We start from the raw sequence: 72089 nt of genomic DNA, 5'->3' as shown, positions 1-72089 counted from the left end.
ATTGGGTAAGAGAACTCATAGGCCAGTATCCAGGAAAGTGCAAACACTGGGAAATCCACCTACATCTGGATTAAATTGCTTAGCCACATCCAAATCAGAACTAATCAAACTGAACATCTAGTTAAATGGTCATCCCTAATGGAAGTGTATGCCAGTGCGGTCATTTCAGTAATCGCATAACTAATCTTTAACAAAATTTGGTTTGGATTCCAACCCTTAAGTTTGCGCAAGACCTTGGTGAGATTATACCAGGGAACTTTTCAGATTGAAGGTGCAACTTCAGTCTGGTGTATTATGAGGAGCAGCTGTTTCAGTTCCCACTGATTGTAGTAAAAGGCTTGGAGTGAAATTGATTGAAAAAGATGTACCATGGCAACACGACGCTGGAGGAAGAGCACCTCATCTTCCACCTAGGAACCCTCCAACCACAAGGGATGAATGCAGATTTCTCCAGCTTTCTCATTTCCCCTCTCCCCACCTTATCTCAGTCCCAACCCTCGAACTCAGCACTGCCTTCTTGACCTGCAATCTTCTTCCCGACCTTTCCGCCCCCACCCCCACTCCGGCCTATCACCCTCACCTTAACCTCCTTCCACCTATCGCATTCCCAACGCCCCTCCCCCAAGTCCCTCCTCCATACCTTTTATCTTAGCCTGCTTGGCACACCCTCCTCATTCCTGAAGAAGGGCTTATGCCCAAAAAGCACAGCAGGTCAGGCAGCATCCGAGGAGCAGGAAAATCAACCTTTTGGGCAAAAGCCCTTCATCAGGAATTAATATGCATAAGTGTTCTTACCATTATACAAGACTGACATTTGTGATATTGTCAGCCTGTGCAATTGTACAGTAGACGATGCCAAACATTATACAAAATTCACCCCAGGTTGCCATTTATCGAGATGATGTGCTGAAAACAGTGAAGATCAGTGAAGATCAATATGGAGTATTTAGAAAATGTACACATAGTCCTTAGACATTCCTTAGAAGGGAAGAACATGTGTTCCAGGCATTCCAAGTGACCTATTTGGGTAATAAAGTTATCAAGACCAGGTTACACCCATTGGAAAATAAAGTGAGGGTAAACAAAGGTGCCCAAGCTCCCACATTTGTACTGGAGCTTAGGTCTTTTCTTGGGTTAATAATTATTATGGATAGTTCATGCATAACCTGGCCTCTAATTTTTCACCTTTGCATCAATTCTTCTAAAAAGGGTCAGCCTTGGAAACGGTCGCATAAACAAGCCACAGGTTTCGAAGAAAGGAAAAAACTGCTGTCATCCTTTAAGGTGTTGGCACATCATGATCCCAAGGCGAGATCTGGTATTGACATACAATGCTTTCCTGTGCAGCATCAGAGTAGTATTAGCTCATCTGTGGCCCAATAGAGACAAACGCCCAATAGCATATGCATTCAGGACTTTTGCATATGTAGAGCCTAAAAACGCTCCTCATTTGGTCACATTTGGAGTCAGGACATTCCACCAATACCTTTACAAATGGAAATTTGTAATAATAATGGACCACAAATCCCTCCAAGGTCTACCTAAAGAGTACAAGGCAGCTCAGTCTGTAGCTTCATGCTGAATTCAGCGGTGGGCTCTAATAACTTGTATAATTACAAGTTGGAACACCATCTGGGAGGCCAAGCAGCAAAGCCATTTGGCAGAATGCCTCATCGCCAGAACTTGCCAACAAGCACCAAGGCATGGCTTGGCTGGTGGTGAGAAGGGCTCTGCCTATGAGATCATTTATGCACGTCCGGACTCTCTGCCGCACCGCACGCTGCCCTCGAAGCGGGGGGGACGAGACTGTCACACACCTCCTTCTGGAATGTGCCTATGCAGAGGAAGTCTGGAGAGGAATGCAGTGGTGTTTGTCGAGGTTCGTCCAAGCAGCGCCGTGACACGGCACTCCGTGCTCCACGGCCTGTTCCCCGGGACGCACACCGAACATCAACCGGGCCTGGAGGATCATCAACTCGGTGAAGGACGCTCTCTGGGTGGTCCGAAACCTGTTGATCTTCCAGCTGAAGGAGTTGACCCCGACTGAGTGTTGCAGACTGGCACATTCCAAGGTCCAGGACTACGTGTTGAGGGACGCGCTGAAGCTTGGGGCAGCTGCCGCCAAGTCGCGGTGGGGAAAGACCACCGTCTAACATCTGCCTGCCAAAGAAGAACAGCGGGCACACGCAGTCATTTGGGCTCCGCTGGCGCCTCAGCTCAATGTAATCGCACCAACCTGTGAATAGGAATGATTACCCTGTTTCGATACGCAAAGAAATGGAATGTTTACAGAATGATGACATGTCCAATTGTATAGATTAAATAGATATGAATAAAGTATATTTTTGAAATTAAAAAAAAAATCTGGGAGGCCCAGCAGCAAATGTAGATGCATTGAGCTGCTTCGCACTGGCAGATACACCACCGGTGGCATTACCACTGGAAGAGTCCGTAGTGGTTTTAATTTTTCTGGACATGTTTCCAGTCACAGTTGACAAAAGCAGATTTTGGATGCAGAAAGTTTCAGTCCTGGTAAAACTGAAACAGGTGGTGGTGATGGGGGATACCAAAGGGCCATCACAACCAGAATCGAAACCTTTTTGGAACCGGAAAGACCAGATGACAGTAGAGGACAGCATATTATTATGGGGAACAAGAGTGATTATCCTGAGCAAAGGTCACTGCCAGATACTGGCTGAACTCAATCAGGATCATCCAGGGGTTTCCAATATGAAGATGTTGGTGACAAGTTATGTCTTATAGCCAAGCTTGGATGTAGACATACTTGTGTTGGTGGGGCAGTGCCCAGAGTGCCAAAAAAGATAAAAATTACCAGGCGCAGCTCCCCCACCTTTGTGGGAATGGCTGGGTAAACTCTGGGCATGGTTACACATTGCCTATGCCAGTCCTTTCAACTCAATATTCTTAGTCATTGTGGACACCCATTCAAATTGGCTGGACATGCACAGAGTTCATTCATCATGCACAGGGACGACAACTGAAAAACGCAGACTGCTGGAAGTGCTGGTCACAGATAACATCCACACTCACGGAGTGCAGTCAGTTCAGCGGGAGATAGGTTGGATTGGGTTGAGGAGGAGGGTTTGGGGCAGTGTATGGCAGAGAAATTGAGGCGACCAATGTCACATCCACAGTTCTCAATGAACAGATTGAATGCAGATAAAAGGTTAGGGTCCATGTTACCTCAGATTACAACAGGATCTTGACCAGATGGGCCAATGGGCTGAGAAGTGGCAGATGGAGTTTAATTCAGATAAATGCGAGGTGCTGCATTTTGGGAAAGCAAATGTTAGCAGGACTTATACACTTAATGGTAAGGTCCAAGGGAGTGTTGCTGAACAAAGAGACCTTGGAGTGCAGGTTCATAGCTCCTTGAAAGTGGAGTCGCAGCTAGATAGGATAGTGAAGAAGGCATTTGTTATGCTTTCCTTTATTGGTCAGAGTATTGAGTACAGGAGTTGGGAGGTCATGTTGCAGTTGTACAGGACATTCGTTAGGCCACTGTTGGAATATTGCGTGCCATTCTGGTCTCCTTTCTGTCAGAAAGATGTTGTGAAACTTGAAAGGGTTCAGAAAAGATTTACACGGATGTTGCTGGGGTTGGAGGATTTGAGCTGAAGGGAGAGGCTGTTTTCCCTGGAGTGTCGGAGGCTGAGGGGTGACCTTATAGAGGTTTACAAAATTATGAGGGGCATGGATAGGGTAAATAGGCAAAGTCTTTGCGTCGGGGAGTCCAGAACTAGAGGGCATAGATTTAAGGTGAGAGGGAAAAGATATAAAAGAGTCCTAAGGGACAACCTTTTCACACAGAGGGTGGTACGTGTATGGAATGATCTGCCAGAGGAAGTGGTGGAGGTCGGTACAATGCAACATTTAAGAGGCATTTGGATGGGTATATGAATAGGAAGGGTTTGGAGGGATATGGGCCGGGTGCTGGCAGGTGGGACTAGATTGGGTTGGGATATCTGGTTGGCATGGACGGGTTGGACCGAAGGGTCTGTTTCCATGCTGTACATCTCTATGACTCTATGACTCTATGTAGAAGGACAGTATTGCAGTTGGGTGAAGGGGTCTGTGGGACGGGGAGAGGACTTGTCCGAAGAAATGGGCATGGAGGCAAAGAAACAGAAGAAGAATTCAATGTTGTATCATGTCTGAAATTCATTAAGAAGGGAGAAAGTTGATTCCTTTGCTGAGTACAGAACATTCAGCATCAGTGAGTGGAATGGTGAACATCCAACAGGAGGTAGAGGGTTGGGGGGAAGGGAGGTGGAGTCAGAGGGGAGGGGAAGGGAGGAAGGTTCCAGAAGGCCATGGGCATCTCTGAGTTATTGCACCTTGTGGGCCTTGGTGTCTGAAAGGAAAAGAAAAACTTTCTGGTTAGCACGGCGAACAAGCCAGAGGGTGAAGTGGAACTGCGGAGTAGTGTAGCCCTGACCCAGTGTGATGTGATACTGTTGGAAAGAAAGAGGTCGAAATTGTGCATTTGACACCACATGGCACTGAGTGTGAATCTTAGTATGTGTTGAGAGCAGCTGTCTGTAGAATATTGAACATTATGGAAATACCTGTGATCCTGGGTGGATTCATAGCACAGGGATGAAACTTCAGATGGAATCCATGTGGGATGAGTCTGAGCTGGAGGCAGTCACTGAGGAATGTGATGTGGCTGTGGAAAGGAATTTTAGCAGATACCTGATCAAACACCAGGACTGACAGTGAAATTAATGTTAGTGGAAAAGAGAAAAGATTAGAAAAAAGCTTACATCCAACCCTAACTTTGTAATGAAACCTGCCAACAAGAATGGAGCTGTTATAGTCTGGTATACTGATCTCCACATTGCAGAGGCTGAGCACCAGCTCTTAGATATCTCCTTCTATCATCCCCTGGATCATAACCCCACCATGGAACATCAGGTCATTGTATCTACTACAGCCATTGACCTCATGTCATCTGGCGATCTCCCGCTGACGGCCTCCAAGCTGATAGTCCCCAGCCCCGCATAGATCACTTCTACCTCCTTCCGAAAATCCACAAACAGGACTGCCCGGGCAGAGCCATTGTTTCAGCCTGCTCCTGGAGCAAGAAACTCATCTCTTCCTACTTTGACTGAATCTTTTCTCCCTGGTCCAGCCCCTGCTCATGTACATCCATGATTCCTCTGATGCTTTATGCCAGTTTTGGAATTTCCAGTTTGCAGGCTCCAGCCATCTCTTCTTTACCATGGATGTACAATCCCAACCACATCCATCCCCACCAGGATGGACTCAGGGCTCTCTGCTTCTTCCCCACCACCACTCTCCTTCACTTGGCTGAGTTTGTCCTCACCCTGAACAATTCCTCTTTTAATTCCTCTCATTTTCTTCAGGTCAGGGGATGGCCATGGGTACCCGCATGGGGCCCAGTTATGCCTTTCTCTTCATGGGGTAAGTGGAACATTCCTTGTTCCAGTCCTATTCTGACCCTCACCCACAACTCTTTCTCTGATATATCAATGATATAATTGGTGATGTCTCCCTTTCTATTCCGGAATTAGGAAGGTTAATTGATTTCACTTCCAATTCCGCTCCCCCCCCCGCCCTCACTTTCACCTGATATATCTCTGAATCATCTCTTCCCTCTCTTGACATCACTGTTTCCATTTCTGGGCATGGATTAGCTACTAATATCCACTATAAACCCATCATTCCCCACAGCTACCTAGACTGTACATCCTCACACCCTGCTTCCTGTAAAGACTCCATTTCATTCCTCCGTCTCAGTCACATATGCTCCAATGAGGCCAACTTTGACAAAGGAGCCTCAAACATTTTCACCTTCTTCCTCAACTGAAGATTCTCCAGCACCGTTGTTGACATGGCCGTCAAATGGGAGCAACCCATATCCCGCACTTTCACACTCATCCCCTCTCTTCCCTCCTAAATAGCGATAGGGTTCCCCTTGTCCTTACCTCACATCCCACCAGCATGCACATCCAGAGGATCATTAGGCACCATTTCCATCACCTCCACTGAGATACCTGACACATAGTCCCCTCCTCTCCCTTGTCTGCCTTCTGCACGGACTATTCCCTCCGGGACATCCTGGTTTACTTTTCCTTTAATCTTAACACCTCACCACAGCCCCATGGCACCTTCCCCTTCAACTGCCAAAGATGTAACACCTGCCCAGTTACCTCCTCCTTCCTCAGTATCCAAGGGCACAAACATATCTTCCAGGTGAAGCAGCACTTTACCTGAATTTCTCACAATCTAGTGTACTGCATTCATTGTCCACAAAGTGGTCTCCTCGACATTGGGGAAACAAAGTGTAGATTGGGTGACCGCTTCATGCCCACAACAAAGACCTTGAACTTCTAGTTGCCTGCCATTTTAGCACACCACCTTTTTCATGGCCAATATCTCTGTCTCAGGCTTGCTGTAGTATACTAGCAAAGCTCAGCACAAGCTGGAAAAACAGCACCTCATTTTCCACTTAGGGACCCTGCAGCCCTCTGGACTCAATATCGAGTTCAATAATTTTAGGGCCTGATCTCTCCCATGTCCTATTCCCCCATCCCATAGACCAAACCTTATTATCACATAATCTTCTATTACACACTAACTATTGTTAGCCACTAACAGCCTCCGTTAACAGCTATTCACTCTCCTAGCCAGATTGTTACCCACTCCTTTGTCTGTCCAACTGTTATCCTCTTCTTTGGGCTCTAACCCCACCTATTGTTTACTCCTTACCCCAACCCTCATCTGCCGAATACCAACATTTTCCTTGCTACCGTCAGTTCCGAGGAAGGGTCACTGAACCCGAAATGTTAACTCTGAATTCTCTTCACAGATGCTGCCAGACCTGCTAACTTTTCCCAGCAATTTCTGTTCACGGTACTACAAAACTTTGCTCTTCTACTCTATTGTAGGCTGGTTTCCACATGGAAGGAGAGAGAGAGAAACAAAGAGAGAGAGAGAGAAATGGATATAACAGGACATGAAAGTGGATGACATGGTTATTAATGTTGGTGCAGACTAAGTGAGTGAGTAGGCAGGACAGAGGACATGCAGGGTGAGTGCTGTCATGGGTTGGGATGGGTGACAGCAATTGGGAAGATGTTGCAGGCAACAGTGAAAGTGATAGAACATGAACCTCGGTGTGAGGTAGGCGCAGCAGCAGAGATACAGTCTGTGTGAGGTGTCAGAGAGAAGATGGTGGCACTTACCTTGGTAAAGTAGAGAAGGACATTCATCTTCCTCCTACAGAGCAGGGCTTTCCTCCAGATGGCTAAGACTGCTTTTAACCGGGAGACAACTCCAGACCAGGCTAGCACTGTCTAGTCTTGTGGCTATCACTGCTGATCCTGGTGGTGGAGTGTGGTGTAAAATTCCAAGCAGTGGAATGTGGTGAAACGGTTAAAAATTATGTCCCAATACATGTGTGAATCTAACCGGAATGGAGGTGTTGCTTAGTCCCGTGTGAATCTTATTACACACCTCCCCGCGTGAATCTTCTTATCTGTATGTAACCAGAATGGAATGTGTTTTTTAGCCTTGCTCTGCTGTTCACATGAATGTTTATATCTGGAAAAGAGTATATCAGCTGGAAAAGTCTCCAGTTCGGTGAGTCTGCTCCGGGGTTACGTTTAACCGCCGAGCGTGGGTTGTTGGCAACCGCTCTACGAGAACTGACGGCTCCCAGTTCCGGTAACATGTAGAGTGAGTATAAGCCAGACCCGTTGTGGCGACGCTGCGGGGAATAAAATGCCCATATTCTAGCAGACTCGCCTCTTGGTCGTTTGTTCTGTGTCAGACTACTCTCCTACGAACCTGACCTTGAGAATTTTTTAAAACATTTGGCATAGTCGAGCAGGGTCAATCGCAATTGAGGAGAGATTTTGATACAGAACAATGTTTTGGAAAAAGACTAAGAAACCAGAAGAACAAACTGTGGAGGTCCCGACCGTCCCGGGATGGCATGGATGTGGGCATGTACGTGGCAGTTTGTTTGAGAGAGGATCCCAGTCCTGCCGAAGAACCCCTTGCCTGGGGTACAGCGGAGGATGTGGGCATGTCCAAAAAGCTGAAGCGGAGTTAACAGAATTGAATGGGATTGAACTGAACTGAACTGAGTGGAACTGAAGTGAATCAAATTGAACGGAACAAAATGGAACTGAGCTAAATTGAATTGAAATGGATGGAACTGAATTGAACACAATTGAATTGAACTGAACAGACCTGAACTGAGCTGAATTGAACTACACTGAATTGACTGAACTGAAATTAACTGAAACGAATTGAACTGAATTAAGCATAATGTAACACATGTATTGGGCCAAGCAGTGGAATGTGGTGTAAAATTCCAAGCAGTGGAATGTGGTGAAACGGTTAAAAATTATGTCCCAATACATGTGTGAATCTAACCGGAATGGAGGTGTTGCTTAGTCCCGTGTGAATCTTATTACACACCTCCCCGCGTGAATCTTCTTATCTGTATGTAACCAGAATGGAATGTGTTTTTTAGCCTTGCTCTGCTGTTCACATGAATGTTTATATCTGGAAAAGAGTATATCAGCTGGAAAAGTCTCCAGTTCGGTGAGTCTGCTCCGGGGTTACGTTTAACCGCCGAGCGTGGGTTGTTGGCAACCGCTCTACGAGAACTGACGGCTCCCAGTTCCGGTAACATGTAGAGTGAGTATAAGCCAGACCCGTTGTGGCGACGCTGCGGGGAATAAAATGCCCATATTCTAGCAGACTCGCCTCTTGGTCGTTTGTTCTGTGTCAGACTACTCTCCTACGAACCTGACCTTGAGAATTTTTTAAAACATGGAGGAAGCCTGGCAATGGCATCACTACATCCAACAGTAACTCCTGGACCCTGCCTACCAAGCAGGATGCCAATTTCACCCTTTCTGCCATGTCCAGGGCAAATGTCAGCAGTAATGCACGGCAGCTCCACTTTGACAGTGCCTGTCCAGGTGCACAAGATGGCACAGGCAGAATGGATGCCTGTTAAGTCTGGGTTATCTGCTGAGCGGTGAGCTGTTCTAGGACCAATAGACTAGACGGGGGGCAGAAATCAGATGTGAGATGCCATGAGGCAGGTAAGGTAATTAATGAGATGAGTTTTGTAAGATATGGCAAGAGAACGTGCAGTGCCAAACTCTCCAAAAATACTTGATGCAACCTGGACTAAGACAAAAATGTGTAAGATTCAGCCCTTGGCCTTGTAAGTTCATTTAGACAGTATGAATTTTGTTCAATACCATAATAAATAAGCTGTTGTCAAAATTACAGAATTTTAACTTGAGTATATTACTTAATAAAATGTGCCAATAATATTCCATTTCTTTCTTTCAATTACTTAAATAATTCCAAGATGCACTTTGCAAAGTTACCCCTTGTCAATTAATGAAATAAAATAATGGGTAACAATCACACTCGTTCTATCAAAGTCTATAACCTCTAAGCTTCTGGAATCTCTTGGTCAAGAACAGAGTTGCTGAATTCTCTTTCAAGAATCTTGTGTGGTGTTAGTTAATACTTTGAACAAGCTCTGTTCACTCCTCGCCCCATTCCCTGTCACCAATGTAAATACCACCTTCTCCTAGCTTCTATCAATTCTGAAGAAGGGTCACTTAATTTGAAACATTAACTCTGCGTTGTCTCCACAGATACTACAGACCTGCTGAGATTCTCTTGTAATTAAAGGAGGAAATAACTGAACACTTGGAAGTACAAAACCCAATTCACCTGTGTCAGCATAATTTCGTGAAGAACAAGTTGTGCTTGACAAACTTGCTGGAACACTTTGAGGATATAACCAGCAAGGTGGACAATGGGGACCTGGTGGACTTGGTATATCTAGACTTCCAGACTGCATTTAAAAAGGTTCCACATAAAGGACTGATCCAGAAAGTTCAATCCCAGGGGGTTAGGGGGAGAGTATTGGCTTGGATAGAGGATTGGCTGACTGACAGAAAGCAGAGGGTCAGAATAAATAAGCCCCTCTCTGGATGGTGAACTTTAACTAGTGGGGTGCTGCAAGGTTCAGTTCTCAGACCTCAACCACTTACAACCTACGTAAATGATCAGCAACCAGCAACAAAATGTGGCATTGTGAAATTCACATAAGATACTAACATGGGTGGAAAGCAGGCAGTGATGAGGAGATAAAGAGTTTACAGATGGATATTGATAGGCTAGGAGAATAGGCCAGAATCTGGCAGAATGATGTTTAGTGCGGATAGGTGTGAGGTTATTCATTTTGGCTGGAAAAATAAAAGAGCAAATTATAAGTAAATGGGCAGTGGATTCAAAATGCATCAGTGCAGAGGGATCTGGGTGACTTTGTGCATGAATCATTCAAATTAGTTACGCAAGTGCAGAATATAACAAGAAAGGCAAATGGAATCCTGGATTTTATTGCAAAAGGACTGGATTATAAATGTAAGGAAGTGTCATTAGAATTATATACGGTATTAATGAGATCATATCTGGAATATTATATCCAGTTTTGGTCTCCTTACTTGAGGAAGAATGTGATGGTTCTGAAGGCAGTTTAGAGGAAGTTCACATACTGATTCCAAGGATGAAAAGGCTGTCATACAAGGAGCGGTTGAATAGCTTGGGCTTGTACTTGCTGGAGTTCAGAAGAATGAGGGGGGATCTAATCGAGGTATATAAAACGCTAAAGGGGATTGATAAGGTGGACGTTGAACATACAGGTCATTAGCTGTAACGCGATTAATGAATTGGGGACACTATTTCCAAAGCATGAACTTTTAAAGTGTGTATTGATTATAATGTGGTTCTGGCCCTGTTAGTTTCAATGGTGCTGCTATTATGTGATTTTGTTGTAACACAGGATTGCATAAGAAGACAACTACCGTGTTATGGCAGAACCGACAGTATTAGATATGTTTCTGATGAAAAGCAGGATAAAGAGCTATGAGCAGGCAGGAAGGTGGAGTTCAGGCCAGGATGAGATCAGCCATAGTCATGTTAAATGGAAGTATGGGCTCAAAGGGCTGAATTACCTTTTCCCGCTCCTCATTCCTATGCTCATGTTTTCTTTCAAATCTTTAGTTCTTGCTGTAACAGCTGCTCCTTTTTTGAGGTATTTTAGGTGCTGGAGGTGATTTCCTTGAATTCCAGAAACAGCAATTACTGTTTCATATGCTGTTATAGTGTTTTGGAACTTTGGAAAGAAAAAGTCAAAACAACAGCAGTTTTAAAAGGGAGAAGAATACAAAAAGGAAGCACATGGTGAGGTCAGTGCAGGGGAGAGAGAGAGAGAAAGAAACTGACACTGCCTTTGCTGTTTGAATTCATGTATCGCTGGACATCAGAGTGCATCTGGGAAAATTAACAAACAGCAAAATTCACAACTGATCTTGGAGGAACTGTTGGGCGAAGTTCACAGCACAGAATCAGATAAGTTAATTGTTGTTTTAAGTGTGACCTACAGAAAGTCTGCAGTAGTGAGTAGAGTGGGTTCTTTCTTGATTATATGTTTTTGGAGATATGTCTCTTGATTAAACTTGAAATATGAGCCATAATTATTCATTTAACCTGGGGCAGTGTTTGTAGAGGAATAAGATGGTATTATTTTCTGGGTTTGTAGATTGTGAAGGAGCAAAAATGGCCTTTAATATGTACTTCTTGTCAGATGTGGGAGTTTAAAGAGAGTTTAAGGATTACTGCAGATTATATCTGCCATAAATGCTGTTGGTTGCAAATCTTATCAGATCGAATGGATCGGTTGGAGAGACAGTTAGAAGCAATGAGGAATTTGCAACAGCAACAGTATGTGATAGATGGCAGTTATAGGAAGGGGGAAAAGTCTCAGATACAGTCACATAGATGGGTTAACTCCAGGGAAGGTAAAAGAGGTAGAAAGCTAGTGCAGGAGTCTGTTGTGGCTATACCCTTTTCAAACAGGTATGCTGTTTTGGAAAATGTAGGGGGTGATGGATTCTCAGGGGAACGTTGCACGAACAGCCAAGTTTCTGGTATTGAGACTGGCTGTAATGCAACAAGGAGTATGTTGGGTTCCAAGAGATCAATTGTGTTAGGGGATTCTGTTGTCCGAGGTACAGACTTTTCTGTGGCCAGCAGAGAAAATTGCAGAATGGTGTTTTGCTTCCCTGATGCCAGGATCAAGGATTTCTCAGAGAGGGTGCAGAATGTTCTCACAGGGGAGAGGGGCCAGCAAGAGGTCATTGTCCACATTGGAACTAATGACATAGGAAGTGAAAAGTTGAGATCCTGAAGAGAGATTACAGAGAGTTAGGCAGGAATTTAAAAAGGAGGTCCTTGAGAGTAGGAAATGTGTTGCTGGAAAAGCGCAGCAGGTCAGGCAGCATCCAGGGAACAGGAGAATCGACGTTTCGGGCATAAGCCCTTCTTCAGGAAGGGTAGTAATATCTGGATTAGTAGTAATATCTGGATTACTCACAGTGCTACGAGCTAGTGAGGGCAGGAATAGGAGGATAGAGCAGATGAATGCATGGCTGAGGAGCTGGTGTATGCGAGAAGGATTCACATTTTTGGATCATTGGAATCTCTTTTGGGGTAGAAGTGACCTGTACAAGAAGGACGGATTGCACCTAAATTGGAAGGGGACTAATATACTGGCAAGGAAATTTGCTAGAGCTGCTCAGGAGGATTTAAATTAATAAGTTGGGGCGGGGGGGGGGGGGGGGGGGGGGGGTCTTGGGACCCAGGAAGATAGTGAAGAAAGACATCAATCTGAGATGGGTACAGTTGGGAACAGAAGCGAGTCAAACAGTCAGGGCAGGCAGGGACAAGGTAGGACTAATAAATTTAGCTGCATTTATTTCAATGCAAGGGGCCTAACAGGGAAGCAGATGAACTCAGGGCATGGTTAGAAACATGAAACTGGGATATCATAGCAATTACAGAAACATGGCTCAGGGATGGGCAGGACTGGCAGTTTAATGTTCCAGGATACAAATGCTACAGGAAGGATAGAAAGGGAGGCAAGAGAGGACGGTATTAGGTTAGAACTTTCGATAGCTGATTGGGGACAGATGTTCACAGGTAAAGGAATGGCTGGAAAATGGGAAGCCTTCAGAAATGAGATAGTGAGAATTTTTGATAAGGGATAGCATTACAGATGTGCTGAGGGAGGATATTCCTGGAAATACATCCAGGGACGTTATCTGGGTGGAACTGAGGAATAGGAAAAGGGATGATCACCTTAGTGGGATTGTATTATAGACCCCCTCATAGTCAGAGGGAAATTGAGAAACAAACTTGTAAGGAGATCTCAGCTATCTGTAAGAATAATAGGGTGGTTATGGAAGGGGATTATAACTTACTAAACATAGACAGTTTCAAGGAGCTCTGAACCTGCACTCCAAGGTCTCTTTGTTCATCAACATACTTTCGGACCTTACCATTAAGTGTATAAGTCCTACTAAGATTTGCTTTCCCAAAATGCAGCACTCGCTTTTATCTGAATTAAACTCCATCTGCCACTTCTCAGCCCATTGGCCCATCTGGTCCAGATCCTGTTATAATCTGAGGTAACCCTCTTCGCTGTCGACTACACCTCCAATTTTGGTGTCATCTGCAAACTTACTCACTGTACCTCTTATGCTCTCATCTAAATCATTTATGTAAATGACAAAAAGTAGAGGATCCAGCACCACTCCTTGTGGCAGTCCACTGGTCACAGGCCTCCAGTCTGAAAAACAACCCTCCACCACCACCCTCTGTCTTCTACCATTGAGCCAGTTCTGTATCCAAATGGCTAGTTCTCCCTGTATTCCATGAGATCTAACCTTGCTAATCAGTCTCCCATGGGGAACCTTGTCGAATGCCTTACTGAAGTCCATATAGATCACATCTACTGCTCTGCCCTCATCAATCCTCTTTGTTACGTCTTCAAAAAAGTCAATCAAGTTTGTGAGACATGATTTCCCACACACAAAGCAATGTTGGCTATCCCGAATCAGTTGTTGCCTTTCCAAATACATGTACATCCTGTCCCTCAGGATTCCTTCCAACAACTTGCCCACCACTGAGGTCAGGTCTATAATTCCCTGGCTTGTCGTTACCACCCTTCTTAAACAGTGGCCCCACGCTTGCCAACCTCCAGTCTTCCGGCACCTTACCTGTGACTATCGATGATACAAATATCTCAGCAAGAGGCCCAGTTATCACTTCTCTAGCTTCCCACAGAATTCTCGGGTATACCTGATCAGGTCCTGCGGATTTATCCACCTTTAACCGTTTCAAGACATCCAGCACTTCCTCCTCAGTAATCTGGACATTTTGCAAGATGTCACCATCTATTTCCCTACAGTCTATATCTTCTATATCCTTTTCCACAGTAAATACTGATGCAAAATATTCATTTAGTATTTCCCCCATTTTCTGTGGTTCCACACAAAGGCCGCCTTGCTGATCTTTGAGGGGCCCTATTCTCTCCCCAGTTACCCTTTTGTCCTTAATATATTTGTAAAAACCCTTTGGATTCTCCTTACTTCTATTTGCCAAAGCTATCTCATGTCCCCGTTTTGCCCTCCTGATTTCCCTCTTAAGTATACTCCTACTTCCTTTATACTCTTCTAAAGATTCACTCGACCTATCCTGTCTATACCTGACATATGCTTCCTTCTTTTTCTTAACCAAACCTGCAATTAGTCATCCAGCATTCCCTTTACCTACCAGCCTTTCCTTTCACCCTGACAGGAATATACTTTCTCTGGATTCTTGTTATTTCGTTTCTGAAGGCTTCCCATTTTCCAGCCGTCCCGTTACCTGCAAACATCTGCCTCCAATCAGCTTTCGAAAGTTCTTGCCTAATACCATCAAAATTGGCCTTTCTCCAATTTAGAACTTCAACTTTTAGATCTGGTCTATCCTTTTCCATCACTATTTTTAAACTAATAGAATTATGGTCGCTGGCGCCTAAGTGCTCCCTCACTGACACCTCAGCAACCTGCCCTGCCTTATTTCCCAAGAGTAGGTCAAGTTTTGCACCTTCTCTAGTAGGTACATCCACATACTGAATCAGAAAATTGTCTTGTGCTCACATAAGAAATTCCTCTCCATCTAAACCTTTAACACTATGGCAGTCCCAGTCGATGTTTGGAAAGTTAAAATCCCCTACCATAACTACCCTATTATTCTTACAGATAGCTAAGATCTCCTTACAAGTTTGTTTCTCAATTTCCCTCTGACTATTGGGGAGTCTATAATACAATTCCAATTTAGGTGTAATCCGACCTTCTTGTACAGGTCACTTTTACCCCAGAAGAGATTTCAATGATTCAAACATGTGAATCCTTCTCCCATATACCAGCTCCTCAGCCATGCATTCATCTGCTCTATCCTCCTCTTCCTGCCCTCACTAGCTCGTAGCACTGGGCGTGATCCAGATATTACTACCCTTGAGGACTTCTTTTTTAAATTTCTGACTAACTCTCTGTAATCTCCCTTCAGAATCTCAACCTTTTCCCTTCCTATGTCATTGGTTCTAATGTGGACAATAACCTCCTGCTGGCCCCTCTCCCCCGTGAGAACATTCTGCACCCTCTCTGAGATCCTGGCACCAGGGAAACAACACACCATTCTGCGTTTTCTATGTTAGCCACAGAAACGTCTGTATGTTCCTCAGACTACAGAATCCCCTACACAATTTGTAGAAACAATCTGCAAAATCATGTATAAAATCTAATAAATGTTGCAGTGAGATCAAACTGAGGTTGTAATGTAAGGCAAGTCATTGCTCAAACTGGTGAACAACAAAAGCATTAATATATAGGTGGGTGGGACAGAAAATTCCTAGAACCCATATTATCTGGGCGATCAACTATTCAGCCAGTTTATGTATTAAAGACACACTTCCCAACACCTTTGTCAGTGAGGCAGACAAAGGGTCACAGAATTCAGTTTGTAGCTTAACTCAATTTTATTTCCAGAATATTTCTTATTAAAAACGTTATGTGGACATTTCGCAGTATTTACTCTCTATCTAGTTCTATTGTTCTGAGAAAGGATATTAGCCGCAACAATTCACATGTTTGAGCTGGGCCGTTGGAATCTTTCTCTCCATTGTAGGGCTGGCTCTATTCCATGAAGGTGGGCCTTACAGGTCAGGGTGGATCTTCTAGGTTTTCATGGGTTGCCGCACAGTCTTCTGCCACGAATCTTGCTGCAAGTCTTCTGATGGGGTGGCTTCCAGGTGTATCTTTTGATACCCCCTCACCCCTGGACCTTTCAGAATATTCTGCGCCCTTTGGCCAATGAAGTCATGAGCTGGGTGAAAATTATCCAATGGGATTTGCCAACACCCTTCACTGTTGCCATGCCGGGCACTTGTAAAGGACTGGCTGGTAGTGAAGGTGCCAAAGTGTCTGATCAATATTTCTCCAAAGCACAATCCTCAGGCTGGTTGTAACTGGTTCCCTTTGCATCTTTATGATCTCTTTGACCTTCATTTCCATTGTTCTCTGTAGCTGATATCCGTTGGCTGATGTTTAATTTAGTTTGGCTAATTTTCTGTCAGGCCTGATTTCTCAGGCTGTGGATCAATTTAGAATGTCCAAATTTGGGCCTGTGGTCACTTAACCAGACCTTGCAGGCTGGGTCCGGCTCCATCTTTCCCCCATGTCAGGATGCATCACCGATGACAAAAACTACTCATTAGCATAATAAGATTTATCAATTATCTTACAGATCTTGTCCCATTTCACCTGTGTTCTATAACATAAGTACGAGGCAATTTTCTTTGAATTCTTCATGAAAAGTCATGCTAACTGCTTGCCCAAATTCCCAGTACAGCACAAAGTAAGAACATTTCTCTATGGTTTACTTCCTATTTTTGTTGAATGGTTCACAGGTTTTGAGCATCTCTGGCCAGGCCAAGACTTATTGCCCAACTCTAATTACCTTTGAGAAGATGGTGAAAAGCTTTACATTGAAATATCTTAAAAAGATATCTTCATAACAAATGAAGCACCAAAATTTAAGTAAAAATATATTTTCTGATCTATACAGCTGAACCAATCACTTACAAAAAGTTGCCTTCATAATCTTGAAGAAATTATCAATCTTATAGATATAACCTTTTGAATTTACACTCCCTGTGCATCGGCTTGTCCCTGAGACTCCAGGCATATGACTCGTCCCATGAGTTTCTGTCTTTGCAGATGAGAATCCAGTTAAAAGGAGAGAGGAGAGTCTGTCCGGATACCAAAAGTACTTTGACACATTGCAGTGAGAAAATGACCACCTTTTCTTATACCTGCAGAAGAAAAACATCTTGCAGCCACAGAAGTCAATAATTATACCTTAAAGCATTTCTCCCCATAAAATGTGGAAGCAGAAGTGAATCAGTAAATTTCCTATGACCTCAAGGTTCCAAAATTGTTGAAAGTAGCAAATTGGTTTCAACCAATGGTATGCATTTTAGCTGGGTAGAGTTTGTATTTGAATTGACACAAGAAGCGTCAAATTCAATTTGCATGGTGGCTCTGGTCTAGCATACTGACATTTGATGCATGACATGTTCTAAATCTTTGAGTAGATCAGGGCCAATGTAAAAAGATTGGTATACACTTTGCCCCCTTTTGGGGCACAAAATGACACACTAACTTTCGGAGTTGGGGGATGCACAGCCTGTGGCCTCACTTTCTTAAGGTAGACCTAGCGGTTACATGAAATCAGAATTCAATTAATGCAAAATGTCTAATACATTGCAGAGAGCATGTGGCACGCTAACCCCAAATGGTAGTTATAGAGTCATAGAGAGGTACAGAATGGAGACAGACCCTTCAGTCCAATTCATCCTTGCCGAACAGATATCCTAAATTAATCTAGTTCCCATTTGCCAGAATTTGGTCCATATCACTCTAAACCCTTCCCATTCATATACCTACGTAGATGCCTTTTAAATGTTGTAACTGTACCAGCCTCCATCACTTCCTCTGGCAGCTCATTCCATACATGCACCATCCTCTGCATGAAAAATTTGCATCTTAAGACTCTTTTAAATGTTTTCCCTCTCATCTGAAAACTATGCCCTCTAGTTTTAGACATCCCCATCCCAGGGTAAAGACCTTGCCTATTTACCCTATACATGCCCTACATGATTTTATGAACTTCTATTGGGTCACCCCTCAGCCTCTGACGCTCAAAGGAAAACAGCACCAGTCTATTCAGTCTCTCCTAGTAGCTCAAACTCTCTGACCCTGGCAACATCCTTGTAAATCTTTTCTGAACCCTTTCAAGTTTCACAACATCTTTCCTATAGCATGGAGACCAGAGCTGTACACAGTATTCCAATATTGGCCTAACCAATATCCTGTACACCCGCAACACGACCTCCCAACCCCTGTACTCAAAACACTGACCAGGAAAGGCAAGTATATCAAAGACCTTCTTCACTATCCTATCTACCTGTGACTCCACTTTCAAGGAACTATAAGCCTGCTCTCCAAGGTCTCTTTGTTCAGCAACACTCTACAGGACTTTACCATTAAGTGCATAAGTCCTGCCCTGATTTGCCTTTCCAAAATGCAGCAGCTCATATTTATCTAAATTGAACTCCATTTGCCACTTCTTGGCCCATTGCCCCATCTGATCAAGATCCCGTTGTACTCTAAGGTAACTCTTTTCACTCTATATTACACGTCCAATTTTGGCATCATCTGTATCCTAGTAGTTACATCCTCTTGTGTCAAAGTGTGTCCATGCATAAAGCCACCAACTGTCAGCCTCTTCGTACAATTCTGAGAAGTTAGCAGATAGATCTACTTAACCTTGACCCTATTCCTATCACTTTACTGGCTAACTATATAATTGTAAGAGCAGCCCGAAATATCATTGATTTCTGTGCTACTTATTTCTTAGATTAACCCTGTCAGAGGGTGACTACGATGAGGAATTGTTTCCATAAAGAATCATGAGACTTCCTCATTAACAATAGCTTACATTAACTAATATTTGTTATTTTAAACAGAATCCTATGGGGATACAAGCAATGTGCATCATGGTGAGATGTGGGGCAGAATTGGGCGAGATGTTTGCCAAGAGGCATTTCACCACATCTTCCACACTTTTCGCAAGTGGTGTGATGAGATTCTTACCAGCTAGCAATGATTTTGACACTTTATTTCTTGGAGAACACCTTCTGCCATTTGCAATCTTAACAAATTTGGCACGATCGCCAGCCATTGGAAAAACTCAACATGGACATCAGAGCTGAATCTTGGTGAGTTCAACTCACCGCTTGTTCCACAAGATCTCAGTGTCGGACACTGGATCCCAAGCCTCAGTGCATGTTCCTTGGCCAACAACACACACATCCCACATCCACGGACATTTTCACCCAACGTTTGCCAGCCCTTAGGAACTCTCATGGTACATGACTGATTCATTTTCAAGATGCTTTTGAACTTCAATGTTGCACCTTGGGTTGCACTAGCAACTATCATTATAATGTTGCTGCATGAACACAGATGAACACAAGAAACATGTACCCAATCATAGACTAGACCATGCTACATCTCTGGGCTCTTTGCTCGCTGGCATAGTGCTCATTCACTCTGAGCCTATCTGGATGCTCATAGCACTTTGCCTCCTTGTACTTCACACCCTCAGCCAGAAATACCAGGCTCATATTACTTCTGTCTTACAATGTAATTTAGCAGAGACACAAATTCAGGAAGCTTTTCAGTATTGTCAGCAAGATGGAGGTGATTGATACAGTTATTGCAATTGGTGCTGGTGGGGAGGCATCCTGAGCAAGTGAGAAAGCTGCACAGAGGACATGAAGCGTTGGTGGTGTCAGAGTTTGGGCCGAGCGAGGGCCGTGGGAAAAAGGTTGCAGGCAATAATGAGAGCAGTAAAGCGTGAGGCGGGAGTTGGGGACAGTAGCAGAGATCGAGTAAGTGTGAAGTTTCAGAGAGAAGAAGGTGGCACTTACAATGGCGTAGTGAAAAAGGGCATTGGCCTTCTTGTTACATTGCTCTGCATTCCTCCAGAAGACTGAGATAGCTTTAATCTGGGTGGCAACCTCAGCCCAGGCTGGCATGGTCTGGTGTCGTAGTCTCCGCTGCTTGTCCTGGGGAAAGAGGAAGTTCTGTCTATGCACCAGACTATCCAGCAGGACTTTCAGGACCTCCTGCTGATGATGTGACTATCTGATTTCTCCCGTCTGCTGTATGTCAGAAACCACACAGGGCAGCTCCAGATTGATAGTACTCGTTTGGATGCACAATGGTCTTTTACATAGGGCACCAGTGTCAGGGATCCTGGTGAATTCCGAGATCTCCAATGAGGGACGGGTTGCTCAGGGAACGGCGTTGATGGTATGATGGAGTGGAAATCAGATGTGAGGGAAGCTGTAACAGCGGGAATGGTAATTAATGCAATGAGTTTTGTAAGATTAAATTAGATTAGATTACTTACAGTGTGGAAACAGACCTTTCGGCCCAACAAGTCCACACCGACCCGCCGAAGCGGAACCCACCCATACCCCTACATTTACCCCTTTACCTAACACTACGGGCAATTTAGAATGGCCAATTCACCGGACCTGCACATGTTTGGACTGTGGGAGGAAACCGGAGCACCCGGAGGAAACCCACGCAGACACGGGGAGAATGTGCACACAGTCAGTCGCCTGAGTCGGGAATAGAACCCGGGTCTCTGGTGCTGTGAGGCAGCAGTGCTAACCACTGTGCCACCGTGCCGCCCTAAGATACAGATAGAAAACTGACATCGCCTCACCACCAAACTTGACGTGACTCACACTTAGCTTATAAAACATGAGATACAGCCCTTTCTAAAATAAAAACACAAACCTTATTGGAAATTGGAATTCTGCAGCTGTTCCAGAAATCTCCTGCTTTCATCAGAATATAGAATATAGAATATAGAACACTACAGCACAGGAAGGGATCTCTTCGCCATGACATTGCACTGAATGTGACACCAAATTAAACTAATCCCTTCTGCCCTTGGTCCATATCCCTCCATTCCTTGCATATGCATGTGCTTATCTAAAAGTCCCTTAAACACCCTTATCATATTTGCCTTCATCACTACCCCTGACAGGGTGCTCCAGACTCTTACAACTCTCTGTGTAAAAAAACTTGCACTTCACATCTCCTTTGAACTTACCCCCCCTCACCTTAAATGCATGTCCCCTAGTGTTAGATATTTCATCCCTGGGAAAAGGATTGTGACCATCAACCCTTTATATATACATCTTATAATTTTATAGACTTCTATCAGGTCTCCCTTCAGCCTCTGCTACTCCAGAGGAAACAACCTGAGTTTTTCTCACCTCTCCTTGTAGCTCATACCCTCTAATCCAGGCAATATACTGGTAAACCTCATCTGCCCCTTCTCCAAAGCCTCCACATCCTTCCTGTAATGTGGTGATTAAGATTGAATGCAAGTGTGGCCTATCAAGGTTTTAAGCTGCAACATGTTATCCTGACTCTTGGACTCAAATCCTCAACCAATAAAAAGGCAAGCATGCTAAATGACATCTTTACCACCCTAAATACTTATGTGACCACTTTCAGTGATTTGAACCGCAGGATCTCTCAGTATATCAATGCTGTTCAGGGTCCTGCCATTAACTATACTTTTTAACATTTGATCTCCCAAAGTGCAGCACCTCATGCTTATCTGGATTAAAATCCATCTGCCATTTCTCAACCCATATCTGCACCTGATCTATATCCTGTGTATCCTTTGACAATCTTCTAGATTATTCACAACTCCATCAATCTTTTTATCAACTGAAAACTTACTAACCCACTCACCTACATTTTCACCAAGTGATTTATATCAGTAAAATGGACCCAGTACAGATCCTTGGAAAATACTACTAGTCACAGGCCACCAGCCAATTCACAACCCAAATGGCCAAGTCACTGTGGATCCCATGCATCTTAATCTTCTGGATGAACCTGCCACAGGGGACCTTATCGAAAACCTTACTAAAATCCATGTAAACAACATCCACTGCTCTATCTCATCGATCACCTTTGTCACCTCCTTGAAAGATTCAATCAAATTAGTAAGACATGACCTGCCCTGCACAAAGCCATGCTGACTGTTCCTAATTAGGCCATGCCTTTCCAAATGTGTATAAATCCTATCCCTAAGTATTCTCTCAAATAGCGTCCTAACCACTGATGCGAGATTCAACCAGTCTATAGTTTTCCTTTTTGAACAAAGAAATAACATTAGCCACTTGCCAGTCCTCTAGGACCTCTCCAGTGGCTAATGAAAATACAAAGATCTTGGTCAAGGCCCCAGCAAACTCCGCTCTTGCCTCTCTCAATACCCTAGGGCAGTTACCATTGGGCCCTGGGGACTTATCCACCTTAATGCTCTTCTTGAGATCCAACACCACTTCTTTCTTGATCTCAAAATGCTGTGGCATATTAGCATACTCCACACTAATCTCACTATCCTCTGTATCCTTCTGCTGGGTGAATATCAATGCAAAGTACTCATTTAGAATCTCACTTGATTGTTTGTTAAGTCTCTCATTTGTTAGAATGACCATGTTAGTTTCACTTCTTTCATACGTAAATCACAAAACTTTTTTTAAAAGTTACATTCTCAGGTTAACTTTAACAATTGGTGTCAGCCCAGATAATGTGTTGAAGGTGTTAGCCCCCTGACTGTCTCTGCAGTTTAGATTCAACCACCTCTGGACATTGGGGGTTTGGTTTAAGAAAAGTAAACAAACGGTGAAAGTCACAGCTGACCTTGGATGGACATCTGGAGATCTGCTCACAGCAAAGGTACAGCTAAATTTATTTTTCAAGACTAACCTTACTTTTTTTTTGTAAATCTAAAATAGCTTTGTTTATATGTTTGTTGAGATCTGTCTCATGACTAGACTTTCTTAAAATATAAAACATAGATACCAAGTTATTGGTGAAAGCAGAGCAATGGATGTGGTCTATATGGACTTCAGTAAGGCGTTTTCTGCACAGTAGATTGGTTTCAACTTCCACCCCACCAATCCCCGTACACATTGCATCATCCTCTGCCATTTCCACCACCTACAAATAGACCCCACCACTAGGGATATATTTCCCTCCCCACCCCTAACAGCATTCCGGAGAGGCCATTCCCTCTGCAACTCCCTTGTCAGATTCATGCCTCCCACCAGTCCTCACCCCACTCCCGACACCTCCCCTGCCAACGCAGGAAGTGCAAAACCTGTGCCCACACCTCCTCTCTCACCTTCTTCCAAGGTCCCAAAGGATCCTTTCACACCTGACTGAAATTTACCTGTACCTCCACAAAGGTCATCTACTGTATCCGTTGCACCTGATGTGGTCTCTTCTACATCAGGGAGACAGGACACCAACTTGCAGATCATTTCAGCGAACATCTCTGGGACACCCACACCAACCAACTCCACCACCCTGTGGCTGAACATTTTGACTCTCCCTCCCACTCCACCAAGGATACCAAGGACATGCAGGTCCTAGGCCTCTTCCATTGCCAAACTCTAACCACCTGAAGCCTAGAGGAAAAACACCTCATCTTCAGCTTTGGGACTCTGCAATGACACAGGATTAATGTGGATTTCACCAGTTTCCTCATTTCACCTCTCCCCACCTTATCCCAGTACCAAGCCTCCAACTTGGCACAACATTCTTGACCTGTCCATCGTCTTTCCTATCTATCTGCTCCACCCTCCTCTCTGACCTATCACCTTCTCCCCCATTCTTCTGCTCCTTGGATGCTGCTGGCCTGCTGTGCTTTTTCAGCACCACACTCTTCGACTCTGATCTCCAGCATCTGCAGTCCTCACTTTCTCATAGTAGGTTAGTTAACAAGATTAAATCACATGGTTAGCTACAGCCATTTGGATACATAACTGGCTCAAAGGTAGGAGGCAGAGGGTGGTGGAGGGTTGCTATTCAGACTGGAAGCCTGTGACCAGTGGTGAGCCTCAAGGTTTGGTGCTGAGTCCACTGCTTTTTGTCATTCATATAAATGATTTGGATAGGAGTATAAGAGGTGTGGTTAGTAAGTTTGAAGATGACACCAAAATTAGTAATGTAGTGGATGAGTTGGACCAAAGGGTCTGTTTCCATGTTGTACAGCTCTATGGCTATATAATTGTACAAGGTGCTGATGAGACCAGATCTGGAGTACTGTGAACAGTTTATTTCCGTTATTTAAAGAGCAATATCATTTCATCTGAGGTAGTTCAATGAAGATTCACTTGGTATGCAGGGTTTGGCTTATGAGTAAAGGCTAAATGGGTTGGGCTTTACTCACTGGAGTTTAGAAGAATGAGAGGTGGTCTCATTGAAACATACAGATTCTTAAGGGGCTGGCAGGGTAAATGCTGAATGCATCTTTCCCTCATGGAGAGTCTAGGACTGGAGGGCACAGTCTCAGAATAAAGGGCACCCAATTTAAGACTGAGATGAGAAGGATTTTTTTCTTTCAAAGGGATGCAAATCTTTGAAATTTCTTGCCACAGAGAGCTGTGGGGGTAGAGTCCTTGTGCACATTTAAGACTGAGATAAATAGATTCTAGATTAGTTGAAGAATCAAAGGTTTTGGGGAGAGGACAGGAACATGGACGTGAGGAATGTCAGATCATCCATGATCCTATTGAATTATGGAACAGAACTGAGGGACTGAATGGCCTACTCCTATTCCTATTTCTTATAATCTTATGGTCGACTGAGGATTGACCTGTACAAAACCCACTCTGATGATGGCATATGGATTTATGAAAGAACAGCTGAAGATTTCAACAGAGTGAAACCCAATATCTGGTCCTCCTCAAAGCCTCTGTAACAATGTAACATGTAACTAGTTGTGAAAATGCAATAAACTGTATTTTGTTAACGACAAGAAACTCTCCTAGTTAGACCAGGAAGTGGTGTTCCTTTATCACACTAGATCAAGCAGTCCTTGCAATTTCTGACATTTAAAAAGCTTGGTTGCAGGAAACTTCATCATGAACTGCAGCTCTTCCATGCAGTGACACCAACCAGACTGCCTTTATCTTAAATTTTTAATCCGGAGTTACATTTTATTCGGCCTGACTTGTAAAATGTCTAATCAAACACCTGTTAGAATTTATGCCTTGATGTGGTTTGCTGCCAGATTAATTTGTTTTTGTTTTGAGCTTGAAGTCTCATAACACACTGCTGCACTCATATTCCTGGCTAAATTAAAAATGTAACAGACCAATGCCAGTCATACAATTAATGCCAAGAGCCCAGAAATTCATAAAATATGTAAAACCTGAGATGGAACTAGTATTAATTTTTTAAATCAGTTTTCATGACAGAGTTTACTGATTTAAGTTACTAAGCCTTAGGAAAATGGCTCATCTAAATTTATTTTGACTATGTTTGCCTCTTCATTAAGAACATGTAAAAGAACATCTGGACTTGGATCTTGCTTCACGCTGACTCAATTCAGTGTAGGTACAAGATAATCACAGAAGGACAGATTCTTGAATCATTTATCATTTTTGGTTAGCTACAGTTTTAACAAAGAAGAAACAATGGTAACCACGCCTCCCCTCAGATCCAACACCAGATCAGTTGCACCAGCTCAGCCTTCTACAAATTACATCTCCAAGTATTTGATAACAAAGAGCTCAGCAAGTCAAAAAATGTCCTCGGGTATAGAGCACCACCATACTCCTGTACTGCAGTGACACCCACACTGTGCATCAGCAATGAGAGCACTAAGATGCTTCACTAGTAACACTTCCAATACGTTCAATGGAAGGAACTGTCGAACAAATGCCAGTGTCCTTTTTGAAGCAAGCTCAACAGATGTCCAGGCAATAATCTTGCACATCAACTTCAATGGACTGGACATTGTGATGAAAAGCATCTCCTCTGCCAGATTCCGTTTCCAAAACTCTCAATGACTAGTGTTCTAGGGGAGGATAAAGAAGCCTTTAAAGCATGGCAGCATTGATATTAATGACTAGGAGCAGCATGCCATGATTTATTTGAAATAGCTACAATTCAGCCATCAAACTACATTGTGCTTTGAGTCTAAACACTTTAATAAATGGCAGCAGAGAGGGAAAGTAATGGATGCAAATCTTGCACTCCAGATTTCACTGCCCTCTGCAACATTCTACTCAATATGTCCAAAGATGTACATGTGGAAAGTCAGCCTGTTTAGTCACATGGAGACATACAGCAGAAATGTGACCCAGTATAGACATGGCCCTCAAATCAAAGGACAGCCGGTGATGACACTTTTTCATAAATCACTAGAGAAGTGGAAGAATGGAGGATACTTCTGACTCCTCATCTGATCATAACACGGTTCATGCAGTTCATATAAATGTTATCTTTTTGTTTTATATTCAAAAGAAAAATCATATCATTCAGTCAACAACCATCTACAGCCATCAGAATCAATTGTGATAAAGAGGATGAAAGTTAGAGCAAACTAATTTAAAAAAAATAAAAACAAAGTCTGTGGCCTTCTAAAGTATGTAAAACAAGAGAAGCAAAAGGGAATAGATCATTTAAAGACTGAAACAGGGGAAATGACAATGTATTGGCTGTCCTTCTATTTAAGAATGGTTTTGCAAGTTTCCACTATGAGTCGTCATGTGATTGAACAGATCAATTCTCAATCTGTGGATCCTTGGGCACATTGGACAGAACATCCTACAAGCATTGGTATTTGGGGAGCAGGATTTGTTTTCTTTTCTTTTCCCATCTGCTGCTACACTGCCTTATCATTTTAATATTTTTTAACATCAACCTGTTCAGAGGTGTTATTACACACCTCTGGAGCAGGTAGGACTCAAACCCAAGACCCCTGGCTCAGAGGTAAGGTACTATCACTGCACCAACAAGGGCCCTCTGTTGCCTTATCATTATAGATATTTTTAATGAATCTGTTCAGATGAATTGTTACGCATCTCGAGCAGGTGGGACTTGAATCCATGCTGCCTGGTTCAAAGGTAGAGACGCCACCACTGTATCTTAAGAGCCCTCTGCATCATTATGGAATTTGGACTCAAACATGATGTAGCTTAATAAACAAGTTGTCATCATTTTTAATGGTTGGTAATAAGCTTCTTCCAATTATTAATGTCAATGCTGATGTGCCTCAAGAAGAGTTTCAGAGTGTATTTGATTGTCTTAATTTGGGAAAAAGCATGCGCATGCAACAAACAGTTTATATTTGGCATTATAACAGAAGACACAAAGAACATGCCAGAACTGGTGGGTGAGAAAGTGAGAAAGTTAAAATAATTAATGTTAGTTAAGAAAATATATTGAAGTGGATGATTCTTCTTACCAATGTCTAGCGGTTCCCAGCATCATAGATACCAGTCTTCAGCCAGTTCAGTTCAGTCCCGGTCATATTGAGACTTGTCTGAAGACACTGGATGCTGCAAAGGATTTGGAAGTTAGTCCTAGCAATACCACTGAAGACTTATGCTCCTGATTTAGCCAGGCCCCTAGTCATGCTATTCAAGTACAACACTGGCTTCTACCCAGAAATGTGAAAAATGGCCCAGGTATATCTATAAAAAGTAAGACAAATATAACCCAGTCAATTAACACCGACCAGTCTACACTTGATCATTGGAAAAGTGATGAATTTCTTGACAATGCTATAAAGTGGCATTTGCTCTGCAATAGCCTGTTCATTGGTGCCCAGTTTGCATTCTGCCAGGGCCACCCACCTCCTGACTTCATTACAGGCCTGATCCAGACATGGATCAAAGATCTGAATTCGAGAAGTGAGCTGAGAGAAATTGTTCTCAAGGCAACATCATATCCATCACCACCAATGCACAAGTGCCAGCATTGTGTACCATCTACAAACTGTACTGCAATAATACACCAAAGCACCTTCAACAGCACCTTCAAAACCATTTAAGAGGACAAGGGCAGCAGATGCATGGGAAGACCACCAAATGCAAGTTCCCCTCCACGCTGCTCACGTCCTGATTTGGACTAACGTCACCACTGTTTGACTTGCTGAATTGAACTCCTGAACTTCCCTTCCTAATACCACAATGGGTGTACCTAGCCCACCACAAGGGGCTAAATATAGCAGTTCGCTACAGTTGTGTAAGGTTCTGAAAGAGTTAATGTTGAAGTTTTATTAGCTCCACATAATCTGATGATATCAAAAACACAGTTTTTGGGTAAGACAGTAAATTCGACACCATCCTTCATGGCAAGTAAATGTATGATGTAAAATTCCTGAGAGTCCGAGTAATTATGCCTGACTAATAGTGTAAGTTGTACTTATTGCTTTACTGCAGTAAACCATGTTGTTAACTGGCACTAGTGGCTTTTCAGTTTAGACCATGTCCTTTCACAACCAAGAACAGACCCTATACATATAGACAAAGGAGGATTGTTGGTAATGAACTACCTCAAAAGAACCTTTACCCTACACAACATATCAACAAAAATAATAGATATCATAAAGTGCAAGCCGTAGTAATCCAGGCAGATACCACAATCGTCACCTTCTCAATTAAAATTAGGAATTAAAATTAGGACTAGTCAAAGATGTCCATGTGCCACAATGATATAAAATATAAACTATTGATTTGAATACCATAGTTTGATATAATAACTGGGACTTTCAGGGATTGAAATCTTTTAAAAAAGTGACATTTTGATGTTGTCTCAGGTTAAAACCTTCGGTCTCAAGGACATCCGAAGGACTACCTATTGTTTTATCTTCCTTTTGTACTAGGTGCTATGTCCTTTTAAGTATTGTATGTGTGTGCAGGTATGTATGTCTGAGACAGAGAGAGAGAGAGAGCTAATTAGATTCGAAAGGATAAATAGGGAGTTCCATGTTCACAGTAAATTGGAAGAGTAGACTTTGCCAGATGTACCTTATACACATAAAGGCAGAGAACAGCAGGAACCTGTCAGAAAGGCCTTAGGAATCAAAAATACGAACCAGTTAGGAAACAGAAAGTTTGGAGTGTGTGCTGGAGAGCTAAGAATAAATAAGAGTTGAAGCACACAGTACCAGGCTAGTATAAGATTGAGTTATTCCTGTCAAATTGAATGAAGATATGTACCTACGATGAGAGACATTATGTAGTGACAAGGTTGGAATTTGTAGGTCTTACTAGAAATGTATAAATTGATGAATTTCTTGTATTCAGCAGTGTTTTCATTCCAGCTGGCCTGAAGTGGACTCTCTTCCTGTGTATGTTTGAATAAGCAATCAAAATACTGGATTCAAGGCTCCTGTGATTGATCCTTAAAAGTAAGTTACTGCAGAGGGGCATATGCTTGACATTTCATGTCTCTTTCACTCAGAAAAGCCTTGTATTCGGCTCTTTATTACTTACCATGAAAACAGTTAACATTTTACTATTTTAAAAAAACATAGCTGTGTACCTAAAGTAACCTAAACCTTTGTTGCAACCAACTGGGCAAGTTGAAAAGATGGGAAGCAATTCAACCTCCTCACTTGGTCACAACATGGGAATAAATAAAAAAATGTTCAGCAAATTCCAGACCTGCACCTTAGGATTTTAAAAGAAGTGGCTGTACAGATAATGGATGCATGGATGGTGATCTTCCAAAATTCCGTAAATTCTAGAATGGTTCCAGCTGTTTGAAAAGTAGCAAAAGTGATATCGCCATTCCAGAAAGAACAGGCCAGTTAGCCTGATGTCAGAAAAATGTGTGGGAAGACAGGATGCAAACTCATGGAGCATTTCAGGGAACATCTCTGGGACACAAGCACTAAACAACCCCACTGGCCACTTTGACTCCCCTTTCAACTCCCCTAAGGACATGCAAGTCCTGGGCCTCATCCACCACCAAACCAAAGCCATCAGCCAACTGGAGGAAAAACATCTTATCTTCCGCCTTGGGACTCTTCAACCACATGGTATCAACACTGACTTCACTACTTTCCAGATCTTCCTTTTCCCCACCTCATTCCATACCCAATCCTCCAACTTGGCACTGCAATCTTGACACGGCCTACCTGCCCATCTTCCTTCCCACTTATCCCCTCCACCCTCCCCACTGACCTATCAGAAGTATCCCCCACCTGCATCCACCTGTTGCCTTCCCGGTTACCTTCCCCAGAGCCTCACCCCATCCCCCTTTTAATCTCTTAGCCCCCTTCCCCCTCCACATTCCTGATGAAGGACTTACGCCCAAAACATCAACTCCTCTGTTCCTTGGATGCTGCCTGACCTGTTGTGCTTTTCCAGCACCACACTTCTAACATTAAGCTTTTAAGACCATTATCTGAAACAATATCACCTGCAAGTTTTAATCCCCATTGTTAACATTTATAAATTCACATATACAACAATTTTTCGATTTAACATTGCCCTATTAACCCTCTCAATTATCCCAAGTCTCTTAATTTCAAATTTAAGCAGTTTGAAGGTTTCACAATGGTACAAGAATGTGTTCTCTTCAGACTTGGAAGATAGGTTTGTCTTTGGCTTGAAGACTGTTGGCCTTGATTCTTATCTTGGCTGTGATTGGTCTGTAAACTGTTACCATCATGATGCTCCTCACTGGGTTCATTCCAAACAAGCATTAGTGGATGAGATCAGGTCCCTGTGGTTCCTCCATACAATTTTAAAAATCCTACATTAAACTATAGAAATGACACCATTTATTAAATGCTTTAAAGTGATCAAAAACCCCAGACAATATACATTGGAACATGCTTTCTACAGGTTTACAGATTTTATAGAAACATTCCAGATTGCTGTAGAATGCTTCTCATCAGCATTGTTTTCCCTCGCCTGTATCCTTACTGGAAGCTCGCTGAAACTTGTAGCTTTCTCAACCCTGCTGACTGCTCAGCTCTACCCTTTTGTGTCTGTGAAATCTTCTTTGTTCTCTATCACTATTTTCTGTACAAAATCTGAGAAATGGAAAATTTATCCATAGATGACTCCGTTGTTAGAAGAAGTGAGAAGTGTATATTACTGATTGATTAATTTTAATTCATAAATAACCCATAAATTTCTCAGTAAAGAAATACACGTGATTTGGACTAGCACTCCTTCCAGTACCTCATCTTGATCATAAACTCAGGGTTACATTCTCTGAGACTATCCAGACTGCAGCGGTGGCTACTGCAACAGAGGAGGCAGCTGAGGTGGGATTTCCTTGAACACTTAAGGTATGGAATGCATTGCAGTGGAAGGAGGTGGAGGCTGTTTCAATTGAGACATTTAAGAAGGATTAGGAGGTTTGTTTGGATAAAAGTAATATGCAAGGGCACAGGGAAAAAACAGGAGATTGGCACTAGGTAAACATGCTCATTTGAGGCATGCAGGCTGAATGGGCTGCTATTGCACCTTAAGACTTATGTGATCAGATATAACAGCAATATGATCACTGACCCACTAATTCTTGGACAACCATAACATTCCAATTGAGGATTCTTATCATACCCACTGCCTTTTGCTCATTATGGCAGCTGTTATGCATTATTTACTTTTATGACAGTGAATAACTTTCTACGCATGCTGTGTAAGACTGCTTTATTTTTTACAAACATTTTAATAGTCCTGTGGAACCCAGCTGTACAGTAGAGAGTTGAGACTTCAGTTTGGACCGTCAACAATTCTGATGGTAATGATCCACACACAGGTGGGGTGGGCCAATATTTTATTAAGGCTGTATAAAGAGCAATGCTTATCTTCTCAAAGGATTTGATTAGCTGAATCAAACGTTCATTTTCCCAAGTCAACTGTCAGTATCTCAGCAAATTGGTCATATGCTCAAATCCACCATACTCTGAGATTAAGCCCTCGACTCTTCCAAAAGGAAAAGCAACTTTTCCACATCTATCTCATTGAGTCCCTTATCTGTTTTATCTGTTTCAATGAGATCATTCTTCATTTTGTGAATTCTAATGAGGATAGCACCAACCTTCTCAACATCTCCTCAGAAGAAAATCTATCCATATCCAGAATAAACCATTGTACCTTCTTTGGACTGTCTCCAATGCAGTATATCTTTCCTTAGATAGGGGGACCAGAATTGTTCATGGTATTCCATGTCTGATCTAACTAGCGGCTTGTATATTTTTGGCAAGGTTTCCCTCTTTTTATACACTTTGAAATAAATGCTGATATTCTGTTTACATTTCCTTTTAACTGCTGAACTTGTACGTTAGCTTCTTGTGATTAATGCAGAAGGTCTCTCAAACCCCTTTGTGCTTTAGCTCTCTTCATTTAAATAATACTGTATTCAACTCCTCTATTCTTTCTGCCAAAGTGCAAAACCTTACATTTTCCCACACTACATTCTATCTGCCAAGTTTTTGCCCACTCATTTAATCTGTCCACATCCCTTTCTACATTCTTTGTGTCATTCTCACCACCCATCTTTTCATCTATTTTTGTGTCAACTGCAAACATGGTGATAAATGTCTTTCGTCTACGTCATTAATTGTGGTCTTAGCACTGATCTCTGCGGCACTCTACTAGTTAAAGGTTGCCATTTCAAATGCCTCCACGCCCCCAACCATCATAACTCACTGTCATGTGTTATTTCACCAATCCTCGATATGTGCTAAAATATTACTTCCAACATCTTGGGTACTGTTGTGAGTGGATTTCTTCAGGAACATTATTTTTCTCTTGTTGCCACTGAAGTAACTCACAGAGGCTGGTATACTGTCTCCAAGTCACCCTTTAGTTACACAGTTAAAAATCACACAACACCAGGTTATTGTCCAACAGGTTTAATTGGAAGCACACTAGCTTTGAGAGCGACGCTCCTTCATCAGGTGATAGTGGAGGGCTCAATCGTAACACAGAATTTATAGCAAAAAATTTACAATGTGATGTAACTGAAATTATACATTGAAAAATTGATTACCTTTAAGCCTTTCATCTGTTAGAATATAGTGATAGTTTCACATCTTTCATGTGTAAATCACAAAACCTTTTTAATTACACGGGCATCATACTTGACACTGGCCCAGCTTCCTCAGAGCCATCTGTCAGAGTGGACAGAAACTCCGAAACTCCTGTTTGTATCTATCAGCTGGGGCTCCCTCATTGGACCAGGTTAACAGCCCTAATCAGGGAACTTGTTATAGAGTCATAGAGTCATAGAGATGTACAGCATGGAAACAGACCCTTCGATCCAACCTGTCCATGCTGACCAGGTATCCCAACTCAATCCAGTCCCACCTTCTAATCCTTTGCAGCTTTGTCCATGGCCATTTTCTTAGGTTCAACCAGCTCACAACCACTCATAGCAACTTCACTTGGATTGCTTAGACTTAGAGTCATAGAGATGTATAGCATGGAAACAGACCTTTCAGTCGAACCTGTCCATGCTGACCAGATATCCCAACCCAATCTAGTCCCACCTGCCAGCACCCGGCCCATATCCCTCCAAACCCTTCCTATTCATATACTCATTCAAATGCCTCTTAAATGTTGCAATTGTACCAGCCTTCACCACATCCTCTGGCAACTCATTCCATACACATACCACCCTCTGCGTGAAAACATTGCCCCTTCGGTCTCTTTTATATCTTTCCCCTCTCACCCTCAACCTATGCCCTCTAGTTCTGGACTCCCCGACTCCATGGAAAAGATTTTGTCTATTTTTCCTATCCAAGCCCTCATCATTTTGTAAACCTCTATAAGGTCACCCCTCAGCCTCCGACGCTCCAGGGAATACAGCCCCAGTCTGTTCAGCTTCTCCCTGAAGCTCAAATCCTTCAACCCTGGCAACATCCTTGTAAATCTTTTCTGAACCTTTTCAATTTTCACAACATCTTTCCGATAGGAAAGAGACCCCAACTGCATGCAATATTCCAACAGTGGCCTAACCAATGCCGCAACATGACCTCTCAAATCTTGTACTCAAAACTCTGACCAATAAAGGAAAGCATACCAAACGCCTTCTTCACTATCCTATCTACCTGTGACTCCACTTTTAAGGAGCTATGAACCTGCACTCCAAAGTCTCTTTGTTCAGCAACACTCCCTAGGACCTTACCATTAAGTGTATAGGTCCTGCTAAGATTTGCTTTCCCAAAATGCAGCACCTCGCATTTATCTGAATTAAACTCCATCTGTCACTTCTCAGCCTATTGGCCCATCTGGTCCAGATCCTGTTGTAATCTGAGGTAACCCTCTTCGCTGTCGACTACACCTCCAATTTTGGTGTCATCTGCAAACTGACGAACTGTACCTTTTATGCTCGCATCCAAATCATTTATGTAAATGACAAAAAGTACAGGACCTAGCACCGATCCTTGTGGCACTCCACTGGTCGCAAGTCTCCAGTCTGAAAAACAAACCTCCACCACCACCCTCTGTCTTCTACCTTTGAGCCAGTTCTGTATTCAAATGGCTAGTTCTCCCTGTATTCCATGAGATCTAACCTTGCTAATCAGTCTCCCATGGGGAATCTTGTCAAAAGCCTTACTGAAGTCCATATAGATCACATCTAGTGCTCTGCCCTCATCAATCTTCTTTGTTACTTCTTCAAAAAACTCAATCAAGTTTGTGAGACATGATTTCCTATGCACAAAGCCATGTTGACTATCCCTAATCAGTCTTTGCCTTTCCAAATACATGTACATCCTGTCCCTCAGGATTCCTTCTAACAACTTGCCCACCACTGAGGTCAGGCTCATTGGTCTATAGTTCCCTGGCTTGTCTTTACCGCCCTTTTTAAACAGTGGCACCACATTTGCCAACCTCCAGTCTTCCGGCACCTCAAGAGGCCCAGCAATCACTTCTCTATCTTTCCACAGAGTTCTAGGGTACACCTGATCAAGTCCTGGGGATTTATCCACCTTTAACCATTTAAAGACATCCAGCACTTCCTCCTCTGTAATCTGAGCATCTTGCAAAATGTCACTATCTATTTCCCTACAGTCTATACTTTCCATATCCTTTTCCACAGTAAATACTGATGCAAAATATTCATTTAGTATCTCCCCCACTTTCTGTGTCTATGAGATCAATCTGGCTGATCCTCATTACAATCACTACTGTATGATTTTTGTTTTAGTTTGATTCTATCCTTAACTTTCCTTGATAATTATTAGATTAGATTAGATTAGATTAGATTAGATTAGATTACTTTACAGTGTGGAAACAGGCCCTTCGGCCCAACAAGTCCACACCGACCCGCCGAAGCGTAACCCACCCATACCCCTACATTTACCCCTTACCTAACACTACGGGCAATTTAGCATGGCCAATTCACCTAATCTGCACATCTTTGGACTGTGAGAGGAAACCGGAGCACCCGGAGGAAACCCACGCAGACACGGGGGTGAACGTGCAAACTCCACACAGTCAGTCGCCTGAGGTGGGAATTGAACCCGGGTCTCTGGCGCTGCGAGGCAGCAGTGCTAACCACTGTGCCACCATGCCGTCCACTTTTTAAACCCATCCAGAGGGTTGAAGTTTTATGACCCAGTAGGTCATACGAATGAAGAGATAGTCTCTTGGTTTATTCCCTTTCTCGGTTCATTCTTCCTCACAAAATATATCTTTATTGCGAGCCATGTACTATTTTTTAAACATCTGTTATTGTTCATCAACCGTCTTTCCTTCGAACCTTCTTTCTCAGTCCACTCTAACCAGCTGTACTCTCATTCCTTTGTAATTAACTTCCTTAATGTAAATAAGTTTGGTTAAACTTAAGTTCATGGTCAATCTTGGATTGACTAGGTAATGTATGCCCTATTTCTAATTGGTTTCTTTAATAGTAATGGTTATCTTAGTGATATCGCTTCCCACAATTTCCTGGTTCATGCTTTCATGTGTCAATCACCTTATAAGATCAACCTTTTACTTACAACTTGCTCCTCTTAATTTAGCTATTCCTTAGATCTCTGCCAAGGAAAGGTGGCACCAGTGAAGCAATTTGTATATCTGCTTAGTGCATGTAAGTGTCACCTCTCAGTGATTAACTATCATCCCTAAAGTTTTAAATTTTCTATCCAAAAAGATCAAAACAAATATAAAACTCACTTTTGACCTAATGCAAAAGATTGCGCTTATACATAAATACTTCATATATTCTGTCACATACTTTGTTACAAACTAAACCATTTTAAAACATGAACTCTGTCTTTAAGTAAAAGCTGTATTCACTACAAAAGCTTAAATTTACAATAGCATAAGGAATAAAGCAATAAAACCATAAATCCTATATTTGATCTGATTTAAATAGCTTCTTCCTACAGAAACTATTTAGCAACTAACCATAAGTTAGTTAATACAGAATATATTTTAATTCATCACTTGTTATTTTCAGTGAACAATGGTAAGTATTTTTTAAAAACTCAGTCCTACACCCCCTAATTGTAAACATATTTTTCCAGGCAGCCTTGGGACATTTAAAACTACTGAAGCATATATCAGTGATCTACCATCAATCGTAAGGAAACTTCTGGAAAAGGTGCTGAGGAACAGAATTTCTCACCACTGAAGAGACAAAAATTAGCTGGGAATAGTCAGCATAGCTTTGCCAGAGGGATACCATGACTGAAGTTTTGAGTTTTTTTGAGGTGTGTGGATGCTATGGGTTGCTATGATGATGTGGTTGATATGGTTGACATGGACTTCAATAAGGCTTTTGACAAGGTGTTGTATGAGGCACTAGTCAAGAAAGAAATATCCCCTGGGATCCAGGGCAAACTGGATGTAAATCTGTCTCAGTGATAGAAAGGAGAGGGTGCTGGTTGAAGGTGCTTTTTGTGACTGGAGGCCCATATCCAGTGATGTACCACAAAGTTCAATACTGGGTCCCTTGTTTTTAATGTGCGTTAATGATTTGGACACAAGTGTAGGAAGTTTTATCAGGAAGCTTGTAAATGAACTAAAATTGCTAGTGTGGTAAATCACAGGTGGGAAAGGGTTTGACTACAGGAAAATACAGACAAGCTGGACAGTTGGGCAGAACAATGGCAGATAGAGTTTAATCCTAAAAAGTGCCAAGTGATGCATTTTGGGAGGACTGACAGGGCAAGAGAGTACATGATGAATTATAGGATCTTGTGTAGTACTAACAATCAACAGGACCTTTTGCACATGTATATAGATCTTCAAAGGCAACTGGACAGATGCACAGGGTGGTTAAGAAGGCATATGGAATACTTGCCTGAATTAGTCAAGGCATGGAATACAAGAATTGGGACGGAATGATGGAACTGTATGGGAAGTTAGTTAAGACACAACTGCATGTAGTTCTGGTGGCCACTCTATAGTAAGGATATGATTGCTCTAGAGAGGATGAGAGGAGATTCACCAGGATGTTGCCTGGGCTGGTGTGTTTCAGCTATAAAAGAGAGACCATATAGGCTGGGGTTATTTTACTTGGAGCAGAGATGGCTATGAGAGGCCTGGTTAAGGTTTACATAACCAGGAGCTGCAGACATGGTACAATAGAAATAATGTTTTTCCCCTTAGTAGAGGGGGAAAACATTTAAGTCAAGGGGCAGGAGGTTTAGATTAGATTCCCTACACTGTGGAAACAGGCTATTTGGCCCAACAGGTCCACACCGACCCTCTGAAGAGTAACACACCCAGACCCATTTCCCTCTGACTAATGCACCTAATACTATGGGCAATTTAGCATGGTCAATTCTCTTGACCTGCACATTTTTGGACAGTGGGAGGAAACTGGAGCACCCGGAGGAAACCCACGCTGACACAGGGAGAACATGCAAACTCCACACAGACAGTCATCCAAGGATGGAATTGAACCTGAGTCCCTGGTGCTATGAGGCAACAATGCTAAGCACTGAGCCACCATGACACCAAGGAGTCTTGGAATATTTATTTTCACATCGTGTGGTGGATATCTGGAACTAACTGCATGAAAGCAGGTATGAACTATTACAACATTTAAGAATTACTTACATGAACACTTGAAACACCAGAGCATACCAGACTATGGAACAAATGGTTTGATACAGGATTAGAGTAGGTAGGTCTTTGATCACTCAATGGGCGATCTGCCTCTTTCCATGTTGTAATACTCTGTGACACAACTTAGTCAAAGCACGTGCAACTGAATCAACACCACAAAAAATGTCTAACCCAATATTGTAATGCTTAGCCAATGGAAAGAGCAACTTAGTTTCTCTCAACAATGTAACATTAATTTGTACATGTTATTTATATTTCTTGACCAATGTGAAGAGTACTCTCAGCTTCCCCACAACAATCTAAGCTGAATTAGTATTTTTATTCAGAGGCCTTCAAAACGTTTAGTCCACAAGTTATTCTTCTCACCAAACAGCAATGTACTTTCGGCTTTAGTGTGAAGGTAGACTCAACTGGAGCCCAGGTGCATCCTAACTGTAACTCCCTTTTCTTTTTTAGAGTCATATCACAGCATTTGACATTTAAAAAATGCCAACTTTAAGATTTTCCTTTCTTCAACATATCCCATTTATCATTATAAAGGAGACTTTTCATCTCTTAGCTCATGTATAGTGCAATTTGGTCATTTAAGCCTTGTCAACAATATAAATGTGCAATGAACTGAAGTCATACAATATTTTCATTGCTCTGCCCCAAACCCTTCCTAATATAATTCTTCCCTCACTGCAGCTTGTTCTCTGTGCCTGCAGTTCTGCTTGTAAAAAAAAGCCTTCAGCCACAAACTTCAGTGTTACATTTTATTTCTGCTAGTTTGCAGCTCATAGTCTTGAGAGGTTTATTCTTTGCCCACCATTATCACCAGTATAGAGGCAGGAGGCTGGAAGAACACAGCAAGCCAGACAGCATCAGGAGGTGGAGAAGTCGACATTTTGGGTGTAAGACTTGCTGTGTTCTTCCAGTCTCCTGCCTGTCTACTTTGGATTCCAGCATGTGTAGTTTTTTTTGTCTCTTACCATTCTCCCATCTCAATATATCTTCCAACACTGTCCTACACCATTGGAAATCTATCATTCATTGCCAGTGCTAATCATAGTACGGTTTAGTAGTTGACATCATTAAAATTATCATATTACTTTATTTCAAACACACTCCATAGGATCTAATTTCTTTTTATACCAGTCACATATAACATTATTGTGATCTAGAATAAACTCCAAGAAAGAGTACTCATAGAAAATTCTATAGTGACTTTCAAAATGCTAACAATGTCATGATGGGATGACTTAACTGTCCTTTGATTATTCATAGTTCACTGAACGAGCTTTACTTGTAATCACCCCTGCTTTCCACCCATGTAACATTTTGTTCCTTTTGCCCTTCACTTTCCATCTTTTCTCTTTGGCTCTGTCCTTGTTTAAAAGCTTGTTTGTAGATAGGAACAGACCTGTTGAATGATTCAGTTAGATCAGGGATGAATGAATAAGGTTGAACTTCTAAGGTTATGCCCCTTGTTTAGACTAACCCACCAGAGGAAATCGATTTTTAAAATCATCTTAAACATCTCAATTAATTCACCCTTAATTTTCTAAATTCAAAGTAATAAAAGCATAGCGTACACAATCTGTCCTAATTTAAACATTTTAACCCTATTATCAGTCTGGTTTACATGTTCTGCAGCCTTAAGGCCAATTCCAGAACTGAATACAGTACTCCAGATGTTGTCTAACCACAGCACTGTGCAATTATAATTTTCTCCTCTTTGTTTATTTCTTGAGCTAAAAAAATTCTGATTAAAGGACTTGTGATAATGGCCTACATTAATTAAATTGGCTTTATTATTCTTGAATAGAAATTGCAACTTCTTTTCTCGACATACAGAATGCAGCCCATCTTTGCCCTTCTGATTCTCTGGAGGGATTTTAGCATCACAGCCAATGTTTAAAACTGAGTCGTTGTTTTTGGATGCAATGATAATAGGATGAAGTGAAAGGTAGCACTTGGACCTAACGAACCCGCCTCAGGTTAGTGAAACGGAAGGAGGAGTGGGGCTTGCATGAAAGGCCGCGTTTCACTGTAGCAAACTGGGTTGAGAGGGCGGAGCCAGGATCGGCGCGAGCGCAAGTGAGAGTTCGACAGGGGGATTCCCCGCTATTCTGGGTCCCGTGCTCCGGATCAGGATTCCAGGGACAATGCAGAAACCAGCGTTGCAGAACGTTCAGAATGTTACACTGAGCCTCACTCTGCCCATCTCGTGTCAGATCTGCTTGGGAAAGGTATTGTACAGTCGAGGAGGAAGGGGGTGTAAAGCGTGCAAGGCGGATGGAGCTTCCCAGTATTGTAACCGGTCGAGTCGGGAAAACATGCATTTTGTTTTCTCTCTTTCTACTGTAGTTTTTTTTTAACTAAAATGGATCCACCGTTCCCGTCCACTTTGATTGCAATTTAGAAAATAAATGGTGAAAATTGGGATTTGACACTTTTTTTTTGTTTTACTCTTTTCTTTGTTTTAAGAGTCAGTTCATTTCTTTAAATTGATGCAAACTTTGCGAAAGTTTAGGTGCTGCTCCAAGTTCGGAAAGGAAACTCGTGAACACTCTCTTTTTCTGGGTTACATTCTCACTTCCGCATTAATTTGTCGGTTGGTCCAAAAGTGTTGTTCAATGGCAGCCGGAACTTTGAAAACTCTGTCAGGCTGTTCACGTCAACGAACTCTTCCAAAACGTCTTTTATTGTGCAATTTCCCCAGAGTTTTTTATGCATTTTGTATCTTTTTAATTCGGCTCAGCCTTTGCCATACATAACTTGATTTCACTTTCAAACCATTCCAGAATGAAGAAAGTAGTCTTATTTCTAGTATATACTATTGTCCTGTTTATCGTTACTGTCAAGTGTGATCATGGCACAGCCACGTGTAGCAGCACACAAAAAGGATGTTGATTGTTCTCGCAACGTATTGCTCTTTTGCGCTTACACAAGCCCATTTGCATGAGTACAAAAAAATGTTCAAAACTAGAGACTTGTATCTACCTTTAACAATCTCATGACCTCTCAGCCATTTTGCCTTCAATAGGAGCGTTGAAATGTAATCGTTATAATGTGGGAAACACTGGAACGAATTTGTACAAAGTTAGCTTCTACAGCCATCAATGAAATGAGTGAGCAGATAGTCTGATCTAAGTACCATCACAGCAGTGAATAGTGGCCAGTCAGAAAATTAGTTTATATTCACTTAGAGCCTTTGGGACCTTGCTTAATATTTCCAAAAGAGAAAATGCTGGAAAACCTCAGCAGGACTGGCAGCATCTGTAAGGAGAGAAAAGAGCTGACGTTTTGAGTCTAACTGACCCTTTGTTAAAGACAGATGCTGCCAGGCCTGCTGAGATTTTCCAGCATTTTCTCTTTTGGTTTCAGATTCCAGCATCTGCAGTAATTCGTTTTTATTGCTAAATATTCCATCCCCTGCATTATGCTGAAGTGCTGACCTAGGTTATTTGCTCAAGAGTTTGGAGTGGGACTTGAATGCATGACCTTTGCTGTAACAAGACTCAAAGTACTCTTTTGATGCAATCAATTTTAATTTCTTTAATTATGACTAAAATTATGAAAAGATTACATTCTGGTTAGACATGAACAGAAGCAATGTAATTAAGTAATTGACAGTAATATGCCTTGCTGGATGTTGCTTTGTAAAGTAGTTGCAGTTTGTTATTGGAGTTCTGACTCTAACCAGTTCATCATTTCATCTCATAGAAACTTATAAAACTCTAACAGGACTAGACAGGGTGAATGTAAGAAAGATGTTGCCAATGATTGGTGAGTCCAGAACAGGGAGGGTCATGGAATAAAGTTATGGGGTCAGCCATTTAGGACTGAGATAAAGAGAATTTCTTCACTTGGAGACTAGTGAGCCTTGGGGATTCTCTGCATCAGAAAGCAGTAGAGGCCAAAACTTGAATATTTTCAAGAAGGAGTTAGATATAGTTCTTCGGCCTAAAGCGATCAAAGGGTATAGGGAGAAAAAGGGCCAATGGCTTATTCCTTCTGTTTTTCTATGCTTCTGTCATGACACTATTGGCAGAATTAAATATCAGATGTGGTACGGTTCTTTTAACCACAACTCAGTTGTGCGAACGTGTTAATCTCAATCGATTCTCATTTTGCAAATGCTTTAGGTTCGTCAACCAGTCATCTGTTCAAACAACCACGTTTTCTGTTTCGTGTGTATGCAGTCTTGGCTGAAAAATAGCACCCAGTGTCCAACCTGTAGAATTCCAATCACATCTGAAAATCCTTTCAAGGAAGTACTTGGTAAGACTACTTTAAATTGACTTAAATGGCTTGGTGCTTTTTCCCTGTACTTTAAGAGGAGCAATGTTCATTCTTTGTGAAGATAGAAACAGCCCAGCCCTTCCATGCTGACCATGATGCCATTCTAAACTAATCCCATCTGCTGACAAAGTCCATATCCCTCTATTCCCTGCTTGTTCATGTGTCTTGTCTAAATGCTTCTTCAACATTGCTATCATCTCTGTTTCTACCTGGCAGTATGTCCGAGGAACCTACTACCCTAGAAGTAAAAAACATTCCTCGCACATCTCCTTTAAAGTTTTCCCTCTCACTAAGTCTATGCCCCCCTACTCCTTGATATTTCCACCATAGGGGAAAAAAAAACTATTCTCCAGTCTGTCAGTTTATAAACAGTACTTCTAGCAGGTAGCCCCTTAGTCTCTGATGCTTTAGTGAAAACAATCCAAGTTTGTCCAACCTAACATTCAATATACTTTTCAGTGTTCCAGGGCAGAACTAATAATTCATGTACAGTATGGACTATTCAAAGCTGAAGGACCTGTTCTTGTGCAGTATTGTTCTCTGTTATAATTATATTTGAATCCTTCCTTTAGGATAAATTTTAGATTAGGGTTAGCCTCCTGGATTCATAGTGGGTAAATGGTCATTAAAATTAAATGACTAAACTGGGGGGTTGTACCAGAACAGTTGAGATTGTTGCATATACCTTGCATATGTAAAAATCTCATAAGTAGGGCTGATGGATATTGTATGTGGGATATGTTATGGAATGAATATAGGTAATTTGTCTTTGTATAAGAGGGAAACAGCTTTCGGTTAGTGTATTTTCCTTCACTTGCATGTAGTTAAATTTAGTCCCTTCCCACGCAACCAAACACTTCTGCAGAATTGCCCTCGACTCCTGAAGCTATCATTTAAAGCTGGGAGAAAGTATACAATTCATCAAATTATTTGAGACAAATCCTAACATTATTTCAATAAACTAATATTCTCCAATATGAATTGCTGATGAGCCATGAGATGCATTATGGGGATTTTTTTAAACATGCGCACTAAAGTAGGGAGAATGCACTTCACTGCAAAGACAGATTTGCTTTACAAGTGTATTTAGTGGACAAGCATTTACCATCTTTCTCTTGCACCAAAGGCTTTGAATGTTGGCATGGATTTATCAGACATCTTGGTGCAGTCTCTGCATTGGGCAGCACTCTGACTTCCTCAGTGACTGAGTCAACATTCTCAGCATTGAGATACAGCAGAGCTGCCCTCACTGGTGGGAGGAAACCTTACAATGATGTGCCTGCTAGGGTTGCTTATATTCGTTGAACTTGCTTTTTTTTTCTGCTGGCATGGAGCAGTTATTCTGATTGGCCAGACTCACCATGATAAAAGTTCTACACGATGTTGCTGATATCTCCATATTACAAACTATGTTGGATAATGAGTAAGTACTAACCAAGGATATAAAGCACAACCAGTGATCAAATGATGACTTGTTTTCTCAGCTTTACATCTTGCCAACAAGGGTATAAAATGGGTAAAATGCATATGGATACATCATGATATGAATTTGTGATCAACAACGGCATATTTAATATAATTAAAATTTCCAGTCAGGATTCTCAGTTAATCAGATATAGCTAGAGTCTAACAATTCATACAAGTTGCTTTACTGCTCATAATGTTTTATCATGACCAAATAAATGTACTGTATGCTGACTTTCTGAGCACAGTAATTACTTCTGACAGTCTGCAGTGCAAAGTTTCAAGTTTTGTTTTGACTGTTGACAAGCTTCTAAATTTCTTTTGTTATGCCATCACATTTCAGTGGGATGGGTATAAGTTTAGAGCTGCTACATTATGCACTTACAAACAAGATAAGTAGCAAGAAATACAGATCTTATTAAACATCAGCTTAATCACGTGGGAGAGGATACAGTAGTGGTAATGTCACTGGACTAGAAATACAGAAATACAGGCTAATATCATGAGGTTGCGTGTTCAGATCTCAGCATAGACACTGATGAAATTCAAATCCAGTTAATAAATCTGAAATAGAGAATTGGTCTCAATGATGGTGACCACGACAACTTTTATTGAATGTTGTGAAAATCCATCTGTTTCACAAATATCCTTTGTGGAGGGATAGCTGCCATTTTTACCTGGTTTAGCCCACGCATGACTCCAGGCACACCGTGGTAAAAACAATGACTGCAGATGCTGGAAACCAGATTCTGGATTAGTGGTGCTGGAAGATGAAGGGCTTTTGCCCGAAACGTTGATTTCGAAGCTCCTTGGATGCTACCTGAACTGCTGTGCTCTTCCAGCACCACTAATCCAGAATCCAGGCACACCGTATTGGCATTGACTTTTAGCTGTCCTCTCAGCTGGTCCAACGAGACATTTGCCTCCTGGGCATTTGGGGATTAACAAACAAATGCCAGCAATGTCCACATCTTATGAAAGAATAAAGAAACAGGAAAAGGAATTGTAAATTCTGAATGAAATTGACGGGATTTTATTTAATTGCCTTTCAGGTGGAACAGATGGAACAGAAAATTGTGACAGTCCATCGGTTAAGCGTCACCTTCGCAAAACTAGATTGGATCTACTACACAGAGAATATGAAGTAAGGCATTTACTGTTGAACAAATATTTTTGTGTTGGTCTAAATGGAAGAAGGTTTTGTTTCCTAAAAAGCAGCAGACAACAAGTTATTTGAATGCACTATCTTTTTGGAAAAATGTAACTTTTGGCAAAATATTACAAGCAATCTCCCCTACTTGGCTTTGTGCTTACACCTGTATCAGAAATCTGTAACCAACAAGACATTGGTACGGCCATATTGGGAGTACTGCATACAATACTGGTCACTCTATTACAGGAAAGATGTAACTAAACTGCAAAGGGTGCAAAAAGGATTTGACAAGATTGAAAGGTTTGAGTTATAAGGAGAGGCTAGGTAGGTTGGGACTTTTCTTTTTGCCACGGAGTGCAAGAGACTGAGGAGTGACCTTATACAGGTTCATAAAATCACAAGGGACATAAATAAGGTGAGTAGCTGAAGTTTTTTTCCCAGGGTGGGGAGTCCAAAACTAGATGGCATAGGCTTAAGGTAAGGGGGGTGGGGGGGGAGATTTAAAAGGGACCTGAGGGACAACACTTTTGCCCAGAGGGTGGTGCATGTATGGAACATGCTGCCAGAGGAAGTGGTAAAGGCAGGTACAATTGCAACATTTGGGCAAGTAATGGATAGGATCAGTTTAGAGAGAATCTGGCCAAATACAGGCAGATCAGACTAGTTCGGTTTAGGAGACCTGGTCAGCATGGATGAGTTAGGCTAAAAAGCTTTTTTCCATGCTATAAATCTCTATAACTCTATGGTTCCCTTTGATGAGGGAGAGGGTGCTCTGTGAGGTAGCACTGTTCCAGAATTTTGAGAGAGTAAGTGATGATAAAATAGAATAGGATTTAGCAATATTAGGGAAGAATGGGCTGAGGTGTGGCAGAACAGTGAATAAAGGTCACTTTCTGTCACCCTGGAAAGACACCGTGTGGTTTGACACATCTTTAGCTCCTTCAGGAGCAACAAGTGCCTTGGCTGTTTCATGGCCATTTACAGCCTCTTGAGTGTCTGGAATTGGAAGGCCGGTGATAAAAGATCATTTTGAATATCGTTTTTAGGAGGAAATTGAATCCCTGCAGAAAGAAATTGAGGATCTTCGTGGCAAAAACTTGAGCCTGGAATTGCAGCTGCAAACTGTCTTTGACACAAGGACATTGTCACCTTCTAGCAAAGCTGATAACCAGAAGCAAAGCCCAACTGAACAGGACAGCGTACCTGACTTAATCAGTCCACAGGAATGGAGGGCCAAGTTAAAAGCTGCTACAGAAATCTATGAGAAATCAAAAGCTGACCTCGATAAACTTAAAGAAGTAGGTATTTCTTTACATTTTCCTTGTGAAACAGTAAGGCGAGGAGAAGTAGGGGCTTAAAGTTCATGTTGAACTGTAGAACAAACCAGCTGGTGTGGGATCGGTTGCTTGCTGTCCATATGCAGGGCCTTGTACTTCGTTCTATTGACTGCAATGAAACAGAATAACTGGCAACTTGCATTACCAGAGACAAACTTCTGCTCCCACAGGATTCATTAGAAGATCATTTTGAAGGAAGGGGGAAAACAATGCATATATTTTGCCTTTTTCACAACTTCACCAAATGCTTTATAACCAATTAAGTTAGTTTGATTATCATTACCATTGAAGGAGTTAGCAATTTACACATACCACGTCTGCAAGTAAGCATAATTGAAAAATAATGTGCAGTTGGCCTAACCAATCCATGTCAGTGTTATGTACTAATCAAGCCTCCTCCCATTGTTTTATATTTTCATATAACTCACTTCCTTAACATGTTCCTCTATTCCCTTCTCTCTCATGTGTTTTTCTAGCTCCCCCTTAAATACAGCAATACTCTTTGGTTTCATTAATCCCTTTGGGAGCTTTTCACATTTTCACTAATCTCTGGTGAAAGAGGCTTCTTCTAAATTCCTCATTTGACTTCTTTGTGACAGATTGCTCGCTTCAGGTTTCACTCTTTCCCTCATTATTCATAAAGGCCACAAAAACATTTAATAATAATAAAAAGCTCTTGTGTTATTTCTCAGCCTTCGCTGATCATTCTTTCCTGATGATTATAACCTTACAGTTCTATTATCTTGCTGTAAATGATGTCTCACCTTCCTGAAAGCTTCTATAACCCTTTTAGAATATGGCAACTAGAACATCACACTGATATCTAACCAAAATGCTGTACAAATCAGCATAACTAAACTCCTCTCAATGCACATTGGCAGCAGTGTGTACCATCTACAAGGTACATAGCAGTAGCTCAAAATTCCTTCTACATCGCTTTCCAAACCCAGGACCACTAGAAGCAAACAGGCAGAAGATACATGAGAATGCATGAGTTCCCTTCCAGCTCTCTTGACATCCTGACTTGAAACTATATTGCAGTTCTTTCATTTTTATTGGGTCAGAAACTTCCCTTTCTAACAGAATTGAGAGTGTCCCTATACCCCAAAAACTGCAGTGGTTCAAGAAGGCATCTCTCCAATTTCTCAAAAGGAATTAGGTACAAGTAATAAATGGTATTCAGTGGTGCCATATCCTATGACCAAACATGGAAAAAATGGAGAGTAGACAAGGTTAAGGCAACTGACATACTTAGATTTCCTAAAGGTTAGCGGTAAAATACTTTACAATTCTATTCCTCCAGAAATAAACCCTAATACTGGGTTCACACTGCCTATAATCTTGTTAACCTCTGTCACTACGGTTAGTAATTTGTGTTTGTGCACCCTATTTTCATCCTATTTAGTCTTATTTTCTAAGTAATATGTGACTTCTTAATTTTCCTTACCAAAATATCAAATTTCAGACTTGTCTGTGATTAAATTCATTTGCTGATTAATACCCAGTCTGCAAGTTGCTGATGTCTCTGTTAATGTGTTACAGTCCTCCTCATGATTGGATGTTCTTCCCCACCTGCACAATTATGTTCTTGATTTTACAGTCTGTTATTAACAGAAAATTGTGAACAGCAGCAGTCCCAGCACCAATCCTTGTGGGATCCAACTTCCCACTTTCTTCTATGAACAGCTCTCCTTTACCCCTTACTCACTGCTTTCCATCTTTTAGCCAGATGTGTATCCACTCTGAAACTTGTGCTTTAACTGCAGGTGTTCTGATCTTATTCATTTGTCTATTATGTGACATGTTATGGTAGGGCTTTTGAATATTTGCATTGTGTCTGCTGCCTTACCCACGTCAACTCTTCTTGCTACATCTTCAAAGAATTTAATAAGGTTGGTTAAATAGGAGTGTGTTTTCCTTTGGAAATTCACATTGATTATTCATGGACAGAATACCAGGATCAGTGCTTTTTGAAAGGGAGCTTGCTGTTGACACACCAACCCTTTGAGTGTTACACTTGTATGATTTGTATGTTTCTATGTAAAATTGTATATTGGCTTCGACAATCATCTCAGAAATTTTTACCCTTGAAAGCTGGCTTTTTAATTTTGTTTCCAACTTTAGGTCATCCCTCAGTAGATTTCCCTGTTTTGATTTGTTCCAAAGTAGACCATGACATCCAAATAATCTTCTTTAGTGGTGTCAGTTGAGGGCTAATTATCAGTCAGCGTAACAGGAAGAATGCCCCAATTTTCTTTTGAAAGATTGTCTTGCAATTTATTATGTCTCCTCTGAAGCATGGTACCTCTACCAATGCAGCAACTGCATTGAAGGGTTAGCCTAGATTTTGTACCACAGTCTTACTAGGATTACTAATCCACAACCTGCCAACTGGGCTGAAAGAGACACCAGTGAAATGTGGCTGTCACCTAATGTCATAAATGTGCACTGTCTCTTGTAATCTTGAATTCTGAAAAGACATAAAGAATAGACATTGGTACATTATGTCTGTCTTAAGGAAATGCATTTTGTATGACTTATTGAGCTCATGAAATGCTGGGAAATTAAACAGTTTTTTGAGAATCAATTATTGGCATCAAGCATTGCTGGGTTACCTACCTGGGAGCTTGGTTAAGGAGTGAAGTTCCCTTCCACCTTGCCAAAACATTGTGTCCTAGAGACATAAACACTGCAGATGCTGGAATCCATAGTAGATAGGCAGGAGGCTGGAAGACACTGCATCTTAGCCCATACCTCAGATAAACAATTCTGCTGTAGAATTGATATATTTATGTTTCTCATGCCTGCCATTATTTGTCAAATTCCCAATTGTTACCAAATTAAGGAGTTGTTACATTGACACAAAAAAAGACTGGCCACCATGTTACATCAACCTAAAGTCTGAGGCAAACATATTTTTCAGTGGGGTATGGAAGTCTTTGATTAGGCCAGTAATTTGCCCATCCTTAATTGTCCTACAATTAAGTACCTAGCTAGGGCCATTTTACTGGGTAGTAAAGAACCTCATTGTTGACCAGTGGTCTCATGGAGCCAGACTAGTTAAGCATGGCAGATTTCCTTCCCTAAAGAAATTAGTGAACCGGATGGGTTGTTATTACAATTGATGCTAGTTGTCATGGCCACCACTACTGCCACTAGCTTTCAGTTCCAAATGTTTTATTAATTGAGTTTTAAATTTAAACTTACTGCCATGATGAGATTGCAACCCATGGTCCCCAGAGTAACAGCATAGAGCCCCTGAATTGCTAGACCAGTGACATTACTACGACGCCACTGTCTGCTTCACCCTCAAAAAATTTAACATTCAACTTATGCTTGAATCCACCACCCTCTTGAGATGAAAGGCAAGTGTGCATCCATCATTGCACCCAGACCCTGTACTATTTAACTCCAATGTTCACCAGAGTATGTTACCTTCAGAATCTTCACTGCCATCTAAGCCTAGAAGTACTGTATAGGAATTTCAGCCACTCTTCTGTGTGATAACCTTGATTTTGCAGTATGATCTTTGTTTGAGATAATGTGTTTTTCTTTTGTTTAGTAAGCAGTAATTCTGAATGCAAATGTGGTAAGTATATATATATATTTTATATATACATACAATAACTTGTAGCTTTCTCATTTTGCCTGTGAAAACATTTTTAAATAGTAAATTATAAATTATTGAAAAACAATTTACTGTGACAAATAAAGGTCATTTAATCATTATGGGCTGGATTTTACAATAAGCGGTAAAGCTGAACCACTTGCCACTGGTCTCCAAGAAAGCTGTCCACCCAGATCTAGCCATCTCTATAGAATGTCCCTTTCCAAATGCCAGTTCAAATCTGGAACCAAGCCATTGGGATTTCCAGGCATCCAGTTGCAGTCAAAGTAGTCCTTTGGTGACTTAATGTCTCCAACAATAAAGCAGGATCTCTAAATCTCTTCACTTTTAGTTTTAGCTTCAAAAAATGGGGAAGCAAATGATTAAGTCACAGCTTCTATGATATTCCCAAATTTATTTCTTATCATGGAAATTTGAAATTCAAGAAGTATAAATTTACGCTTTCAATTAAAAACCAAATTGCACCACATACAGCAAGAAGGATTGTTTTCCAAACGTTTTCACAGTGAGACTGACAGTCTTTTTCCATTTTATTGGTTTCCCATTGTGTGAAGTCCAATGGGGTGTAATGGAAAAGCCAGTCCAATCCCTACAGAAGCATAGAATCACGAACAGCAATTGTTGAATTTTCGTGTTTAACTGCATGCATATAAGTTCCAAAGGTTGCTGAAAATTTTAGGGGAGGATTAATCCCAAGAGCAGAATCTGACCATTATCACAGAATCGCATAGTATAGAAGGAGACTATTTGGCCCACTGTTCCCTGTCTGACCCGTGAAAGAGGTATCCCGTTAGACTGATTCACGGGATTGATTAGTTCCTTGCTGATACTTGCACAGGCACATTCTCATCTGTTTCTTTTCCTTGCACCGTCTCAGCAGCTACTTTAGATCCCCGTTGAAAGTACGGAAAACTGGAAATTAATTTGCTTGTTGGGTGTTTTGATTAAATCAAATTTGCATTCACCAGGTGACACTGTGTCTCATTATTTCATAAGTCCCATGAGTGGAGAGGTTACTTAAATTTTATTTAGAGAACAATTACCGTAGCTTATTATTTCCCCTGATTGTCTTTTGGTTTACAGAGATTTTCCACATCCACTCTGTATTGATTCATCTCATGAATTTAAAATTTCCCCTCTATCATTTCTTGCTCTAATGTGAACAGTCTTGACCTCACTTAGCCTTGCTTCTTATAGCATCGTGGCTTTATGATATTGAAAATTCTTGGTGCCGACATGCGGCTTCCAGGAAAGCCAGGATTAATAATAGTGCTTCTGAACATGCAAACTGCTGGGAGACCATCCGATAAACATCTATTTGGAAATAAGCATTCGAGATTCCTCAGAAAGTGACTAAAGTGTGCCATCCTTTCTTCACTTCTGATGACAAAAACTAAATACTGAATTGACATTTCATGATAAAAATCAAAGTACATTATTGGACAAGAAGCATTACCCTCTTTCACCATGGTATTTCCTTGGGTTTCTGCATTTGAAGCATTTTTCTTTTTCAAAATTTGACAGTTTGTGAGATTTGATTAGCTCACATGGTTGCTTTGCTTGGATCATTGTTAATTTTGATTTCCAGCCATTTTTCTGCGTGTGTGATTTCTTTAATTTTTTTTTCTTGTTTGAGGTTACCAGTTAGGATGCTTCTGAAAGAGCTCTGTGATGAATATTGATGGGGCACCACATTACCTGGGTACTGAACCAGTCACAATCACTCTGTTGATGTTTACTCTAGTTTGCTTTTCCACATAACTTGTACCATCCCAGTGAAGACCTCAGGAGGGCAGAATATTTAAGAGATAAATAACTGTATGAACTGTTAACCCTAGGTCCTCTTGTTTTGTTTCCGGGACAGGTGCACGCATAGAGGCAGGATAATAATATCTAATTCTGCAAACCCGCCCCTTGAGAATGCATGCCTTCCCATTTTCATACTAGGCCTGAATTGCCAGTTGAACTGGAAAGCAGGCCAGGTGATCCAGTAAGCGTTGAGAAATCTGCTAATTGGCTGTGTGTGGAGATGGAAAGCCTTCCTTGGGGCGCCAGTATTTTTAAAATATTAAAATAAAAGGACTTCAAATAATTTTCAACCCTTGCCCCTCATTCCCTGTCAATACAACACACTGCCCAATCCCAAGTCATCGCCACTCATGTCATCCAGTGCTCCTCATTTCCCTTGCGCCTCTCTCTATCCATTCTAATAGCCCTACGTATCCCACGTCAGCTTTGTGTGTGCTACCACTATGCTATAATTTTTGCCCTTCACTTACCATGTTGATTTAGTTCATGTTATGCCTTCACGAAAACAGTCACAAGCAACATTCCAGAAAGTGCTTCACCTTTAATCCCCATTGATGGGATTAAAGGTGAAGCACTTTAGAAGAGGTAACAAGATGGGAGTACCTTATGAATGCAAATACTTGGAAGCTTAGAGAAACGAGGAGATTTTATGGTACTTGTCCTCTGATCCCTGAAGGTGGCAGGACATGGTAATAGGGTAGTTAAGGCATTTAGGATGCTTGGTTTTATCTGATAAGGCAATGATTATAAGAGCAGGGAGTTTATATTGGAGCTGTACTGAACTTTGATTAGGCCACTGCTGGAGTTCTTATGCAGTTTTGGTCACCATGCTGTAGGAACGATGTGATTCTACTGAAGGAGATTCACCAGATTGTTTTCTAGGATGGAGATTTATGGCTATGAAGAGAGATTGGACAAGCTTGAGCTTTTTCTTTGGAGCAGCGAAGGTTGATGGGGAACTTGATAGAGGTGTATTAAATTATGAGGTGGATAGTAAATATCTTTCTCCCTAGTTGAATGGTTAACAATAAGGACACACTTTTTTTAAATTGAAAGGCAAGTGTGGTTGAGAAGGGCTCTGAGGAAAAGAATATTTCAGCCATGGGGTGGTGGGGATCTGGAATGCATTGCCAGGGACGGTATTTGTGGCAGGTAAACTTCAACCTTCAAAAAGTACTTGGATGAACAGTTGAAGTGTCATAAGATTCAAGGCCATGGGCCTGGTGCAGGAAAGTGGGAATAGTGTCGGTGGTAGTGTATTTTTGGTGATACAGACTCGATAAGGCATCTTCTGTATTGTGTGCTTCTATAATTCTAAATGCCCACAAATTCCCGGTAATCTACACTCCTGATTACTTCAGGACCTGGCCCTCAAAATAGTGAATATATTGGTAGCCATCTTTCAGGACTCCATAGGAACTCTTCCTGAGTCTATAAATTGAAGGGTAGCTAATGTAAAACCACTATTTACAAAATGAGGGAGAGCGAAAACTTGGAATTACAGACCAATTAGACTGTCATATTTGTTGGGCAGATAATAGAGTCTATTTATAAAAGATTTAATAGCAAAGCCCTTGGAAATCGATGACCGCATTGGACAGAGTTGGCATGAATTTCCGAAAGGAAAATTATATTTGATAAAACTACTAGAATGTTTCAAGACTACAACTAATAGAGTTGATAAGGGGCAGCCAAAAGCTGTAGTGTACTTAAACTTCAAGAATGCTTTTGATCAGGTTCCACATAAGAGAGTAGCATGTAACTTTAAAGCACAAGGGATTAGGCTGGTGTTCTGTCATGAACAGAACTGGTTGGCAGACAGGAAATAAAGAGTAGGAATAAATGGGTCTTTTTATCAGCGGTAAGCATTGACGAGTGGGGTACTGCAGGAATCAGTGCCTGGACCGCAGAAAATCATAGCATATTTATGAAGAAACTAAATGTAGTATTGCAAAGTTTGCACATGATATACAACTGGATTGCAGAGTGAACTGTGAGGAGGATGCAGAGATGCTTCAGTGTGATATGAATGAGTGGATAAGTGCATGGGGTAGACAAAGCATAATGTAGAAAAGTGTGAGGTTATCCACTCTGGTAGCAAAAACAGGCTGATTATTATGTGAGCGGTGTTGGATTTGAAAAGGGGAAGATTCAGTGAGATCTGTGTGTCCTTGTACACCAGTCACTTAAAAGTAAGCATGCGTATGCAGCAGGCAGTGAAGATGATAAATGGTTTATTTGCTTTCATAGTGAGAGGACTCGATTGCAGAAGCAGGGATGTCTTGCTGCAATTATACAGGTTTGAAGAGACCTCACCTGGAATATTGTGAGCGGTTTTAGTTCCTTAACTGAGGGAGGATGTCCTCACTATGAAGCGAGTGCAACAGAGGTTTATCAGACTAATTTCTGGGATAGCAGGATTGATGCATGAAGAGAGATTTGATTAGTAAGGACTTTATTTAATGGAGTTTAGAAAAATTAGAGGGATCTTGTAGTAACCAGTAAAATTGTACCAGACTAGACAGGGTAAACACCGGAAAGATGTTCCTAACAACTAAGGCATTCAGAACGAAGGGTCACTGTCTAAGGATACAGGATTTGTATGTAGGTACGCTGGATATCCAGAAGGAATGCATTGAGCTGATGTGGCCTGCAGACACCTAGTTCCATGCAATGTGCTTATCAAACTGGCATTTAAATAGAGACTGCTGATCATTTAAATAGCGCGCTGTCTTCTGGAATGTGCATATGCATTTCCTGAGTCCATTCCATTTTTGCCCATCACCTCCCCTGATCCAACCCAGGAATGGGAAGAGCTGTATTCAGGACAGGGATTTGAGATTTCTGCTGTCTTACACCATTTTCACCATGATAGAGAAAATCTGGGCCCTAGTTTCTAACTATACGTGGACATGTGAAAATCCATCCAAAATGCTGATGATTCAAAGGAGATCTTGTCATCGTAATGTTTTGAAGCTGATCTTTGTGGGTCTAGAAAAGGAATGCTAAGATTTATGCATTTATCTGCTGAATAAAGTCAATAATACATTTTCTTTCAAAAAGTCCTTTATGTATCATCTGCTCTTTTTATGAAGAAAGGTGATGGTTTGTTGTGTACTTTGTACTTGCACTTCATGAATTGCCTTTTGGCGAAAACTTTTACGTCTTATGTGACATGAAACATTAATAGCTGCTGAGTGGTTAATAGCAGTTGTGTTGATACTGATGCATTGTCATTACATACTATTCATGAATCAGTTCATTGTGTAAGAAACATCATTTTACCATTAGTCTATTCCCTTAATGTCTAGATACTGGTGCTCAGCTGCTGATTTGAGCATTAAAAATATATTCTGCATCCTGGCTTAAAATAACCCAGTTGTAAAATCCAATTAATTCAAATTCAAATGCTAAGCTTTTTTCAGTGTCTATTTTAAAAATGGTTTAAAAAGTTATTTGAGGAGCAATGTACTGGGTTACACAAATAAAAGACAGGAATGGCATTAAGTGAATTGCTCATTCGAAGAGCAGGTGCAGATATGGTGGGCTGAATGGCCTCCTCCTAAGATGTAATAATGCAGTGAATTGCATTTTGTCCTTTGTTTATTGGCATGCTGAATGTAGGAGGTATTTAAAATATAATAGTCCATGACACTTGCATTGAAAATGGTGTTTTTGATATTGAACATTTAGCACAAAACTTCCTTTTGATATATCCCTTGAGATTGAATAACCTTTTCAAAGTATTTGAATTTTGTTTCTCTTCCTCAGGCAAATCGAAAGCTTCGTGTTCAAAATGGTGATCTTGTGAGAGAGAACTTGCATCTGAAGGCTGAGATTGACAGCCGATCTCCACAAAAGTAAGTCTAGTTTCTATGTTAGAAGTGGAAGCTATTATTGTGTTCTTTATCTGAGGGTGAAGGCATCACTGGCATAAACGCCTACAGTTTAATCAGCTTAAAATTTTCTAGCCGTTATTATAAAAATACAGGTCGGAAGAAAGTTCTAACCAGGAGACTGGACCTTAGACAGCTTTAGTGAAGTAAGCTTTATGGACAGACGCTTGATCTTTCCAGGATCCCATTTTCTTAAGTTCATTCATGGGACATGGACATTGCTGGATAAGCCAGTGTTTATTGTTTTACCTTCTACAATCCTGCCTTATTGGATTATAGCTAAATTTTGTAAATGCTGTGAGGTGATTACACACTAAAATGGCTTGGAAGAATTGCATGTCGTCTTATCCCACGTTTACATGAAAACCTTGTTCATTGTGCAGATTGCTCTGTCTGTTTAATATTTATTTGCTCTTCGTATCAATTTCCCATCAAAGGATTGGAGAAAGCCTACATCCTCTTTAAAGCATGGCTTGGATGTTTTCAATTTTATGTTTGCTTATCTAACTAAAGGCTTTTCCATTTTTGTGTAACCCAGTAGACTTCAGCTGTCTGCAGTCTTGTTACTGGCAACTGATTATTATCCTAGATTATCGTCTTTAGGACCATCTTACAACTAAGCAATGCTTTTAGCCTAAATGTTGGCACCTTAGATACAGACATCTAAGTGAACCAGCCAGAAACAGCAAGTATTGGCATGGCTTGGAGTGTTCCTACTGATCAGTCAGTGTGTGGTCCATATGAGCCATGGCCATAAATATTCTCTTTGGACTGCACCCTGCAATACAATGTCTATATCAAAACAGACTATATGTCCTCATAGTTTAATTAGCCTATCTGTCTCAGCATTTATTAACTGTTTCAAACATTGTGGAAATTAAGCCAGGATGTCTTGAGTTAGCTAATTGTGACGTTTAAAATATGAAAGTATTTCCACTGGAGAAATTAAGAATGAGAATACATTATCTTAAAGTCAGATTTAAGATATTTAGGAAACTGAAGCAGGCTTTCACTCAAAGGGTTGTAGAAATCAGGAATTTTCTCTCCTGAAGTCTCCCGAAGATGGAGGGTTGATAGATTATGTTTGGTAAGGCCTAAGAATAAGGATGACTTGCTTTCATTTCAGTCTGTGGGGTTCTGAAATGGCTGATAACTCAAATGCACAATATACTCCACTACACTGATGCAGGTGATATCTTAAGGATCAGATGGATAAGTTATTGGAAGGTTTGCCCTCGGAGGGAGCATCCTAGCAGGTAACTACTAGTTCAACCAATGGGACCCTTCTCAGAAAGGGAGCAATTATAGAGTCATAGGGATATACAACACAGAAACAGACCCTTCGGTCCAACTCGTTCACGGTGATCAGATATCCTAAATTAATCTAGTCCCATTTGCCAGCATTTAACCCATATCCCTCTTAAATCCTTCCTATTCATGTACCCATTCAGATGCCATTTAAATATTGTAAGTGTACCAACCTCCACCATTTCCTCTGGCAGTTCATTCCTCTGCGCGTGCACTATCCTCTGTGGGGAAAATGACCCTCCATAGGTCCTTCTTAAATCTTTCTCCTCTCATCTTCAACCTATACTCTCTAATTTTGGACTCCACTGCCCTGAGACAGAGACCTTAACTATTCACCCAATCCATGTCCCTCATGATTTTATATACTTCTGTAAGGTCACCCCCTCAGCCTCTGATGCTCCAGGGAAAAATAGCCCCAGCCTATTCAGCCTCTCCATGCTGTCCAGGACTGTGCAGTCAGATAAATCATGATACTGATTTACAGTGATCAAATGTAAGAGTATACTTGCTTGTGTACATCAAAACAAATCTTATTAGTAGTCCTTGAAGTGATGCAGAGAAGTTTTCAAGACCATTATTATAAGCTCAACACTCTACAGATTAAGTAATTTCCTGCAGTTGAACGCATGTGATCTGAGTCTACTAGGTTAAATATTTGGGACAATTAGACTCCATTTGGGAAGGCTGTAGGAAAATGCAATGAATCTGGCAACCTTCCCTGGCAAATAGTATTAGGGAATTACAGAGTAGAGTACATGGCTAATGTTTCCTGAGCAAGACCATCTCAGACATGGCTGCAATAAAGCTTCTATCCATAGGGGCTGCATGCAAACCAATAATCAGTGGAAATAAGTGAGCGTAAAGAACGTGAAATGCCCTTATCCATGGGGTTTTGAGGACCAGATTTCCTCAGAGTATTAGGGATATGAAGATAAATTATTGAAAGAATAAAGTTGCAAGTGTGAGGGTGTGCATAATAGTGTTGACCCAACTGCATGTAATTTTCAGAGGTGTATGTGAGTTCATTGCAAGACCTTTAAGATGATTTTGAGTAATGTGGTATATCTAAATTTTCGATTACAATCTATATAAATATGGATAGAGATCTAAGCCATTGTACTAAACTATATATTAACTCCAGGATTAACACAGCTGCATTCAGAATCACTGCTTCAGAACTGTAGTCCACATGAGGTAAAATAATGTTAAAATGTTCAAATGTTAAACTGGAGTTCTCTTCCTTTGCTTTACTTTGAGTTTATAATTCAATGGGAAATATTTTTGCATTCGTATTCCAAGCTAATTAGATCTACCTCCTATAATATCCTGATTTTGCATTAACCCCAGTATTTATTTTAAATTCATATTGCAGCTATTTCAGTCTTTTATGATTAGTTTATTCTCTGATCATTGAGAGCTCTCATTAATATCTCATTATGCAAGCTGTGTGTTATGACCAGTTAGTTCATTATTGAAATCATCTGTTTTTCACAAGTTAATATAGCTAACATGCAAAAGTTAATCAATGTTTGATCTTACTTGAAAAAAGGAAAATGTGTTGTTTGGCCTCTGAAAGCCAATAGAGTGCAAACACAGAATGCAGATGATTAGTGTCCTACTTGAGCTTCCAACGATATAAAGTACTGTCATGTCGAACAGCAGTTAAGTCAAAGCCATACAGAGCTTTGGGACACTAATGCTGAAGTTAGTTGGGTATCCCAAGATACACTTGCCAGAAACTCGCCCTGCATTGAAATCTTGCCAAATATGGTGGGGTTTTTTTCTAATTCATTCATGTGACTAGAACAACATTTATTGTTTGTCCTAATTGCCCTGGAGTAGGTAGTGAGCAGCTGCATTTTTTAAATCACTGCAGTCTGTGGAAAGTAACTGCAGCCACAATGGTGTAAGGGATGGAGTTCGAGCGTTCTGAGCCAGTGACACTGAAGGAGTTTCCCAATCCAAATGCTGATTGGCTTGGAGGGAAACTTGCAGGTGATGGTGTTCCCATGCATATGCTGCTCTTGTCCTTCTAGTTGATAGTGGTCGTGGGTTTGGAAGGTGCTGTCGAAGTGGCCTGAGTGATTGGTTGCAGTGCATCTTGTAAGTGGTACACACTGCATTGGTGTTGGAGGGGTGAAGGTGATGAGTGGGTGCCATCAAGTGGGCTCTTTTTGACCTGGATGGTGCTTTCCCATTCTGGCCTCTGGAGGGCCAGCAATTTTAGAGACCTGGTGAATGATACCCTCAGAGGCTTTTATGAATTCAAATCTGATAAGGATTAAATCTGTCAGGCTCCTTAAAGGACAGGAGGTCCTTGTGAAGGACTGGTTTGGGCTGTAAGTGTGATCTTTCCTACCTAAGACCCCATCAATAAAATCATAGAATCCTAGTATCCCTTCTGTTTGGAAACAGGCCATTTGGCCCATTGGGTCCACACCAACCCATCGAAGAGCAACCCACCCAGACCTACCTCCTATCCAGTCCATGTAACCTTGAATTTCTCATGGCTGATCGACTTGGCCTGCATATCCCTGGACACGATGGGCAATTTAGCATGGCCACTCCACCAAACCTGTACATCTTTGGATAGTGGGAGGAAGCCCACACAGACCCGGGGAGTATGTGCAGACTCCATGTAGCCAGTCTTCAAAGCGTGGAATCAAACCCGGGTCCCAGGCATTACGAGGCAGCAGTGCTAACCACTGAGCGACCATGACCCTGCCAGGACATGGAGCCTCTGCTTCTGAAGACACCTGAACCCTCGTCCTGCTGCTGGCCTATTGAGATGGTAGCCTCCATAAGTGTCACTGTGCCTGTGACAAAATACCTGTGAGACTGCACTATCACCACTAATTGTGGCCTTAGCTACATGAGTTAGTTACTTGTCCTTTTGTTCTGAAAAGCTGGTCCAGTCTTGGAGTAGCATCCTGGCAATAGGAGTTTGTTTAGGAGCTGTCCTGACAAGACTACTTTCTTATTTTCCCAGAAGTTCTCTTCAGCCCAAATTTCTCTGACTCCACTGTTCCAGGAAAATCCAGATCAATGTTTCCTGTTTGTCACTTGTTACAGAGTGGAGTTCTGAGGCACAAGCATTTCACACAGTCTTGAGCATTTGTTTCCTGTATCACGACGGCCTAAGGCAAATTGTTGAGAAAGAAACAGATCACCAAATGATAAGTCCATGTATTGTACGCTGCTAACATCTTGCACTCAGTTCCATTTGTATGACTGCTTCTGCTTTGCATCTCTCCAGTGGGTTTCCATTTAGAGCAAACATTATAAGGCTGCCAAATGAAGCAATCCTCATGTATAAACTAGCAATTACTCTTCAGAATAAGCCACAGCACTTGACAGTATCTTTAACTAATTACTGTGAAAGCTACTGCAATGGCTGCTACATCTGACTGCACACTTAAAGCTTTAATAATGTACTTTGCTCTGCCGTTTTAGTTTGGTAACAATGAAGATGAAAGATAGTTATCCATGTTTTAGAATTAACTTCACTCTGTGCATCTTTCACAGCCCCACCTGTTCAAACCTTCAGGATATAATTTGAAGTTTAGTGTGAAATAGTTCCTTAGTTTTCATTTGGCTTTGGTCAGAATTAATTGACTCATTGATATGTATGGAAGAGCAGAAATAAGAAACCATACTGGCTTGCTGAAGCATTATCAAGACATTTGTAACTGCATACTGAGGTTTTCCCAGAACTTAGCAAGCCCGGCTGTTCTCCTATGATGGGTAACGCACCACCTTTTATAAAATGCTCGATTTGTTTTTAATGGAGAGTTCTGATGAGTTGACATCTGAACGTAGCTGTTTAATTTTAATATCTATTTTAGTTTCTAAAAATTATTTTGCAGTCACTCCTTCATTATCAGTCAAGCTGATTGGCAAGATGCGCTAATGCATTGAATGAGAAATGTGTTGTGTGTGTGTGATGTTTACATACATTCACTTAGGAAAGTAGGCTTTTACCAGTTTACTTTGAAATTATATGTCAGTCATTTATAATGCTTTTAGTAAGGATTTTGATCCCTGCTCAAGGAGTGGAGTATTAAACCACATTTTAAAGCAGTAATTTTCTGCTGATGGAACATGCAATTAATACCCATTAACCTAAGCAAAGAGAATACAGCAAGTAAATGTGATTATTTAAGTGGAAAATTGAGATATAGCCTGTAAGGCAGGTGGTAGTAAAGGTGATTGAAATCGCAAGAGCGAAAAGAACTTTAAAGTTACATCCAGAAAAAAAAATGCCAATGTTTTGGCCATTTGATCAAAGCTGTAAAGGATGGTATGAGGCAGAAAAACATATCCCATTCTGTCAACTGATCTGGCAGGCAAGCAGCAACAGGAGTGAAATGGAAATGTACAGGATAAAGCAGTGATGATAACTCAAGTAGCTTGTGTTGCAAGAGTCCTAATGTTTTACTTTTAAGCTGCTCTTTATTTACAGCTCTAATTAGAAGCAAATATTTCAGAGTAGTCTTATTACTTGAGTTTTTAATCTGCAAAATATCCCTTATACCAATGTTAAAACAACAACAAATAAAAATGCTCCATTGAGAATTTTTTCTGGAACTTTCCAAATTCGTGACTAAGAAACAGTAAGGTTGGCAGAAAACATTTTGCTAGATTCAGTTGCATGTGCTAGATTTCATTGTCCTCTGGTATTTTTCTGTTAAAGACATGTCCATTCATGCAAATTAGGAGCAGGAACAGATTATTCAGTCTTGACTCTCCCCCATTATTCTGTAAGAACATGAATGATCTGGTGATGGTCTCAAATCCACCTATCTGCCTACCCCTAGTATCCTTTGACTCTCTTGATCATCAAGAATTTTCCCAACTTTGTCTCCAATATTCAATTACCGTGCCTCTGCCACTCTCGGGGAGAGAGTTCAATAGAGTCTCAACTTCGTTTTGAGAAAAAGTTTTTTTTGTGTTAAATGAGAGACCTCTTTATTATTATTAAACTCTGTCCACTAGCTCTAATCTTTCCCACAGGGGAAAATATCCTATCAGTGCCACTCTTCCTACCCTCTCATGTCCATTCAAGATCACCTCTAAATCATCCAAACTCTAATGAATATAAGCCCAACCTGTCTGACCTTGGTCATCCGATAACGACTCAATCACGTAAGCTTTCAATGAACTGCTTCTAATGCAGTGATGTCCTTTCTTAAATAAAGAGAACAAAACTGTACACATACTTTAAATTTTCATCAACGTCCTGTACACGGTAGCAAAACATCCCTATTTTACTGAAGGGAAAATACTGCGGATCCTGGAACTCTGAAATGCAACCAGAAAGTGCCGAAGAAACTCAGCAAGTCTCTGAGCATCTGCCGAAAGTGGAAAAGACTCTTCAAAACAAAAAGTCATGGGCTTGAGATATTGAGTCTTGTTTCTCTGTCCACAGCTGTTGCCAGACTTGTTGAGATTCTCCAACTTTTTATGATTCACTTTGCAGTAAACTACAACACTCAGTTATCCACATGAATATGTGACTGGCCGGACAGCCCTATGGCACATTGACAGAAGGCTTCTGGAAATCTAAATGCACTGCATCCCTTTATCTACATTGCTTCTTAGTTTCTTGCAGGACTCTGAAGAATTAATCAAAAAAGCTTCCTTTTACAAAATCATCTTGACTCCCCATTGATGTTATTGCCCAGTATAACATTAATAATGGATGCTGATAGTCTCCGTGTGACAGATGTTTAGCTAACTGGCCAATAGTTTCCTAGTTCCATTTCCCTTCTTTCTCGATATCCCAACCCCAATCTAACCGGGTGCTGATAGGTGGGACTAGATTGGGTTTGGGATATCTGGTCGGCATGGATTAGTTGGACCGAAGGGTCTGTTTCCATGCTATACACCTCTATGACTCTATGGCTGGAGAAGTTGCATTTGCTATTTCTAAATCTTATGGAACCTCTGCAGAATCTCTGGCATTTTGAAAAATTTAAACAAATGCATGTACTCTTGAAGCAGCCACTTATTTTCAGAGCCTAGGATGAAGGCTGCCAAGTTCCGGGGACATTTTAGTCTAATAATTTTATCAGTATACTTTTCCCTGTGATTTGAAAATAAATTCCTCCTTTTCATTTCTGGATGCAGTTATTTTAAGGTTAGTAATTGTATCCTGCAGTGAGTATGAAAGCAAAATATTTGTTCAGTTCCTCTACCATTTTAGAGCCATGGAGTCATAGAGATGTACAACATAGAAACAGACCCTTTGGTCCAAGCCGTCCATAACAACCAGATATCTAACCCAACCTAGTCCCACCTGCCAGCACCCGGCCCATATCCCTCCAAACCCTTCCTATTCATATACCCATCCAAATGTCTCTTAAATGTTGTAATTGTACCAGCCTCCACCACTTTCTTTGGCAACTCATTCCATACACGTACCACCCTCTGCGTGAAAACATTGTTCCTTAGGTCTCTTTTATATCTTTTCCCTCTCATCCTAAACCTATGCCCTCTAGTTCTGGACTCCCCAACCCCAGGGCAAAGACTTTGCCTATTTACCCTATCCATGCCCCTCATAATTTTGTAAACCTCTATAAGGTCACCCCTCAGCCTCCGACGCTCCAGGGAAAACAGCCCCAACCTGTTCAGCCTCATCCCTTTAGCTCAAATCCTTCAACCCTGGCAACATCCTTGTAAATATTTTCTGAACCCTTTCAAGTTTCACAACAACTTTCCGATAAGGAGGAGGTCAGAATTGCATGCAATATTCCAACAGTGGCCTAACCAATGTCCTGTACAGCCACAATGTGACCTCCCAACTCCTGTACTCCATTCTCTGACCAATAAAAGAAAGCACACCAAATGCCTTTTTCACTATCCTATCTACTACAACTCCACTTTCAAGCAGCTATGAACCTGCACTCCAAGGTCTCTTTGTTCAGCAACACTCCCTAGGAGCTTACCATTAAGTGTAAAAGTCCTGCTAAGATTTGCTTTCCCAAAATGCAGCACCTCGCATTTATCTGAATTAAACTCCATCTGCCACTTCTCAGCCCATTTGGTCCAGATCCAGTTGTAATCTGAGGTAACCATCTTCGCTGTCCACTACACCTCCAATTTTGGTATCATCTGCAAACATACCAACTGTACCTCTTATGCTCTCATCTAAATCATTTTTGTAAATGACAAAAAGTAGAGGACCCAGCACCGATCCTTGTGGCACTCCATTGGTCACAGGCCTCCAGTTTGAAAAACTACCCTCCACCGCCACCTTCTGTCTTCTACCTTTTGAGCCAGTTCTGGCTCCAAATGGCTATTTTTCCCTGTATTCTGTGAGATCTAACCTTGCTAATCAATCCTCCATGGGAAACCTTGTCGAATGCCTAACTGAAGTCCCTATAGATCACATCCACCACTCTGCCCTCATCAATCCTCTTTGTTACTTCTTCACAAAACTCAATCAAGTTTGTGAGACATGATTTCCCATGCACAAAGCCATGTTGACTATCCCTAATCAGTCCTTGCCTTTCCAAATACATGTACATCCTGTCCCTCAGGATTTCCTCCAACAACTTGCCCACCACTGACGTCAGGCTCACCGGTCTATAGTTCCCTGGCTTGTCCTTACCACCCTTCTTAAACAATGGCACCACGTTAGCTAACCTCCAGTCTTCTGGCAGCTCACCTGTGACTATCGATGATATAAATATCTCAGCAAGAGACCCAGCAATCACTTTAGCTTCCCACAGAGATCTAGGGTACATCTGATCAGGCCCTGGGGATTTATCCACCTTATGCGTTTCAAGACATCCAGCACTTCCTCCTCTGTAATATGGACATTTTGCAAGGTATCACCATCTATTTTCCTACGGTCTATATCTTCCATATCCTTTTTCACAGTAAATACTGATGCAAAATACTCGTTTAGTATTTCCCCCATTTTTTGCGACCCCACACAAAGGCCGCCTTGCTGATCTTTGAGGGGCCCTATTTTCTCCCTAGTTACCCTTTTGTTGTTAACATATTTGTAAAAAACCCTTTGGATTCTCCTTAATTTTGTTTGCCCAAGCTATCTCATGTCCACTTTTTGTCCTCCTGATTTCCCTCTTAAGTATACTCCTACTTTCTTTATACTCTTCTAAGGATTCACTCGATCTATCCTGTTTATATCTTACATATTCTTCCTTCTTTTTCTTAACCAAACCCTCAATATCTTTAGTCATCCAGCATTCCCTATACCTACCAACCTTCCCTTTCACCCTGACAGGAATATACTTTCTCTGGATTCTCGTTATCCCATTTCTGAAGGCTTCCTATTTTCCAGACGTCCTTTTACCTGTGAACATCTGTCCCCAATTAGCTTTCGAAAATTCTTGCGTAATACTGTCAAAATTGGCCTTTTTCGAATTTAGAACTTCAACTTTTAGATCTAGTCTATCCTTTTCCATCACTATTTTAAATCTAATAGAATTATGGTCGCTGGCCCCAAAGTGCTCTCCCACTGACACCTGAGTCACCTGCCCTGCCTTATTTCCCAAGAGTAGGTCAAGTTTTGCACCTTCTCTAGTCGGTACATCTACATACTGAATCAGAAAAGTTTCTTGTACACACTTAACAAATTCCTCTCCATCTTAAACCCTTAACACGATGGCAGTCCCAGTCTCTGTTTGGAAAGTTAAAATCCCCTACCATAACCACCCTATTATTCTTACAGATAGCTGAGATCTCCTTACAAATTTGTTTCTCAATTTCGCACTGGTTGTTAAGAGGTATATAATACAATCCCAATAAGGTGATCATCCCTTTCTTATTTCTCAGTTCCACCCAAATAACTTCCCTGGATGTATTTCTAGGATTATCCTCCCTTAGCACAGCTGTAATGCTATCCCTTATTAAAAATGCCATTCCTCCTCCTCTCTTACTTCCCTTTCTATCCTTCCTGTAGCATTTGTATCCTGGAATATTAAGCTGCCAGTCCTGCCCATCCCTGAGCCATGTATCTGTAATTGCTATGATATCCCAGTCCCATGTTCCTAACCATGTCCTGAATTCATCTGCCTTCCCTGTTAGGCCCCTTGCATTGAAATAAAAGCAGTTTAATTTATTAGTCCTATCTTGTCCCTGCCTGCTCTGACTGTTTGACTCGCTTCTGTTCTCAATTGTATCAGATTGACCTCTTTCCTCACTATCTCCCTGGGTCCCAATCCCCCACCTTACTAGTTTAAATCCTCTCGAGCAGCTCCAGCAAATTTCCCTGCCACTATATTTGTCCCCTTCCAATTTAGGTGCAAACCGTCCTCCTAGTACAAGTCATTTCTACCCCGAAAAAGATTCCAATGATCCAAAAATGTGAATCCTTCTTCCATACACCAGCTCCTCAGCCATGCATTCATCTGCTCTATCCTACTATTTCTGCCCTCACTAACTCGTAGCACCGTGAGTAATCCAGATATTGCTTCTCTCAAGGACCTCATTTTTAAATTCCTGCCTAACTCTCTGTAATCTCGCTTCAGACTCTCAACGTTTTCCCTTCCTATTTTGTTGGTTCCAATATGCACAATGACCTCTTACTGGCCCGTCTCCCCCCGTGAGCACATTCTGCACCCTCTCTGAGACATCCTTGATCCTGGAACCAGGGAAGCAACACACCATTCTGCTTTTTCGCTGCTGGCCACAGAAATGTCTGTCTGTACCTCGGATTAAAGAATCCCCTAACAGAATTGATGTATTGGAACTCGACGTACCCCTCGTTGCATTAGAGCCAGTCTCAATACCAGAAACTTGGCTGTTCATGCTACGTTCCCCTGAGAATCCATCTTCCCCCCCCCCCCCCCCCTACATTTTCCAAAACAGCATACCTGTTTGAAATGGGTAGAGCCACAAAAGACTCCTGCACTAGTTGCCTGCCTCTTTTACCTTTCCTGGAGTTAACCCATCTATGTGACTGTATCTGAGACTTTTCCCCCATTCCTATAACTGCCATCCATCACATACTGTTGTTTTTGCAAATTCCTCATTGCTTCTAACTGTCTTTTCAACCGACCCAATCAATCTGATAAGATTTGCAACCAACAGCATTTATGGCAGATATAATCTGTATTCCTTAAACTCTCTCTTTAAACGCCCACATCTGACAGGTAGCATATTTCACTCTACTAAAGGCCATTTCTGCTTCACAATCTACAGACCCAGAAAATAACACCGTCTTATTCCTCTACAAACGCTGACCCAGGTTAAATTTATAGTTATGGCTTATATTTTAAGTTTAATCAAGAGACATATATCAAAAAAAGTCAAGAAAGAACCCACTCTGCTCACTACTGCAGACTTTCTGTATGTCACACTTAAAACAACGATTAACTTGTCTGGTTCAATACTGTGAACTTCACCCAAACAGTTCCTCCAAGATCAGTTGTGAATTTCACTGTTTGTTAATTTTCCCAGATGCACTCTGCTGTCCAGTGATACATGAATTCAAACAGCAACGGTAGTGTCAATTTCGTTCTTTCTTTCTTTCTCTCGCTCATCTCTCGCTCTCTCCTGCACTGACCTCACCATGTGCTTCCTTTGTCTGTAATTGTTCAATACCAATTGTCCAGACACCTCTCTGAGTGTTATTGCTCCCTTTACTTGCATTTTTCCTTTTTAAAGAGCTATTTTTTTCCTACGTCTAGCTAGCTTTTCTCGTAATTTGTTTTCTCACTCATTGGTCTTTGTCATTCTGACTGTTTGTTTTTATTAAGTTCTGAACGATCTTCTAACCTGCCACTAATCTTTTTGGAGTCATAAGCTTTATCACTCGATAAGTTCCTTGATTAGTCACTGTGGTATGTCTTTCCCCCGGAGTGTCTCTTTTTTTTTCTGCTGCAGTTCTTCCCTGTTAACTAGCCATGAGATCATATAGTTGATCACAGCTTTTATTTTCACATATCTTGTATCAAGCTACAATAACTATGTTTTGATGTATATCATGAAATAGTAACAATCATGACTTGAAGACAATAATATCTGATTACTGAAATTTGCTTTTACGCTAGGCATTTTAGACAAGGAGATCAGCTCAGAATTAGATGTTCACCCAAAAGTTTTCTCTGTTAATTTATATAAATTCTTTGATTTCAGATTTGGAAGATTCACAGTGGCTGCTCTTCAGTCAAAGGTCGAACAGTATGAACGTGAGATGAATCGTCTAAAAAGGGCGTTGGAGCGGAGTGACAAGTACATCGAAGAAATGGAGCTCCAGATTGCGCAACTGAAGGGAAAGAGGGAAGAGAAGGAGAACGAGGTTGGAAAATTCAGTCCAGAATTGCCATCTACTTCTCTGTTCGGTGGGGAAAATAGAAGCAGTAGACCACTATGGAAGTGTTCTGATGATACCAAGGAGAACAGGATTGTAGCCATGAGAAGAAGCCTCACAAATATCGAGCAGCCGTTAGTCAACCAGTTAGATGGTGTCCTGTCAACTGCTTCTAACTTGGCTTATCAGCAAAATTTACGTGGCAGAATGACCGATTTGGCTCCAGTAAACAGGGTCCCGGCTGATAATGGACTTCTAACGACTGCTCCTGTTGAGGATGATGCTTCGTGTGTGTCCCAGAGGAATAATAAGAAGGAAGAGAAACACACTGCAGCTGCAGATGAGAGTGAGATACAATTTGAACTTCCTAGTCCTTGCACTCCATCCACATCACTTGGTGCTCTACACCTTCAGAGTACAGATGATGAAGTAAGTCCCTTGATGAAAAGGAGACAGGGAAGAAAGAGGTTGACTCACTTAAGAAAGCTTTGTTTTGACGATGCTGGTTTGAGAAATGTGTGCTCTGAAGAGCAAAAAGTATTGAATCCAAAGGTTGATTGCAATATTGTGCCGAGTGCAGGATGTGCCTCCAGCAGCCTGACATTTTGGGATATGTGTCAATCTCATTCGACTGAAAGTATCGATAAAAGCACAGAAAAGAAAAGCTTGCAGACTTCTCATGGTGAAGTAACCTTGGCCAAAGAAGAGACCAAAATGCCAAATTTAATCAGTAGCCCAAGTGCGAGTGGAACTTGTTTCCCTCAATGCGACAACGTACGCTCAAGAACATCCAGTGAGACCTCCATGGATGCAGCTTACCGAGAAAAGATATCTGAGCTGGACTTCATGTTGGATGAGTCGGAGCATGTCCGAAATGTTCCGTCCTCTCTGCTGTCTGAAGACTTCTCTGACCTTGACCTCTCTTTAACAGCGGACTTGGCGCAGTGCACTGAACTTTTGAATGAAGCTGAGAAAAGATTAGAGCAGAAAATGCAACAAAAACAGCCGCAGTCTCCTCCCTTGGATACCAGGGACATGATTGCAAATACTGAAGGGCAAAATCTGGTTCCGTTGCCCGTAGAGCTTCCTGTTGCTTTAAACACTGCAGAAGAACCGATGTCTTCAGTAGAGCAAACCTCTTTTCAGAGTAGTTTTAGTTCCCCTTTTCTTTCCGTATCATCTGACCTGTCCAATTTGCAACAAAAGAAACCATCTTTGTGGAACAGCTGTTTAACACCTGAAAGTGAAAAATTGTTGGATGCAACCAATAGGTGCCAAGCAAGTAAAAGAAAACCACAGTGTTATGGCGAAGAGTTATCCAGTCCATCTAAATCACTGAAAAAAACCTTCTAAATCGCAACTCTGTTTACATTTTGAAACTATCTGATCATTGTCATAATTTCTAACCTTTCTTAAGTATCATTTAGCACAGTTAAAATGCACAGTGTAAGCAATGTTAATGAGTATAGATTTTTGGTTGCTGCATTCAACAGCCCATGATTTGCTACTTGTTTAATGGGCAGAAAAGTAAATGTTTCTGGGGATTGCAGAAGCAAAATGCCTGGCCTTGTTTGTCAACCACACATTGCTATGACTTGACTTTGTTTCTGATGTCATATTTGTCTCACAATAAAGTTACTTTGTTTTCAACTTTTAGGAGCCTACTCTGCAAGCAGATCAGTCCCTCTTCCATAGGTTTAAAAGTGGATTACAAATTACTTTAATATATGATGGATCTGGAAGGTTGTTGCAGTAAATGCAATTAAAAAGAACAAATGTGGTTGCAACAGCTTGGGTGATGTACCTCAAAAATAGTTGAGGAAATATAGAGGGATATCTAAATGATTTAAGATGGCATAATTGTCCTTTAGCTCACTGTAGCTGGAATGTAAAATGATGAGCAAATGCTAAAGATTGGCTGGGTAGAGGAGTGGAGAATGAGCATATTAATAAAATTTTTGTGTTCATTTATTTTGTATTTTGGATTTAGAAAGCTACCCACAGTATCACTTCAAGTTGGCAACTAAAAATTACCATTTTGTTTTAAATTTGGTAAAGTTCCAAACAAAATCTCCATTGTGTGGGTCAATCAGCTCTTTCAGATGTAGCACCCAGTGGAGTTTTTGATTTGAGATGTGGAGCTTGACAGTGCTTAATCTGCACCTCACACCTACCAGTGTGCTTCACAGAATGTAATTCTTAAAAGCAGTCAACAATTGCAACACTAGGCTAAATGAAGAGCAGCCTATTGTTTCAATTATGCTGCAAGCATCCTTCGTGTATAGTTTTCATTGATAACATGCAAAATCTGTTGAATCATATCAACTTTTCAGAGCAAAGAGATTGAGGTTACTTCATCCTTCAGTCAGTTGCTTGTGAAGTGCTATTGATGACGGTTAAAGGCATCTGTGACCCATCTGCTGATGATAGCTACATGACTGCACAAAGCAAAGGAAGAGAAATGGTTCTGCAATGTAAGGAGACTTTTTTCAATAAAATAGATTCTTTACAGCAGAGAAATGAATAAAAAAGTGATCTCTTGCTAAATTCTGTTTTCCCCCAGTGAAATACGAATGAATGTGTTGCGATACAGTCTGGGTTTTATTTTTTGGTTTATCTTTTAAACCATCACATGAAAATACTTGAGAAGGGGGAAAAAGTTGTTTAATTGCTGTTTGTCTTGTGCATACAAATAAATGTTCATTGACTTGATAACTGTTATTTCCTGTGCATTACTGCAACAGTAAATGAGAAGTGAGGGAAAATTTCCATATTTAACACTGATCTGGGGTTTGTACAATAAGGGTATTTTCAAAAATGCCAACACTGTCCTGTTTCAGATCAGATTTTCTCTCAATTCTTTCACTTCTTTTGTATCAAAAGAGGCAGTTCCCATAAGCAAGCCAACAGCTTATTTGTTAGCTCCTCCCTGAATCCTTACCCTGAGCGATATAGTATCCTATAATGCTAATTGTTAACCTGTAGCTGCAAGACAATTCACTCGACATCAGGTAGTCTTGTAAAGTGAGTAATGCCCCTGCCTCTGAGCCAGAAGCCCTCATTCAAGACCACCCCGAGACATGATGGCCAAAAAGGCATGTTCCTGGTGCGCTAAACAGGCTAGTTATTGACCTGTAAATTCTTCAATCTTCAATTCTTCAATCAAAGGCAGTAAACATGTGAGGGATTTCTGGTCAACCAAAGAAATGGAAGGAGGTATTGAGCCTCCATTATCACTGTTAACAGCAAATTATCACAAACCAAACAGTTTCTTGGACTTCGGGTCTCCTGTGACACATTACCACACTCTCACTGGTGTTCACCGTGTTTTTGTGTATATTTCAAAAGATCCTGTTCTGACAAGTTCATAACAAAACTAATAAATTTATAAAGTTAAAAATCACACAACACCAGGTTATAGTCCAACAGGTTTATTTGGAAGCACTAGCTTTCGGAGTGCTGCTCCTTCATCAGGTGATTGTCCACAACCTGATGAAGGCGCGATGCTCTGAAAGCTAGTGCTTCCAACTAAAAATGTTGGACTATCACCTAGTGTTGTGATTTTTAACTTTGTACACCCCTGTCCAACAACGGCATCTCTAAATCATAATAAATTTATGTAAGTGAGGTAATTAGAAAAGCAGAAATGCTATAAAATACTGTTGGTACCAGTAGTCAGAATAATCTTTTAAGATAGCAAGATGCTGCCCTTTAATGCTTACTTCATAAGTCCAGTAATGTCAAGTTTTTGATTGAAACTACCTTCCACAGGCATCTTTTATATTTATGGTTATAGTGTTATCTGTTGACTTCTGGGCTTATGCTGTGTTAAATGATTCAGAATTGCTACTTACTGACTGAACTCAGCTTCAGTAGTCAAAAATTAACTTGGTGTTTTAGTCACTACAAGTCTTGCATGCCACAAGTCTAACTTATCGCATGATAGAGAAGGGCAGGCAGTATTTTGTTCGGATAATTATTTATTCAGATAATTGAAGCAAT

At 41.3% G+C, this 72089-nt stretch overlaps 1 protein-coding gene across 2 annotated transcripts; it reads left to right on the top strand.

The window, feature by feature from the left end:
- The first annotated feature begins 40015 nt into the window (after positions 1 to 40015).
- obi1 (ORC ubiquitin ligase 1) lies at positions 40016 to 70802 on the top strand. 2 transcript variants are annotated; one of them, XM_087987973.1, is made up of 6 exons: positions 40016 to 40155; positions 42055 to 42190; positions 44728 to 44819; positions 45875 to 46126; positions 55374 to 55462; positions 67913 to 70802. In XM_087987973.1, the coding sequence occupies exons 1-6, from the start codon at positions 40072 to 40074 to the stop codon at positions 69438 to 69440; spliced, it is 2181 nt and encodes a 726-aa protein (XP_087844099.1). In that variant the 5' UTR covers positions 40016 to 40071; the 3' UTR covers positions 69441 to 70802. The 2 variants fall into 2 exon arrangements, with proteins under 2 accessions (XP_087844099.1, XP_087844101.1); XM_087987975.1 differs by lacking the exon at positions 40016 to 40155 and adding an exon at positions 40496 to 40832.
- The last annotated feature ends 1287 nt before the right edge of the window (positions 70803 to 72089 follow it).

The sequence above is a fragment of the Chiloscyllium plagiosum genome, unplaced genomic scaffold (assembly GCF_037043375.1).
Source record: "Chiloscyllium plagiosum isolate Xiang-an unplaced genomic scaffold, Cpla_swu_hap1 HiC_scaffold_6, whole genome shotgun sequence".
NCBI lineage: Eukaryota > Metazoa > Chordata > Chondrichthyes > Orectolobiformes > Hemiscylliidae > Chiloscyllium > Chiloscyllium plagiosum.
This window is presented reverse-complemented; position numbering and strand designations above follow the sequence as displayed.

Coding starts and splice junctions, on each gene's coding strand:
- obi1 (XM_087987973.1), top strand. CDS start 40,072: ATGCAGAAACCAGCGTTGCAGAACGTTCAGAATGTTACACTGAGCCTC. Junction 44,820..45,874: donor TACTACACAGAGAATATGAA/GTAAGGCATTTA, acceptor TATCGTTTTTAG/GAGGAAATTGAATCCCTGCA. Junction 46,127..55,373: donor ACCTCGATAAACTTAAAGAA/GTAGGTATTTCT, acceptor TCTCTTCCTCAG/GCAAATCGAAAGCTTCGTGT.